The sequence below is a fragment of the Hibiscus syriacus genome, unplaced genomic scaffold, assembly GCF_006381635.1.
Source record: "Hibiscus syriacus cultivar Baekdansim isolate YM2019G1 unplaced genomic scaffold, ASM638163v2 tig00000773_pilon, whole genome shotgun sequence".
NCBI lineage: Eukaryota > Viridiplantae > Streptophyta > Magnoliopsida > Malvales > Malvaceae > Hibiscus > Hibiscus syriacus.
The window spans coordinates 565124-637212 of NW_024061823.1; the positions used below are offsets into that span (position 1 = coordinate 565124).

Consider the following 72089-nt stretch of genomic DNA (forward strand, 5'->3'; position numbering starts at 1 on the left):
GTTCTGATATCTGATCTGAATTTTGTTTTGATTTCTGATATCTCCATTTACTGACGGAAAAATGTTTTATTTTGGGGGGTAATGTTGGAGGAAGTATATCTGCAGGCTCCTCGACTTTGTGCTCAGGGCCTTCCTGGTTGTGCGGTTGGGTGTATGGTTCTGGGAACTTACACATTATGATGTGTAGCGGTTAGAGGGATTATTATGATTTTTGAATAAAAAATATGTTTTAAAAAGATCCGTATCTTTTCACCGGTTTTACGGGAACACACTAGATAACCTATTCTGATCTTCTAAACTCAATCGTCCGAAATATTTCTCTGAACTGAAAATTTTTGTATGTTACTACCTGAGATATATATAAACTATAAATTATACATATATAATAATATAAAGTATATTATATATATATAAAGTATAATTATAAAGACTAAAGTATATAAGTATATAATATAAAGTATATAAGAATATAAACTACATAGTTTATATTTATAATATTATATACTATATATAAACTATATATATTATGTATAAACTATATAGTTTATTAATATAAATTATATAGTTTATATATAAATTATATATGAATTATATTTGAATATATACATCTTATATTTATATATTATGCATAATTATAAGTTATATATACTATGTATAAATTATATAGTTTATATAGTTTAAATATAAAGTATATATATAAACTATAAATAATACATATATAATAATATAAAGTATATTATATATATAAAGTATAATTATAAAGACTAAAGTATATAAGTATATAATATAAAGTATATAAGAATATAAACTACATAGTTTATATTTATATTATTATATACTCTATATAAACTATATATATTATGTATAAACTATATAGTTTATTAATATAAACTATATATAAACTATAAAGTGTATATATAAAGTATATAAACTATATATATAAACTATATAGTTTATATTTATATTATTATATACTATATATAAACTATATATATATTATGTATAAACTATAGAGTCTATATATGAATTATTGAACTATATATAAACTATATAGTTTACTAATATAAATTATATAGTTTATATATAAATTATATATTAATTATATTTAAATATATACAACTTTTATTTATATATTATGTATAATTATAAATTATATATATACTATGTATAAATTATATAGTTTATATATAAAGTATATAAGTATATCTATAAACTATAAATTATATATATATATAAAGTGTATATACATAAATAATAATGCAAAATATAACAACAACAACAACAAAACCCTATTCCCATATGCAATGGGGTAAGAGGAGGTAGGGTAGTAGGCTGCCCCCAACGCCATGATTGAGAGCAGCTTCCGTGGAAGACCTCTGGCAGTCAGAAAATTAAAAATAAAGATAAAATGCAATGCATGTATAAATAAATAAATACATAGTTGAACAGTCTTCATATGCAGTCTTCATATGCGCATCTGTAATGGGAATTAATCCTTGCTAAAAAATCCTTGCGTAAAAATCTCTGCATATAGACAGAAATGTAAGACCTTACTAAATTCAAAAAGAGAAAACCTGAAGAGAATGATACACAATAGTCAACGATAGCAATCTACAAGAAGGAATAAAGTCAAATGGGTGAAAACCTAAACTAAGGCAACACTACTCCGCTACCCTAGTTCTAAGCATTCATAAATTCTAATGACAGAAACGTATATAAAGTATAAGTCATGGAAATTATTACGAAGGCATTAAAAAGAAGACATATATGCTACACTCTATAACTGTGACCCGTACTACTCAGCTACCCTGGTCTTAAGTCTCCATACTTTCCTATCAGAGGTCATGTCCTCGGTAATGACTAAATCCTTCAAATCAGATCTCAACCAGTCTTCCCACTTCTGCCTTGGTCGTCCTCTCCTCCTGGCACCATCGACTGTAATCGACTCTACCCTGCTGACCGCATCCGACAATTGTCGCCTAAGGACATGCCCAAACCACCGTAGTTTTCCCTCCCTTAATTTTTCGGATACAAGCACCACCCCCAAGGACATCCTAATAGCATAGTTTGGTGTCATATCCCACAGAATCCTACCACATGTCCATCGAAGCATTCTTATTTTTGCGGCCTCTATCCTCCTTACGTGATCCTTCTTGATTGCCCAACATTCTGATCCATACAACAGCGTTGGTCTTATTGCCATTCTATAAAATTTTCCCTTAAGTTTTAGAGGCACCTTCTTGTCACATAAAACTTCAGTAGCAGCCCTCCACTTTAGTCATCCCGCCTTTATACGATGTATAACATCATCATCTACACCCCCATATTTATGTATCATAGACCCTAGGTACTTGAAATATTCATTTGAGGGGATAACGTGACCTTCTATGCATACTTCTACATCTTCATCATTTTTGTTCCCACTGAAGTTTGAACATAAATACTCTGTCTTTTCAATATCGATCCTTCGACCTTTTTCTTCCAAAGCAGTTTTCCATACAGCCAGTCTACTATTCAGCTCAGTTTTTGTTTCAGCAACTAGGATAATGTCATCAGTGAAAAGCATACACCATGGAACACCGTCTGGTGTCGCACAATAGATGTCATCCATAATCAAGGCGAAGATGTAAGGGCTAAGAGCCAGCCCCTGGTGGAGTCCGATTTCCATTGGGAATGCCTCGGTGTCGCGAACTGTAGTCCTGACGTAAGTAATAGATCTACAATACATATAACAAATCGCCGAATATAAGCAGTTGGGATCCGTCTCGTTTCCAAGGTCTTCCAGATCGTATCGCGGGGAACGCTATCATACGTCTTCTCAAGGTCAATGAACGCCATATGAAGATCTCTATTTTTTCCCTATATTTCTCCATAAGCCGTTGAATTAGATGAATCGCCTCCGTAGTAGACCTACCTGGCATAAAGCCAAATTGGTTTTCTGAAACCCTAGTCACCTGTCTCAACCTAGCCTCTATCACCCTTTCCCATAGCTTTATGGTATGGCTGAATAGTTTAATACCTCTGTAGTTGCCACAACGTTGGGGATCTCATTTATTCTTATAGATTGGTATCACCGTAGACTCTCTCCACTCCTCTGGCATCTTGGCATTCTCTAAAATAATATTAAAGATGTTGGTCAACCACTTAACTCCCTCTTCTCCTAGGGCAAACCACACAGTGATAGGAATTTGATCTGGACTGAAAACTTTGTCCCTCCCCATCTTTCTAAGAGCCATTTTGACTTCCTCAAACCCAATCCTACTTGTACGGCAGTCATTGGCCGTAGTATGATGGTCGGCTGACCCATCAACGGTACTATCTGTACAGGGAGAGGCACCATCATTAAATAAGCCAAAGAAGTAACTACCCTAAACCCTCTTAATATCATGATCTTTCACTAAAAGAACACCATTGTTGTCCTTAATAAACTTAATGCTACTTAGATCTTTTTTCCTATTTTCCCTGGATTTTGCAAGCCTGAAGATGTCGTTTTGTCCTTCTTTGGCGTCTAATCTCTTGTACATTTGCTCGTATGCCTTATCCTTTGCTTTAGCCATTGTTTTCTTGGCTTCCCACTTTGTCTCCTTGTATATTTGTTTAGCTCTAGATCTTTCTTCGTCGTCATTGCATTGTAGAAACTCCTTGAAGCAAGTTTGCTTTGTCTTCACCTTAGTTTGGACTTCATCATTCCACCACCACGATTCTTTATGTTCCTTGTCCTTCCCTATCGACAACCCAAGGGTGTTTTTGCCCACATCTCTGATGGAATTTTCCATAATTTTCCATAACATATCTGCATTATTTGAGTTTGTAGTTCCAAAACTTGTATTAGACAAAACCTTACTCCTAAAGTCATTAGTTGTCGCTCCATGTAAGTTCTTCCAAAGGATCCTAGGTTTACCAAGTTTAGCCCTCCTATGAGTGCTCCGCCCGTGGCTTACGCGGAACACCAAAACCAACAATCTGTGTTGTGATGCACATGCCTCTTCAGGGAACACCTTACAGTCAATGCAAGCCCATCGATCCCGATTTCGAACCAAGATGTAGTCGATTTGGGTACAATGTCCCCCGCTATGAAACGTAATCAAGTTCACATCTCTCTTATTAAAGAAGGAGTTAGTGACCAACATATCGTGTGTAGTAGCAAATTCAAGCAACGTACGCCTCTCCTTGTTCCTACTACCAAAACTGAAACCCCCATGAAAACCGTCATACCCGTCGGTTACACTACCTATATGGCCATTGAAGTCTCCCCCTATGAAAACTCTTTGGTCCTCCGGAACGCTCCTAAGTACATCATCTAACTGATCCCAGAAGCGACGTTTCTCCCCATCCCCTAGGCCAACGTGTTGGGTGTACACTGAAAGGACATTCACCACTTCCGCTTCTATAATAACCTTAATCATCATGATCCTATCCCGGTATCTACAAACTTCAACTACATTTTCCTTGAGCCTAGAGGATACCAAGTACCCACCCCATTTCTAGTGTTATCTACGCCTGAATACCACAACTTGTACCCATTACACTCTCTGGTGCGAGCCCCTTTCCACCTAGTCTCTTGAATACATGCAAAATCTATTTTCCTATTACTAAGTACGCCAGTCAGCTCCAGCAGCCTAGCATTTAATGTGCCTACATTCAACGAACAAACTCTAAGTCTAGTCTCCTTGACATCACTCTGTCGAGCCCTCCCCCTATACGCCCTATGGGATCTAAAAGAAGGTCATGACCTCAAGTAATCATCTATAGCAGAAGCTATGAGGAACTATGAAAAAGGAATCCAAAGAAGATAGAAGATGCACCAATAAAATGCTAGAGAATTGAGGGGTACTAAGAAGCCTAGTTGGTGACTTAATAGGATTTCAAGACAAATTAACACTATCTTACTAAACTTTAGGCCAACAGCTAGAAATCAAGTGGTAAAACCACAACAAAATTTATAAATCTTTATAACAATTATACTCAATTTGAAATATCGATAATGATATAAGATACTAGGAGTCTAGGACAATGAAAAAATACAGATCCAGTAAATCCTACTCAAAGCAAAGTAGACAAATATAGATCCAGTAGATCCTACTCAAAGCAAAAACTACTTTTCAAATAAATAACAAATTCTATGGAAGTTTAAGACGTCATCAACTTAAAGCCTTACTCAAAACATGAACTTTTTTTAGTAAAATTTCTATAAATAATCCAAGCAAACCACATCATCTCAAGATCCTATAATTTTCAAGAACCAAAATACTGATAAATTCCAAAATTAACAGATCATAAAGCAATTCGGTCAAGACTCTCTAAAAGAAAACTAATTTCCCGCTGCTACTACAAACAACAGAGCTAAATCTACAAACGAAAACCACGGAGCAAAAATGAACTCTAATAAGATCTGAAAAAAATTGAAGAAAAACTAACAAACAGAAGCATATAGAAACAACGCAACGAGGTATGTAACTAGATATTTTCAAAATTATAGTCAGAAACATTCAGATCTAGTCAAAAGAGTGCCCTGGATAGAAAATAAAAGGAATAAGGAAGCAAAAATAGAATTAGATCTGCTACGAACAAAGAAAATTAAATTTACCAGAAAACAAAACTGACAGAGATCTGAAAGAGAAAAGCTTCAATTTTATTTTAATAAATAAAACCTAAATATAGATTAACTAACAAAATGAAAGGGAAAAGCGTAATATATAATAATATAAAGTATAAGTATATATATATATATATAAATATATAAAAAGTATAATTATAAAGACTAAAGTATATAAGCTATAACAAAGTACAATATATAATATAAATAATAAGTATTAAATATAAATATATACATATATATATAAAGTACAAAAGTATATAAAGTATATATATATATAAAGTATAAGTATATTATATATATATATATATATATATAAAGTATAATTATAAAGAATAAAGTATATAAGTATATAATATAAAGTATATAAGTATATAATATAAATATATAAGTATTAATATAAGTATATACGTATATATAAACATAAACTATAAAGTATAATATATATATATATATATATATTATATATATATATATACTTTATATTATATTCTTATATACTTTATTCTTTATAATTATACTCTCTCTATATATATACTTATACTTTATATTATATATGTATATATATGTGTATATATATATACTTTATAGTTTATATATATACTTATATACTTTATATTATATACGTATATATATATACTTATATTTTATATATATCTATATATATATATATATATACATATACTTTATATTATTATATACGTGTATATATATAATTATATTTTATATTATTATATATGTATATACACTTTATACTAAAATTATATATATATACACTTAATAGTTTATATACTTATATATTTTATATTTAATACTTATATTTAATGTTTATATACTTTATATTATTATATATGTATATATATTTTATATTTATATACTTATATACACTTTTATATATATATATATAATATACTTATACTTATACTTATACTTTATATTATTATATATGTATGTATACTTTATACTAAAACTATATATATATATACTTATACTTTGTAGTTTATATATATATATATATACTTATACTTGTACTTTATATACTTATATACCTTATATTATATACTTATATACTTTAGTCTTTATAATTGTAGTTTATATATATATAATATACTTATACTTTATATTTAATACTTATATACTTTATATTATATACCTATATACATTTTATAATAAAACTTTATATATATATATATATATATATATACTTTATATACTTATATACTTTATATAATTATACTTTATATATATATATAGTATACTTATACTTTATATTATTATATATGTATATATACTTTATACTAATACTTTATATATATGTAAGTATATAATATATAATATATATAAAGTTTATGTATAAAGTATATATATTTTATAGTTTATATATATACTTATACTTTATAGTTTATATATATATATATATACTTTATACTTTAAAGTATATATACCTTATAGTTTATATATATATATACTTTATAGTATAATATAAATATATAAAGTTTATGTATAAGTATATATATTTTATAGTTTATATATATACTTATACTTTATAGTTTATATATATATATATATACTTTATACTTTAAAGTATATATACCTTATAGTTTATATATATATATACTTTATAGTTTACACATTATATATATACTTATACTTTTTTTATATATGTATATTTAAATAAGTGTGTGTATATATATATATACGTATAATGTATTAATGTATTAATCTATGCATAAGTATGATGTACATTATATATACATACATCATATTATCATAACATTCATTATACATATTATATTAATATCAGCTTCACATTTTATAATTAATTCAATTTCATCCCTCATCAATGTGTGGTCCTTAATTTATTCAATTTTTATTTCCAATTTCATGTTTGTTCAATTTGGTACTTTATATACATATATAAAGTATAAAGTATATGTATATATATAAAGTATAATGTACATTATATATACATGCATCATATTATCATTACATTCATTATGCATATTACATATTATATATATATATATATATTATAATTATTTTAAGTTTCCTCAACTTTTGAAATTAATGCAATTCAGTTCATTTTACAATTTTTGTTTGATTTGATCCTTTTATGTTGTTTATTGTATTTAAATTTTAATTTGTAATTTTATATTTGTTCAATTTAGTCCTTCAAACTATATTTGTATCTGAAATTGACCCATACTTATTTATATTTTTGTAATGTACTTAAAACAAACCCTATAAAATGTAAATCATATAATAAATTTCTTTTCAAATTATGTTAACCAACTTTTAAATGTATGCAATTTAGTCCATTTTTTATATTAATATCAACTTCACATTTTATAATTAATTCAATTTCATCTCTCATCAATGCATGTTGCTTAATTTATTCAATTTGTTATTTCCAATTTCATGTTTGTTCAATTTGGTACTTTATATACATATATAAACTATAAAGTATAAGTATATATATATATATATATATATATATATATATATATATATAAAGTATAATGTACATTATATATACATGCATCATATTATCATAACATTCATTATATATATATTATAATTGTTTTAATTTTCCCCCAACTTCTGAAATTAATGTAATTCAGTCCATTTTACAATTTTTTTTTTGATTTGATATTTTTATGTTGTTTATTGTATTTAAATTTTAATTTGTAATTTCATATTTGTTCAATTTAGTCCTTCAAATTATATTTGTATATGAAATTGACCCATACTTATTTATATTTTTGTAGTTTACTTAAAACCCTATAAAATGTAAATCACATAATAAATTTATTTTCAAATTATGTTCACCAACTTTTTAAATGTATGCAATTTAGTCCATTTTTATATTAATATCAGTTTCACATTTTATAATTAATTCAATTTCATCCCTCATCAATAAGTGTTGTTTAATTTATTCAATTTTTTATTTCCAATTTCATGTTTGTTCAATTTGATACTTTATATACATATATAAACTATAAAGTATAAGTATATATGTATGTTTGTATATATATATATAAAGTATAAAGTATATAATATAAAGTAATAAAGTGTTTGGATATAAGTATTAAAGTATATAAATATAAGTATTAAATATAAAGTATATAAGTACATAAGTACTAAAGTATATAATATAAAGTATTAAACTATATAATATAAGTATTAAATATAAAGTATATTAATTATCGTAATTAATATATTAATTTTATTTATTAATTTAATTATCAAATTAATATTTTATATAACATTTAAAAATTAATCATATTAATTATTATGATTTATTATAAACTCAAAATCTCACAATTTTATTAAAATCTTATATTTTATCAATGGTAATATATAAGTCAGGTAAATATCACATCAGGTCAATAACAAGTTGGATCATTTACAGGTCATGTTGAAAACAGGTCAGGTAATACCAGTTATTTACCAGGTCAATCTCGGGTTCGAGTTCATATCAGTCGGATGCAGGTTGGGGATTTTTGATTCAATTGGGGTTCAGGTCATTCTCAGGTCAGGTTCAGATCCATAATTTCCAGGTCTAACTCGGGTTCAGGTCAACACAGTTCCGACTCGAGTCGGTTTTAGATCGCCACAGCTTAGGTCAAAAATAGTTTTGACTCGAGTCAGTTTCAATCAGTTTTACAGATCGGGTCAACTTTTTACACCCCTACTCCCAACAATTAATTACCATAAAGTTTCTTGTCTCAAAACCAAGTATACTTATCAAGTGGCACAAGGAAATGCCGACATATATAATAATAAACTAAAATGGCATATTATGTTGGGCAAAATGGTTGAGATAATGTAAGTGAGAATTTTTAATTCCCAATATAATCCACATCGAGGATTATTTCCCCATCTAGGGTGAATTGAACACTACCAAACTAAAGATGCCATGTACTCCACACGTCTTCAAGCTAAATATGAAGATTCCACGATTGCATAGCGTCTTCAAGCAAATGAAGAAGACTCCATGACTGCATGGCGTCTTCAGAAAAATTGAGAAGACCTCAAGAGTGCAAGGCGTCTGCAGACTAATAAGAAGCCCTAGTTAAGGAAATAATATGGTGGATGCCTTATATGGGAAAATATTTTTTCCCACAACCCTATAAGGGCGAGGAAGCCGTTAGAAAATTATTCTTCTTTGTTTATTTGATGCTACTGATTTGGTTCTGTTTGCTTATTTTTGTGCAAGGACTGATTTTCCAGAACCAGCAGTAAAGAGGGCGAATTCTATAATTTTTTTATTTATAAAATTATGGATGGAGACATGGACACGACCTAAGGCACGACACGGTCTGACGTGACAATTTCTAGAAGATCCAATCAACAACAGTGACAATTTTAGAAGGTCTAATCAGTACTCTTTGGAAGGTGGACGGGCAGAATTATCTTCGGATGAATTGTTTTAGGAACTTAAGTATGAATTTAAAAATATTTTGGGATTTATCTTTTGATTATGTTTAGGATATTTTTATTTTGAATATTCATGTTATCTTTAGGAAATTTAAAAGCTATAAATACTCTATCACGGTAAAGCTTGAACTTCTACTTCTTTCTCTTGGTTTTATAAAAAGTCTATCAGGTTTTGTTTTATTTCAACTTTTATTTTTACTTTAAGTTTTTTATGTTCTTTTAAAAAATGGTAAGCATGATTTCAATCATGCTTAGCAAAACTTTTAATTAGCCAAAGGCTTAACGATGCCTTAATTTTGTTTGTGAAAATTGAAAAGTACTTAACATCTTCGGGTAGCATTCTTGATTTTCTAAAATCTTGATTTGGCAATCAACCTTATCTTTAAAAATCTTTACACTTTTATTTCAAAAAGTGCATGTTGGCTTGAATGTTGTTTGGGTTTATAGTTTGGGAGGAATATTCGATTTCGTAATTCAACTTCCTAGGAACAAACTTAGTGACGGTCTACTAAGGTGAATAAAGGCTGGGTTTGATTCTCGTTGAGACATCATAAACCGAGCACGGGCTTTTCTAGCGCTTAGTTGTATTGGTGATAACAACGATAGTCGTGGTTAGTCTAAGTAAGGATTGAATTCCGGAGATAAACTTGGGGATATTAGTCTACAAGAGAGATAAGTTACAAGGGTTAGCCGTTGTAGACTGTAACCGACATGTATCCGAAGTAAAATCTCTTTCGATGATCAATTAAAATTGAGGCAAAGCGAAGCTTGAGGCAATTTTCATTCATTTGATTTCTCTTAAAATATTTACCTTGTTTTACTTTTCTTTCAAATCTTGGTTTCTTTTCTTTTTCACAACCCTCTTTTCTTTTCTTTATTTTTGTTTCAATATAATCAAATCATGTAACGTCCCAAAATCCAGGTCAGTAGTTTCGTATCGGTAATCAGATTGATTTATGAATTTTTGATAAAAATATTAATTTTGGAATTTTTAGTTGATAAATATATTCTAAAAATGATTTAAATAGTTTTTGAATTATTAATTTCTACTTTTGGGATTTTATAAATGGTTTAATAAGGTGACTAAATTGAACAAATTGAAATGTTCAATTTTAGTGACTAAATTGTAAAGGATCGAAATATCAAAATCTATGAAGTTATTTTACCAAGTTGGAATATTCACTATTTTCCCCTCCATTCTTAATCGTGACTTTTCCTATTCTTTTCCATATAACTACCCTGATTCATTAATAAATCCTTTGCTTAAATTCACTTCTTAAACCCTTGATTCATTCATTTGTTCTCTTCATCAAAATTACCATTGAAAGCTTGCCAAAATTCTCTTTGTTTTTCCTCCATTATCGATTTCTTTTCCTCACCATTGCCCTCATATCTTTGCTAATTTTTTATATCATTTTCCTTTGATTTTTCATCTCATTCATCATTCCTTCTAACACCAATCTCGCCGCCACTTTCTTTGTCACCTTTGGTGGAGTTGATATTTCATCAATCTTTCTTTCATTCTTTCTTTCAATTTCTATTAAGTTAATTCCTTAATATTGGTTCTTTTTTATACTTTAATGATTAAAGATCCATTAATAAAATGATATTGAATGATCATGGTCTTCAATTGTGAGTTTTTTCAAATAAAGTGATTTTCGAAATTAATTATTATGCCTATTTTCTTGAAAGGTTTTCAAGATTTTATTAAGTTAAATATGGTGTTTTTGAGGTGATTATTATTATACTAAAACATATTTTTTGATTGTGATTGATTTGGATATCGTTTTCTTTTAAACATGTTTGATTTCAGTGTTTTTCAAAAATCCTGGAGCTATATTGGTTGTTGTTGTTTTTAAAGGATTTGGTTATGTAGTTGCTGATTTTAACGGTTTTTTATCAACTTTAATCATCGAAAAGTAGTGACATTTAGTTAGGAGGCTTAGATTGTATCAACAGTCCTTGATGAGTGCATGTTGAGGTAAAAATAGTTTGTCGATGTTCGGTAACAAGTTAGCAAGCATTCGAGGTCGAATAGTGTGATTTCATCATCGAGGTGAGTGGCTGTCCATTCACTTATAATGAATGTGTTCAATGTTGAATGAAGGTTTTGTTTGTGTGAACTCTAGATCTAAGGTTTTGAATTGGTTTACTTGTTGATGATGTGAATTTATGATTCAAGCATTAGAGGTAAGTGGTTGTTTTGAATATGTGTATATGACAAGATGTTTACGAATCATGATGCATTTAGGATGTGAAGTTTAGTTTTAGATCAATGGAGTTATCTCGCTATCCAAGAAGATAAGTGAAGTGATCTCGTTGTCTCATATGGGTTGATCATGACAACTAATATGTTTTACGTTTAAATTTCTGAATCAAAAACGTTTCCGTAAAACTATGCATCTTGTGTCAACTACTCTCGGTAAATATGGATTATTTGACAATTATTCTAAATAGGACCTTTGGATATGAAAGACATGCCTAGGAAAGAATACTATATGTTTTCAATAAGTATGTGATATGGATTCAAGTGGTAAGGTTGGTGCGTTGAGCTTAGCTCCGATAAGATTAAGTGGTAAGGTTGGTGAGTTAAGCTTTTTTAACACCCTTAACCCGTACCCGACCCGGATACGAGTCCGAGGTGTCACATTGACTTTTCAAAACATTTACTTTTACAAAAGAATGAAGATTTTCAAATTAATTAAAAAAAATTGGTTTACAAAACATATCAGAGCAAATAAAATTCCAATCTCTAAATTACATGCCAAATATATATTCATTAAAACAAAAATACATATTATTCATTTCTTTTCTGATCTGACTTTCTGTAAGGAGAAACTGACATGTCTTTCTCCTCTTTGCTCTTTAATCTTCTCGGAACCTACGTGTGAAACACTCACACGCTAAGTTGATGACTTAGTGAGGAATAAATAAACTTAAATATAACATCTAAATACTAATTCCTACTATGCACACTTCATGTAATCATATTAATTATAAAACACATTATGCATCAAACATAAATACATACATATACATAATATCCCATTATCCTTATTATTATTCTTATCATTATTGGCCTTATTTTCATTCTTATCTCTTAATCATATGCTCTTGTATCTAACATTCTTACCAACCCATATACACATCATCATATCACATATATCACTTCACAAAGAAACAAACATTTAATTATACCAAGTTCATTTATATTATCTTTTTATTAGCCCATGTACACATGTGAGAACTAAAGATATGTGAGTACATAGAGGTTGTGCACATATGCTGTCACCACAGCTCGTATAAGGATCCACTGAGTGGCATGTGAAATCTATGTCCCGAAGGACCTATACATATGTCCCGAAGGACCTATGTTACTATGTCCCGAAGCACCTATGTAACCCTCGACTCATGACATGCCAACTATACCTCTAGCTCTCATGACACATAACATGGGCATTATCTTTTATATCATTTCACATATTCACATATTCATATCACATAGGCTCATAGATTCTTATCACGTAGCTTCTTATCATATCATTCACATCATATGGCATATCTCTTGTGATCATGCAATCACATCACTTATTTTGATATAGCTCGTTATCACATGGCTTATCTTATAGACATATATTCATATGCCTTAAAATCACTTAGCTTATACTTTTTCAATATAGTCACATAGTTCATTATCACATGGTTTATATCATATTCACATAACATGTATTCACAACAATCATGTAACATCTACAATAGCATATATCACATATACTCGTATCAAACACATGTTTATAATCATAAATTCATGCATTTTAATATAGGAAATAGACTTATCGCAAGTCTTATTTCCATTCATCATCATATACTAGCTAATATGCACTCACCTGGCCTCACTAGTCAATACTGATCTCTTATCTTTTTCTCGATGACTATTACTTGTCGACTTGTCCGGACTTTGCTCTCGATCGATAACTACACAATCATACATATTATATACATATTATCATTTCAAATATCATAATTCAATCCTTAATTTCTTAGACCAAAAGAAAGGCTTAATTTCATTTTCTACTTGGAGTAGTATCGGTACCCCCGTAGGGTATCGATACTTCCCTAGCTGTGGTATCGATACCAAGCCTGGTATCAATACCCATTTTGCATTTAAAATTATTGTTTCAAAAATTGGTATCGATACTGACCTTATGGTATCGGTACTCTTGGTATCGATACTACCCTCCAGGTATCGATACCCCATGAATGCCTTTGTCAAATTCAAGCTTATAGTATTGATATTGTTCAACCTGTATCGATACCCCTATACCAATTATCACTATTTTACTCTTCAAGTATAAGTACTTGATGAAGAAGTACCGATACACATAGCCCAGAATTCATTTTTTAAACCTGAAAATTTACCCATATCAGCTCAATTTCTTCATGTTATATTCCCTTTCATACTCTTAACTCAAGTACACATACTCAAACCAATTTCTATTCATCTAACACATCCTTATCTTCAAAATCCCATCCTATATATTGAAATCAAGAATCCTACCAATTTTTCAACATGTTCTAATCTCAATTCTAACACTTCATATTTCTTAATTTAGCTGGTGACAAGTCAATTTTCACTTTAAAACTTATTTATCAACCCTTTCTTAATAATTCCCTTAAAATCTCTTTATCTTCAATCTTACATAACTTATTCATCTTTGGGTTTAAGTCACCTTAAGCATTCTCTATGCTTTCTTAATCCTCAAAGAATCAAATCCCATCATAAAATTAAGGAATAATCAACTTGCAAGAAACTCACCTTTTAATTGAGCTCACGGGAAGAAGAAGAAGCTAGCTGAAGCTCTCCAGATTTTCCTTTTCCTTTTTCCCACATCTCCACGTGGTTATCTCTTTATAAAGGGAAAAATAAAAATCTTTCTTATAAAATGACCATTATACCCTTACTTCATTAAATATTTACTGAACAATAATTCACAAAATATTTCCAATTTAGTCCTTAAACTTTTCAATCTTTCAAATTAGAACTTAAAGTTTCAAAACTTCCATTTTAGTCACTAGCCCTGATTTTGGGATGTTACAGCTTTGTTCCAATGTGTAGAAGTTTGGACCTAAGTGAGTCGACAAATAAAACAAGAGTTATATGGACTTCATTTATCCAACAAGTAAATTGTATTTTGAACAAGGACCAATGATTCATAAGATGAATTATTGTGTGAATGTGTGTACAACCTGACATACATGTAATGCATGTATGTGTGTGATAACATAGTGTGTATAATAATATAAAGCATAATGTAATATGATATTTGTGTGAATTTAAAGTGTATGATGTTTGCATCATGGCATGACATATTGGTATGTTCATTGAGGTAAAAACATGTGAGGTTCGCATGGCATTTAGGTATGCTTTCTTTTAGCCTTCACATGTACATCATACTTGAATGTTTAGTCCTTCACTAGGCTTTATAGATAACACTTATTGTTTAACCATTTTCATATTGTTACTTGTTGATTTAGGAGTTGAGAGACAAGGCACTTGGTGGTGATCAAAGCAAGGAAGCGTTGTAAAGTTATATTTTAACTTCGGTCTTATTTGAGGCAATATGGGATCCTTAGTCGGGAATGTATGATAACATGTATTTTCACTTGTTTTCAATTGTTGAATGACTACGATGACATTTTTGGTTACTTAGATTCTTAATAAAGCATGAAATAGGTGTTGATAATTTAGTGGTTCTTAAGTGTTCAATTGTGTAAGTGTGCCTTAAATGATCAAAGATTGCTATATATTTTAAATAAGTGATCCAAGTGTTTAGACAAGTTACTATAAGTGAACATGACATGTTAGGTATTTAGGTTGCATGAGATGATCAATAAAGTATAAAGATACTAGGTGACATGCGTTAAAATTGGCTATTTATGCGATATTTGACTTTTGATGCTAAATTCGTATATGTTGTGTTAAACGATGTTATGAAGTATGTTCTAGACATGTATTTTGATATGTTTGAATTGGCTCAAGTGTGTTCAAGCATGTTCATAGGTCATAAGATCGATTGCATGGAAGGTTGTTAGCTTGTTCTATCATATTTAAATGAATTTTATATATTTCCAAAAAAGGATCGATCCCTTGACTGAAAAGATCAATCCCTTGCCTAAAGGATCGATCCAAAACTCACTATTTTGTAAATGATCGATCCCCGTAAAAAAAGATCGATCCCTTAGTTGTATGCTTAATGAAAAATGATAAAATTTGATTCATTAAAGGTCCTTAGTTTAACCCTAGGATGTTTATTATAAGTTTCAAATGGTCCCAAAATCGAATTGTTGATTAATACTTTATCTTTGGTCGAAATTTGATGAGACTTGGCTTGTCACCCTTAAATATACTTACATAATGGAAATGCCAATTGCATATTTATTACTCGTATGTAACTTTTTCATTATTTACGTTTTGGTCATTAGATTTGCATGTTTAATTAGGTCTATGTTTGGTGTCCGATTGGTATGTAAATTTGTATATGTTCAATTGGCTGATAGTTATGAAAAATGGTGGAATTAATTTCTGATTTTATTATCGTTTTAACGGTGGTATGTAAAATGACTAATTTACCCCTATGTTATATGATTATGTTTTCTTCGCGATGTTTAATTGTATGTTTGTTGAAAGCCTGATTTTGTAGAATCTTGTTATGATACACGACGTGTTGGATGTTTTCTCATATTTTTCTCCGTTTAGTTCACATGATTAGGTTTTGTTTGTCCAATTCGCTTCGGAATCTAATGTGCACTCAGAATATCCATGTTAGCTTAAGTAGCCCCGTATAGGATATTACAAAGCAATTCAACATCGAAAGCTCCTTAGTCCATGTGGATCGACCTTTTTTCTCTTTACTACACTTTTATTTATTTATTTTATTTGAGAATAAGGAATATTTATTTGACAATTACAACGCTTGTCATATATCAATATTATTTGACAATATTATTATTATTAAAATTTTAACCGCATATAATTAAAATAAAAAATAAAATAAAATAAAATATAATATTTAATATGATTTTAAAAATAAAAATAATTAAAGATAAAGCAACTGAAATTACAAGTGTTTAACTAAATATGTCGTTCATAAAAAACAATGTAAAAAGACACCTGAGGTCCTTGTACTTTTGAAAAATAAATAATGTGACTATTTAATTATTTTTCACCCAATGTGACCCTTTAACTCATAAAATAAATTCAATGTGGTCATTCGACCAACATTTTCCTTCGTTAACCGTTACGATGCTGACATGACAGTTCACGGTGCTGACATGGCGATCCACAATAGTTCTGATATGAGAAATGGACTAAATTGATTTTTTTTATCTTGTTCAAGGGCAAAATTAGTTTTTTTTTAAATTTTAGGGGCTTATGTAATTTAAAAAAATTATTTTAAATTTTAAATTTTAAATATTCAAATATTTTAAAAAAACTAAATATATATTTTAAAAATACTAAAAATACTACCAATTTGTTTTTAAAAATTAAATATATAATAAGTTATAAAACAATAAATTATAAATTAAAATATTAAAATTATTTTTTAAAATATATTATACATAATATATATAATATATATTCAAATTATGTATAATATATATATTTAAAAATATTTTTAATTTTTTAATAATTTATTATTTAATCTTATGATATATATTTATTTTTTAAAAAAGTTTAATAGAATATTTAGTATTTTTAGAATATATATTTAATTTTGTAGTTATTTAATTTTTTTGATATTTTGATATTTAATTTTTTGAATATTTAAATAACTGATATTTGATATTTAAGATAATTTTTATCTTTAAAAAATAATTTTTTGAACTTTTTAAAAAATCTATTTGACCTTCGAATAAGACAAAAAAAAAAACAATTTAGTCTATTTGTCATGTCAACAACCACCGTGAACCTGTATGTTAGTACCGTGAACTGCCACGTCAGTACCATAATGATCAGCGATGAAAAAGATTGATCAAAGAATCACATTGATTTTTTTTATGAGTTATAAGGTCAAATTGAGTGAAAAAAAAATAATTTGAGGATTGCTTTGATTTTTTTCCTTCAAAAGTTTAGGGATCTAAAATGCCTTTTTGCCCAAAAAAATAAATGAAGAAAAATAATCCAATTCCATAGGCTGACAAATAACCTTTCATGAAAAATCAAAGGATTAGGCTTGTGAAAACAATGAGCAGCACACCTAGTTTGAAAGTAGAGAAGACTGCTTCCATTTTATAAGTCTACGGACCAAATACCACTGTCAAAATCAATGCCTATTAGTCCATCAGCTGACATCAATAGACTTATCTCCTCTCGTCCAAGATGGAAATTATCAGGAAGGATCACCTTATTATTTAATATAAGATTAATCTTTAAAAATAAAATTATTAAAATGTTATATTATTTAACATATTATTAGAAATATTATATTACATAATTTGATTTATTTGACAGAAATATAAGATTACAGTGTTTGGTTAATATAATATAAGATAAGAAAAATATATGTTTTACCAAATTATTCTTTAGATATATTTTATTTTATAACAAATAAAATTCTTAATATTAGAATCAACATATTTACATGAAAGTTCATAGAAAATATAATTTTTTATTATTTATAATTTTAATATTTTAAATAAAATTTATACACAAATAACTTAATATTTTTTATTATTTATTTCTTTAAAAATATTAAAACATATTTACACCAATATAATTATGTATTTATTTTTAGATATTACAATAGTGAGAGACGTACATAATTACACCGATGTAAATATGTATTTATTTTAGTTCGAGAATGTACATACTTACATCGATGTAAGTATGTGTTAATTGTTATATTTTTTATTTATGCTATATGCATGAGTTGTACAAAAAAATATCATATCAAATTATGTGACAAAATTAATAGAAAATATTAAAAAATATAATATGGAAAATTTTATTAAATTCATCCTAAATAATATATGTAATAAAATATATAATAAGATTTGAATGAAACACATACGTAAAAATAATCAAAATGAAATAAAAAATGATATGCTACTTCATATTATTTTTTTATAGAAAGACACTAGTTTTATTAAAAATAAAAAATGTTCAAGATTATATTGAAGATTTACAATCATAACCGTAAACCTAAAATATAATTATGACATTTTATTATTACCATTAAGACAATAACTAGCCACGTAGATCATATAAAGACCAAAGAAGGAAAATATTAAAAAAACTAACAAAAAACTCAAACAAAATAAATATACGAACAAATCTGACTGCATCGGCAAACGAACCACAAAAGGGGATGAAACTACTGAAAGACTATCGACGAATCGTAAATCAGAGTCGAGAGACGTGATAAAACTATCCAAGAACGCAAAACGCATATCAAAATCAATCCGAGGGTCCAAAGCAGAGAATATCAACATTATAACAAATAAACGTCATCTTGATCAGTCATGACTATGTCAAATCCAACCTTGAGGAAAAAATAAAAGAAAACAACGACAAAAAAATTGAAAACTACCAAAAGACAGAGATAAACACGTCACAAAGACAGATATTAACGTGTGACAAAAACATAATTATTCTTATTAAAAAATTAAAAAAACAAAGAAAAAACACAACTACATTTGATAATCAGTATCAAAACTAATGCCGTCGCTGACTAAACAAAATCAAAGAAAAAAAAAAGTTGATTCAATGTATAAAAACTAATACAAATTGTAAAAGAAAGAAAAAGAGGTTAAAAGGAGAAAGAGGTTAAAAGGAGAAAGTGACTAGATATGTATCATATTATTTTATAATAAGTATTAATAAAATAAGATAAATTTTTTACGCGTGTAATTATATATAAAAGAAATGATTGTTATAAAATAATTATATTATTCAAGAGTTTATGTGATTTTGGAAAAAAATATTTCTCTTAATAATGATAATTTTCTTGATCCAAACGCCCCTTAATGTTAAAGTAACGAAAGAGTTTGGTATTGATAATCCATAGGATTCAAAGTATTTTAATGTACAAAACATTCAAAACTTAGTCCAAAGAACAGGAAGCTCAGCAACCCAAAAGGTGGCTTCGTGCTTTAGTCTCTCGTCCATGACTGGTGCTTACCTTAAAACATCACATCTTTCTTATGAAAATTAACAAAAACCTGAATTTACTGCAGCAATAAAAATTGAATATTTCCCTCTATATATATTCAATATATATATTTATGAAGAAAGACGAGACATCCTACTTCCCTGCTGCCAATATTTACGGACTAAGATTCCTTTACCGTGTATAAACAGTTCAGTATATAACAAAAGTAAGGGGCAGTCCTTTCAATACTTCCTGTACTTATCTTGTTTACTTGCCACAAATCCCAGTATTTCGATTTCCTTTATCTCGGGTTTTTTGGATTATTAAAGTCACTAACTTTGCACGATTATAAGCATAGACATTTGGATTGAGTACAGCCGCTTCTCGTAGTCGTCATGGTTACCAAGAAAACGTTTGTCTTCTGGATCACTGCAATGGGTTGCTTCAGCTTGCTTAGATTTGCTGAGTCTAAGGTGCCCAGAGAAGAAGGTGAGTCAGAGTTCAAGCTTTGCCTTTTATTTGTCGTAGTTTTGGTTGAAGAGATAGTGTTGAAAAATGGCTTTTTTTAGTTCGACTAGAAAGATGAAGGGAAAGTGGAATGAAATTTAGAAACCAATTGCGGGAACTTATCTGTAAACTGGGATCTGTTTGGATTTTGCTGCTTTAGATTTCTTGGATTGATTAAAAAGGCATCTAAAATGGTACCAACTATTGTTTTGTTGCTTAAATACCCTTCTTTTCTTGAAATGTTCATCAATAAGCTATAATTATGCCTCAAGTATTGATTTGTTTGTAGCCGTCAAGAAGTCAAAGAATCATAGATATTGTATGAATGAATGTGTATTTGATTTTGACCACACAGTGTGATCTTTGGCATGCTTTGTGGCAAAAAAGAAATGTTCCGGGTGATTGAAATGTGTTGGTTTAAGCAATTAATCCTTATATTTTCCTGCACTTATCATCTTATCTACACGTTTACAAATCTAAATGCTGGTCTAAGTAAGATGATTTTGGATATAGGCAGTCTGTGAATTCTATACACGGGCATTGCCTCAAGTATAACCCTATTACTCTTTAAATTGAACTTATTTACTCTTTTTATGCACTACTGGTGTGGACGTTGAATTAATCCATATGTTAACGAACAAAGCTGGCTATGATTCTATTCAGTTTTTTGTTCATATTTATTGCTGTGATGCTTACGGAACTATGGATGTCTTCTAGTTGATGCTTTGCAAGAGATTGCTACTGCAATGGGCTCCATATACTGGAAATTTAATGGCGATTCCTGTGAAATTGAAAGGGTTGGGGTAACGCTAGTGCCACCGAAGAATTCTGTTCATGAGATCTCTTGTGAATATGAGGCAAATGGCACTGTTTGTCACGTCGTAAAGATGTATTATTCCTTCATCTTGTAACTAGCTAATTTACTTTAATTCCTTAATCTGATTTAGTGTAATACATTCTACATGGCTGTATTTGTATGCATGGTTATTTCTAACTAAAGTGAATATAAGGGGGTTGTCAATGACAGCTTTTAAGCGTAGTTTTGGCTTTTGTAATCTAAGTTGCTTATATTTGCATAGATTCTGCTTTTGAGGCATGATTTCCATATACATATCTGCATACCCCCTTAAAGCAATGACCATGGATCAATTATAGGGTCTGTTTCCTTTTGTTGGTTGTTATACTAAGGTAGCTTGGTTTATGTATTTTAGAGTACTCAAGCGTTATAACCTTCGTGGAATACTTCCTCCTCAACTGGCTAAGCTTCCATACCTTCAAGAAATGTAAGAGCTTTTGAAATTATTTACTATGATGTTTATATTTTACATGCTAATTGGAACCTTGAGCAATAATGTCGAACTGGTTTAAGTTTCCTTGCTTTTTGTTGCAGTGATTTTGCTTACAACTACCTGAATGGTACCATTCCAAGTGAATGGGCTTCAATGAACTTGACTTCTATGTAAGTTTCTGAAACTTTTAAATATGATTTTTCTCCTATAATATATTAACCTTAAAGTTTTTGTCAGCTCGCTTCTAGCAAATCGCTTGTCAGGGGAAATTCCGAAGTATCTGGGAAAAATTATCACTCTCACATATCTGTATGTTCTGAGCCTTGGTTAATTATATATTTTTAGTTAATGTTTTGAGAGTGTTATGATGATTGTCTTCCTAGGAAGGAGTCACATCACAAAATCAAAATAGCAAACCCTGTGATTTAGTAGATGTATATATGTAGGTCCTATGAAATTATAGACTTTTTCGTATTCCTTTTTTCACTCCTAGGAAATTTATGAAAGATGTTTGATGCTTTTTTTAATCAGGAATCTTGAAGCAAACCGATTTGTGGGTCCCCTACCACCTGAACTAGGGGATTTAGTGAACTTGAAAACATTGTAAGGGAAAACTCGGTATCTTCTTCTTCTTCTTCTTTATTTGATATTGCATTTCTTTTAATTTCATGTTAATTTCTTTTGCCTTTATGTTAATTGATTTGTTTTCTTTCGTACGCTTATTGTAATTTCAGGCTGCTCTCCTCCAATCAGTTAACTGGGAATTTGCCAGCGACGTTTAGTTTACTAAGAAATCTAACTGACTTGTATGTTTCTTCAAATTTTCCAGTATTTTAAACTACATGCCTTGATATGTTCATAGGACCAACATCATTTTGTTGTTTACTGCAGTAGGATAAATGATAACAATTTCAATGGTAAAATACCTACTTTCATACAGAACTGGAGACAACTCAGCAGACTGTAAGTTCAGTTAAAATAGAATTCAGATTTTTAATATATGTACATATGCATTTATTCATTTTCTTACAATTTACTTGTTCATTCTGACTTACTGTAGAGAAATGCAAGCAAGTGGATTCCAGGGACCAATACCTGCAAACCTATTTCGTTTGAGGGAATTACGTGAGCTGTGAGTATAAATATAATGCCTCTGTTACTTGCGGTCATTGACTTAATTTTGCACAACTACATTTTTTGTTTTTCACTGATGGACTTATGTTTTATGCAGGAGGATTAGTGATATGAATGGGCCAAGTCAGGGTTTTCCCATGCTTAGAAATATGGAAGGCCTACTTACATTGTATGTTTAGTGCTCACATTATCGAATATTTTGCAGGATATGCGAGGTTTTGGGGCATAAAGTTTCCTTATCTTCCACTGTTTGCATTCACTTCCCTTTCGCAGGTTATTCATTTTCGGAGGGAACATATTTGATACTATAACAGTTCTTTGTTTCTGTATAGACACATGCATCATTCTGGTTTTAAGAAACTAAAATTGTAGTCTCAATAATTTTGGTTGAAAACCATAGTTACATTGCTCAATACTATTTTGCTGTAAAGCACTGTTCTAACTTAAGCTGCAGACAAATTATTCTTATTACACAGGACTGTGATTCTTCTGCTGAAAAAGTCATGCTATTTATGCTTAAATAGAAATTTGGGAGCATCGGGCTTATAATTATGGAATAATCACTATGCCAAAGGGTGCTTAGAATATAATAAGCACTTAGAAGACAAAATTGAAGTGAAAAATAACGTCTGGTTTCTTTGTTTTTTGGTTTTAATTATTGTCTAGTTTGCTTATATTTTTAACAGAGGAAGATTGCTATAGATATGCATGTGAAAGCAAAGTTCATGATTTACTTCCCATTACTTTCCATGGACTTAATACCCTAGAGCACATTTCTTTATTATTTATTCAGTTAAAATCTGCCTCAAGAACCTTTTTGAATAGGTTTTCTATCACCAAGTTATTTGCTGTGATGAACTCATATCGAATCCTAATTTGCAAAATCATGTTTGAAATTTTGGACACTATCTCACAATTGCAACAGGGATCTCAGTTTCAACAATTTATTTGGGGAAATCCCGACCAGAATAACTGCAGATCGTCTAAGATTTGTGTAAGTATAAATTTGAGAGTGTGGCGGCATTTCGCTCTCTTTTGGACCCATTGCTGAAAACAGATTGTTTTAAGAATCTGAATAAGCACTTGGACTTCTTTATTGTAGAAGCTAGAAAATATAGGTGCATGTGCACAGATAGAAAGCTCACATCCATGGTTTTAGGGATAAGAACAAATCTTCACTGAGATGTAATGTTGAACTTGTCCAGTCTTGAGTCACTGAAAAACTGACATTGATACGACATACTGACCATCTGGTGTGGGTTTTTAATAGCTTTTTAAGTGGCAACTTGCTACGCGGAGATGTGCCCGATTCTATACTGAAGCAAGGATCTAGCATGTATGTTTCTGCCTGTGACACTACTTATCACATTTCCATTTATTCCCTTGTGAAAGTTCATTCCCATCTTTGCTTTGGAAATTTATACTGATTCTCAATACTTGCATGCAGTGATCTTTCATACAATGACTTCAATTTGCAAGGCCCTGAGAAACCTGCTTGTCAGGAGAACATGTCAGACTACCTTTGTTTTAGTCTTGTATTTCTACTTTCTTCTTTGGCACGATGTCAACCTAACAAATATTTCGTCATTTCCCCCCCTTAGGAATCTGAACTTAAACTTGTATCATAGTTCTTCATCAAGGAACCGCTTGTAAGAGTTTTCTTTGAGCCTTTCTCTTATTTTTTCCTTGAAATATTTGGTGGCTTCAAGGAAAATCTTGTGTTTGTACTGATCAAACATTGTGCTAACGGTTTTCTGCTCTGCAATTCTTTAATAGGATGGGATCTCTTCCATGCAAGAAGTCTTTCACGTGTCCTCGATGTAAGTTGTCTCCTTCAGGAGTCAAAATATGTGAACTGCCAGTACTCTTAGTCCGCTCAACCTTTTACTTTATTGGATCAATCGCTTTCATTTTAGCTTTCTGCCCAGATTTCTTTCATATGAAGTGACTCGGTACTAAAATGATTAGTTTCATCCCTCTTCGTTTCTCTTATCTTGTTTCAATGGAAGCTAGAATCACAAAAATTATTTCAGTACTTGTATGCAACCTACTAACTTTTATTGTGTTGGAAAAAATTGATATAGGATTTGAAAAATATTTATTCGCTTTGAGGTTACTGATTTTCTAAATAAGGTTTTTTGTGAAGTTATTGGTAAACTTTATCTCGAAATACTTTTAATAATGTAATACATGAAGAACATGGTAAAATAGACTAATAAAAGATCGATAATCCAAGTCCACATTAATCAAGGAGTACTGTAGTTATGGAACAATCGGATTAAAGATTTACAGTGGTGTTGAGTTTGATTCAAAGTTTCATGGAACAGTACCATAGCTGTACAAGAAATTGACTTCATGTTACATTACTTAAATATATTACTTAGTTTATTTCTTTCTTAAATACTAATCATTTGCTTTGTAGCAGATTCAAATTGTTTTCATGTTAACTGTGGTGGAAAGGACACAAGGATGAAGGAAAATAATGCAAATGTAATGTATGAAGGAGATGGTGATGTTAAAGGTGGTGCAGCAGAATTTTATATTAATGAAGATAGTTATTGGGGATTTAGTAGCACTGGAGACTTCATGGATGACAATGATTTCCAAAATACACGTTACACTGTACCAGGGCCACCGTCAAATATGTCGGAACTGTACACAACAGCCCGCCGAGCTCCAATATCGCTCACTTATTTCCATTATTGCTTAGTGAATGGAATTTACAATGTAACTTTCAATTTTGCTGAGATACAATTTACTCCTGATGAAACATATAGCAGCCTTGGTAGACGCATATTTGATGTTTACGTTCAGGTGATTACTTAACATGCTTTTGAAGATACTTTTTTTTTCCTAAGTTGTATATTGTGGATGCATGAATCTCCTTTGTACAGGAAAAGTTACTGTGGAAAGACTTCAACATTGAATCCGAGGCAATGGGTGCTCTAAAACCTTTGGTTAAACAAGTTTCAAATGTAAATGTGACAAATAATTTCCTGGAGATTCGATTTAGTTGGGCCGGCAAAGGAACAACGAGAATTCCTCGAAGAAGTGTCTATGGACCACTTGTAAATGCGATTTCTGTTATTTCTGGTATACAAGCCTACTTGAATAGTCTTACCTGATTAAACATATAAATGAACACACTTTCTTTAAAATGATTTCTGCTAGTCTTTTTTTCATTCTGCTTTATTAATGAACATTGCCGGTTGGGCAGATTCGAAACCTTGCTCGAATAGAAGAAACAAATATGGACCACTTGTAAATGCGATTTCTGTTATTTCTGGTATACAAGCCTACTTGAATAGTCTTACCTGATTAAACATATAAATGAACACACTTTCTTTAAAATGATTTCTGCTAGTCTTTTTTTTCATTCTGCTTTATTAATGAACATTGCCGTGTTGGGCAGATTCGAAACCTTGCTCGAATAGAAGAAACAAAGGATTTGCATATGTCATTGCTTTTGGGGTTCTAGGATCATGCCTTGGCCTCCTCGTAGGGGGACTTATTTGGTGGAAAGGCCATTTGCTTGGGAAGTATTGGCAGAAAAAAGGTACATCCTCTAATTCTGTTGGTGATATGTTACATGTAAATTAAGTTATTGCATTTACGGCCATTTTTCTCGGTGGCGGATCTTGATATTTAATTTGACGGGACCGATGAAAACTATTTATTTATATTTCTTCTAAAGTATTTATCTATTTTTTATGATTACTGGTATAAAAGATGCATACAAGCAATATCACTAATAAAGGTTGATAACCATATGGAACTTTTGATTTATAACCTCATAAACAAAAATACAAAAGTATATAATCTTCACTAAAATATTGAGCTAAGTTCTTTTAAAAAATGAAAATATTCAAAATTTGAATCTAAATCAAATGTCTTAATGATCTCTCTTTGAACAATGCTCATGTTCTGTTGAGGAAAATAGAGAGCTAATTCAGTTTCCTTAAAAAACCAATGATTATGGCTCTATCTATGACAAACATATTCTAAGATTCTGTGGAAAATAAACGATGAGTACAACAAATAGACCGGTATAATATGATTAAACCTTTTTTAAAATTAACATATCAATTTTATTGTAAAATGAAAAATTTAATTTGAAATGCTTAATTTTAATTTATTTAATATAATGTAAGTTCTGTTTGTAGTCAATGCTCATGTTTAGTTACCCTACTTGGAATTCGGGACAAGATTAGTTTTCTAGTTAAAGGAATCATGAAACAAGCACATTCACTTTTGGCTCTTTTTTGGACAGGTACCAAAGAAGACATGCCACTGGGGACTTTCACTTTGAAACAGATTGAAGTTGCCACCAACGACTTTGATCCCGCTTACAAGATTGGCGAAGGTGGTTTCGGTCCTGTTTACAAGGTTCCTAGCTAAATGCTATATGAAGATCCTGTTGTTATTAATTCTTATTTTACTCGATATATGAGAATCTAATACAGTTCGGGGTTCAGGGTCAGCTATATGACGGTACCAAGATTGCAGTAAAGCAGCTCTCCTCTAAATCACGGCAAGGGAATCGCGAATTTCTGAATGAGATAGGGATGATATCTTGTTTACAACACCCGAATCTTGTCAAGCTTCATGGATTTTGTGTTGAAGGGGATCAACTGCTACTGGTGTACGAGTACATGGAAAACAACAGCCTCGCTCGAGCATTGTTTGGTGAGTCTTGCTGCATCATGCACTCGTCCTTTGGTTCACTCTTTGTAAAGTTCAAAGATGAATGCATGATTAACTGATGTCAATTATCATGTTTCACATGAATAAAATTTAATACGGTAATGCATACTTCCTTGACGTAATATGTAGGTTCGGAATGCAATCAGCTTGAACTAGACTGGCCTACAAGGCTTAAGATCTGTATTGGCATAGCTAAAGGTCTGGCTTTTCTGCATGAAGAATCAAGACTCAAGATCGTTCACAGAGACATTAAAGCTACCAATGTGCTTCTCGATAGTGAATTGAACCCTAAAATATCCGACTTTGGATTGGCTAGGCTCGATGAAGAGGAGAAGACCCACATCACCACCCGAGTTGCTGGAACAATGTGAATTCCTCACCTTTTTAATAACCAACGAAATTCAATTTCTTTTTGCCTGCTTGTGTTCATGCAAAAAGACCGTGCTTTGCCTAAAACATCACCATTTGAATGTGCAGAGGATATATGGCCCCAGAATATGCATTATGGGGCCATCTTACACATAAAGCAGATGTTTACAGTTTCGGAGTTCTAACAATGGAACTCGTTAGCGGGAAGAACACCAATAACTTTATGCCAAGTGAAAAGTTTGTCTGTCTCTTAGATTGGGTACTTGCCTTCTTTCTTCTTTTGGTGGACTACTTCCTGTACAAGTTTCCAAATTTCTCCTATACTGATATATGACAAGGTGTATCTATATATGAATCTGTATTGCAGGCATGCCATGTGGGAAAATCGGGAAACTTGACAGCACTTCTCGATGAGAGGTTAAGATCCGAAGTCAAAAACGAAGAAGTGGAACTCATGGTTAAAGTAGCTCTGTTGTGTACAAATGCATCTGCATCGCTTAGACCGACAATGTCCGAGGTGGTAAACATGCTTGAAGGGCGAACGAATGTTCCCGACTTGTTACCAGAACTGGGCAGCTATACTGAAGATTTAAGGTTCAAGGCCATGAGAGATCTCTGTCAACAGAAGGAAGATCAAAGTTCGAGTGGAAGCCAAACCCAAAATTCAACTACTGTCCATTCCTTCTACCCTTCATCTACATCCTCCAAGGAAATCGTACCAGATGCTAGATTTATCACTCCTTCCCAACCATGCTAGTTGAACGTTTTTCCTCGCCGCGAGCTACCTGGACCTACAGGTCTTTTGCCTGCAAGAGTCTGACAGCCTTGGAAATGTAAATAGTTCCATATTTTAGTACTGCATCATGAATATTTGATTGATTTAATCTAATTTTATGAATTCAGACGACTAATTTGATGCTTGTACAGGTCAAGTTTTAATTATTTTCTTCCATCAGTGAACATTATCATTGTTTTTGGCTAATAAAACTTTAATAGCTTAACCATCATTTCTATTAAGCTCATAATAATATAGCTATAAAAGAAAAGGTTTGGAGTTGAATTTAAATTAAAAAAGTTAAATGAAATTAACAAAAAGAAGAGTTAATTTTCTTATTATGCTTCTAAAAAAGTTATATTAATTAACAACACCCCATCTAATTAAATATTTGTTAGTAATAGACGTGCGTTTACGGCATCTAATCTAAAGTTGAGGACGATAAATTGTATAGGTAGAGCTGGGCCTGCCTGGCACCAATTTCTTCAACTGAAACTCTTACTTTAACTGCCCACGAATCGAGTTACAACACGGTTTGATTTAAATAATAAATAGATTCAAATCCAAAACTGAATCCAACTTTGATGCTATTTACTTCCCATTGATTTATTCACAGACAGTCTTGTCCCTTACACTAGCTAGCACGTACAAGGAAAGTTGCCTGCTACAACGTGTTAACTTCAATGAAGTTTCTTTTATAGATCATGGGCAGATGCAGAAGATGATCCTATATATATAGAATCTGACGATTGAAGGAAGGACTGAGTTTTCACTTGTCTGGAGGATAACCTGATCGAACCCTGTTAATGACTTAAATCTCATATCGTCACCATAAGAGCTTGATTCCAGGATAATTTCATGAACCTCGGTACGGCCTTCGAGCATGCTCACCACTCCGGACATTGTAGGCCGAAGTGCTGGTGATGGATTAGTGCATAACAGAGCTACCTTTATGATCCTCATGGCTTCTTCTTTGTCAAACTTTGTACTAAGTTTTGGATCCACTAGCTCCAAAAGGTTTCCTTTTTGTTGCAGAACAAGGGCCTGAAATACTACATATTCAATGGATGCAATTCGACTATTGCAGCTCAATGTGAAACACAACTACAGCCTACATGTGCAAGGAAATTAAAGCAGATTGTTCTCACCCAATCCAGAAGGCATACAAAATTTTCATTTGGTCGGTATTTCATGTTGTTCTTCCCAGCAACAATTTCCAATGCAACCACTCCAAAGCTGTAAACATCTGCCTTATAGGTCAAATAGCCCCATAATGCATACTCCGGGGCCATGTATCCTCTGCATAATTAAGGTTATTTGTGAACTATAGTACTGTTCAGATGGAACTGAAAGTGGAAAAAAGAAGAGAGCTCACATAGTTCCAGCAACTCTGGTGCTGATGTGGGTGTTTTCCTCTTCATCAAGCTTGGCTAGACCAAAGTCAGAGATCTTAGGATTAATATCCCTATCAAGTAACACATTCGTAGCTTTTGATGTCTCTGTGAACAATTCTCAGAGGAGAATCCTCGTGCAGGAAGGCCAGTCCTTTTGCAATACCAACACAAATACTCAGCCTTGTTGCCCAATCCAGTCTCAGTTGGACTTCATCTGTACCTGTTGTTAACATAAATTACAAAACAAGTAATTGATTCCTTTCGTTTCGCGGTAAGGACATGTCAAACGGTAAAAAAAAAAAATTCAAACTTACCGAACAAAACATGCGCAAGACTATTGTTTTCCATGTATTCATACACCAGCAATAATTGATTTCCTTCAGCACAACATCCATATAGTCTAACAACATTTGGGTGTTGTATACCTGAAATCATTCCTATTTCATTCACAAATTCACGATTTCCTTGCTTTGATCTTGAAGAGAGCTGCTTAACTGCAATTATGGTACCATCCAATAGTATTCCCTGCAATGAAACAGGAACTGAAGTTTTCATATTTGTATCTTATCAATTTAGTCCTATCTGTATTTTTTGGGGATAAACTAGAAAGGTAGGGGGAAAGTACTGAAAAATAAAGCCCTAGTGGTTTTGTATGTGACCTTGTACACAGATCCAAAACCACCTTCCCCAATTTTGTTTGCTGCATCGAAGTTGTTTGTGGCCGCTTTGATTTGTCGTAAGGTGAATACTCCGGTTTTCAGATCTAATCCTCTTAGTTCTGTTCAAGGTACAAGGCCAATAGTCAATACACTGAGCTGTATAAAATTATGATATCTAAAAGAAAGATGATATAAACTACCTTCTTCCCTTGATATTGTGTCACACAACCAGCCTTTCCACCAAAGAACACCCAAGATCATGAGAACTAGGATCAAAAGCGAAACTACAGCTCCTACCACGATGAATGTCTTATTTTGTCCATCATTTGGAGGTTTAAACTCTACACAAGTTCAACAAACCTGTTAAACTCTACACAAGATCAATTTAGCCTTTCACATGCTAAAGCAACCCAACACTTCAAATTCACAAAATAAGTTGTCACATTGTGAACCAAAAGCTCAAGATTATGGTCCAAGCAATATGTATAATGAATCTATTTTTAGACTTGCTTGAAGATTAAATTTCTGAAATCACTAGTCATTCATTCTTACTCAAAGATTCATTCATTCTTACTCAAAGATGTTGGCAGGCATCTACTTTATATGTATGCACATATTGAAAAATATGAAGCTAAGAGAGATATGTTATGATATGAAGATGATAAAGGCCTCCATCAAGAGTGTTTAACTTACCTGATTTCACTGAGATAGCTGATATCAGAGGGCCATATGTTCCCCTCTTCGGTGCAGCTGCTGTCCCTTTCCCGGCCCAATGAAATCGAATCTCCAAGGTCTTATCCATTACAATAACAGACTTAAATTCACGAATGTATGCCTTATCGACCGCTTTTACTGTACTTATAATGTTAAAATCCTTCAACATGCGTGTCCCCTGCAACCACCTAATTCGATCAAATTATCGCAGCAGCATATAGGACATGGAGAGAATGTACAATGTGATTTAATACCTGTATATAAACATCAAATATCCGTCTTCCAAGACTGTGGAAAGAACGATTGTCTCTTATCACTATTTCTGCAAAGTGAAGTTTAACAGTATAGTTTCCATTTCCTAAGCAGCGAATGTAATACGTGAGCGAAAGGGGAGAAAGGCGTGCTGTCGTGTATAACGCAGATTCATACATCCTGAGCACAGATACATTATGTGCTATATAGTCTCCATAGCTAATACTCGTATCCCAGAAATGTCCTGTGCTGCTGACTTCCCAATTTGATTCAGTCGGAACATATTTTGCTTCACCACCTTGTTTGGGATCGGCTTCATAATCAATATTTCCTACAGTAGTTTTCTCCCCACCACAGTTTATGTATAAAGAATAATGATCTACATAGAAACATAGCATTCTAGAGTTTATTAGTAAATTTGACAAAAGAAATGTAAAAATTTACAGCACTTTTGATCAGCAGAGTGAATGCAGTGGGCATGATTGCATGAATGAAAATACAAATGAAGCATATATTAGTATATTTTGGTGGAAGAAATGCAAGTACCTTTCGAACACGGATAACTCTGCAGACATTCATTGAGTGGTCTGCATCATGGTCGAACAGTGAAAAAAATCAATTTATGCAAAGTAGCCTGGATATTTCTTTTGAAATTTGGATACGTAGGAACTTACAAGTTCTTTCCATCAGTAGAGCTTTTGAACAAGTTTCTGATAGAACAACAAAATATTTACTTTCCAATATTTGAGAAGTTAAAAAGAAGGGATAGCATACTTGACAGTTCAAGGAAGAATCAGGAAAAAAATTGTTCTTACAATGTTTCCCGACAACTGGATTGCACGGAGTCCTCAGAAAAATTATTGTAAGAAAGATCTATCGCACTGAAAAAGAAAACTATATTGGCTTAATGACATTAATTGTAAATGCATGTTACATTGTTTTGACAGGAAAAGTGCATCTATGAGATCTTGACGCTTTAGATGCTGATAATGGGATTCTTTATGTGCATCTATGAATTACCTGCGACTATTTAAGTTCTTGATCCAATCAGGAATCGGACCACTGAGCGAGTTGTTTGTCAGATACCTATTTAGTTAGCATCATAAATCATGTTGCAGTTTAAACTTTCTCAGCTAGAATTAGAAGTTGAAATGGAGGAAAATATACTGGGAAAAACCTCGGTGAATAATAAACAAGACTTTGATCTTACTAATGCTTACATTTTTTCCGGTTGAGAAATCGTAAAACCTCTACCAATTTCCACTAATCTGTTGAAACTGAGATCACTGCAAGAAAATTAAACAGAAAAGAGCAGTTTGTTCATTTTGTTGTATTCCATTAGTAGACATGAAAGGGCAGCATGGCAACCAATAGCTGATTATCTGTTTGATCAACGAAAATCTAAATTATTGTGAATATTAAAACTTGAAACATAAATGAACTTCATAAACATGTCCCTAAAGCTCCAAATAGATTTTAAGATCAGTGAAAATGGTATCATTTGGTAAGACTTTTGACTTCTTAGTGCACCATGTTATTACTTTAGGGCTAAAGCATTTGCAGCTATAATTGAAACACTAAGAAAATTGTTAGAATTCAATATAACATATGAAAGTATTACTATTAATAATTGCTAGTTATAATATAAAAGGCAGACATGCAATTAAACTAGAAGAGCAGCAGATTTACATGATTCTTAGTGGCAGTTCTGATAAATAATCAGGTATTTGTCCAGATATGTTGCAGTCCCTCAACATCCTGCAACATAGTTAATTTCAATTAAGAACAATTGCAGCAAAGTGTACATTCTTCTGATTTTCAAGAACCTTGTTGTTGTAGAAATAACTCACAATTTTTGTAGGCTTTTCATGTTTCTTAAAGATGGAAACCGCGAAACTCCTCCATTCAGGTCGCTAATTCTTCTGCTTGAGATTAAATCAGAAAGCTTATTTTATAAATCACGAGTATATTTTTTATCTTGTCCTTATGGAATTCATGGAGATTGTGGCCTAAGATGGCCAGGGAACTTACAGTTCGATTAAGTTTGTCAAGGAAGAGATGCTGGGAGGAATTGGACCCTCAAAGCCACTGGCTTGGACCTCTCTGTGAACCAAGAACAAATGAACTACAAATATTTGTTCTATAAGCCTCCTGAAAGAGGTAAGACGAAAAGATGCTTACAACTTTTGAAGTTGAGTCCAATTTTGGAAAATATCAGGTATCCTTCCAGTGAAGTTGTTGCTGCCAATCCTACTGCATATTGACAAGCAAGAAAATGAAATCCAGTTACATTCAAAACTTAAACTTGTTACAAAACATAATGCATGGCAACAACACTGCATATTTATAAGAACCTACAATTCTGTTAACTTGGTCAAATTGGTGAGAGCCTTTGGAAACTCTCCTGTTAGATTGTTAGCATTAAGAACTCTGTAGTCATCAATGGATAAACCAAATCAGTGACACATATTTGGATATAGTTGCTAATGAATGAAAAATCAGGCATTAAGAGAAAGAGAAAAAGGAACCAACAGATTCTCCAAGTTAACCAGTTTCCCAAGTGTTGGAGGAATAGGTCCAGTAAACATGTTGCTCTCAAGGGTCCTGATCATGCAGCAGTGTATTAGAGCAGGTTTAACAAAATTAATAGAATCTCATTAAACCTTTTCATCGAGGGAACATGACACTGATTTATAACTTAGAACATACAGGTATTGGAGTGTGGTAATGCTCCCCAAGTAGTCTGGAATAGGTCCCGATAAGCGATTAACCGTAACAGACCTGAACATGTATATCCAGCAAAAGCCCCAATGAATGTAAAACATAATTAGTAAAATCAAAAGCCCCGGCGAATCTCAAAAGTTGCTTACAAGTTTTCCAACTTTGTAGATGTCCACTCAGGTGGTATTGTACCATTAAGGTAGTTCCGGGTAAAATCACTATAAAGGAAAGAAAAAGGCCTATCAGTTGGAGTAATCTTTTCATATCCAGTGTTAACTAAAACTCAGAATCGCAGGCTCTTCTTACATGACCTTAATGTGCGGTAGCTTCGCCAACGATGGTGGAAGTACACCAGGCAGATCTTGTCCCTTAAGATATCTGCAATATTTAAGCACGTAAAACTAGGTGTTCTAACATGGAACTGTTTGGAATTCTAGGACTAAGTCCTTTGATTATAGAGAACATACAAGCTAACGACGTGGCAGACATCACCGGGGAAGGAACAGTTACAGACGAGAGTACTGTTGTACAATTTCCTCGGATCTATATCTGGATTTCTCCAGCTTGAGTGATTACTACAAGGGTCTACAGTGAAATCCCAGTCTTTCTTCCCTAATTCTCTGGCAATTTCACGAAGAGCATCCACTGCAGATATAAAGCACACCTCAGTTCAACTAATTATCTAAACAATAAGCTACAGTACTCAATGTTAAGGCAAAGCTCAGAACATTTACAAAAAAGAATAGTTCCAAAGAGCCTAAGTAAATTAGTGATTACCTTCATCACTGGCAAGCTTTCTTGTTTGTGATTCAGCTTTGACTGCTAATTCTGTAAACATTAACATGGTTAAAACTGCAAGCATCCCTGATCTAGACATGGTTTCTAACATTTTATTGCTTCTATCCATCTTCATTTTTTGCAGAATTATGTATATTCAGTAAAGAGATAATTCAGAATTTGAGATCGAAAATGAGTTCATTTTATAGTCTTTTGAATGAATAAGGTGGTGAAAGACAAAGGCATAAAAAGTCCTACAACACGTTAAAGAATGCACGTGACATTCACATACAATATAGGGGCTCATAATAAAATTTTACTGAAATAAATAGGATCAACTAGAACTTTGGAGAGTGGAGACCACCAATCAATGAACAAAAGTATGAAAGAAACGCGCCATTTCTAAAAGACATCCACATGTGACATTGAAAGAGAATATATAGGGGCTCATAATAAAATTTTACTGAAATAAATAGGATCAACTAGAACTTTGGAGAGTGGAGACCACCAATCAATGAACAAAAGTATGAAAGAAACGCGCCATTTCTAAAAGACATCCACATGTGACATTGAAAGAGATATATAGGGGCTCATAATAAAATTTTACTGAAATAAATAGGATCAACTAGAACTTTGGAGAGTGGAGACCACCAATCAATGAACAAAAGTATGAAAGAAACGCGCCATTTCTAAAAGACATCCACATGTGACATTGAAAGAGAATATAGACTTCTTGGTATTCAAAAGTTTAGGTCAAGGGTGGTTCTCCAGTCCGGTTAGAGTATATCTAAGATTCAATAGAAATTTTCATATGAATTTACATATTGCTCATCAAGAATGACTGTGGTAGGATTTGAATTTGGTCTTAAAAGCTTAAATTTCTGAATTACAAACACTTATACCAACACTCGTTGACAAAGAAGATAAACTTCAATAATACAAACTTGATTGAAAAAATCAAATTTGGCATAAGCTATACTACATTCTTAGGAAATGATAGGTATAATTTCCCATTTTATATTATTTTTCTAATTTCCCTGCACAAACTCCATTTTCTACTATTTAATGGAGTAGGGACTGTATCATTCAAAATCAACAAAGAAGACAAGACAACCCCATGTGTGAAATTAAACAAACAGTAATGGAAAAGCATCGCAAACTGATAGTGTAGCCTAGTGGTCCCTTTTCTTACGTTGTGAAAGCAAGAATTTTTCTCATGGTACTATATTTCGATTACGGCTTCGGTTGTAGTATGCGGATGTTACGAGTAATTGTTTTTTAAAAATAATTACTTTTTATGCTACGGATTTGATTTGCGGTGTCACAATATGTGACAAAAAACTAGCCACCTAGATTACACAAAGACACAAAAATGATTAAAAAAATCCAACTGATGCTCGAACAAAATAAAGATACAAACAAATCTGACTGTATCGGCAAATGAATCACAAAAAGTGATGAAGCTACTGAAGACCATCAATAAATTGCAAATCAGAGTTAAGCGACATCAGAAAACTATCCACGAATGCAAAACACGTATCCAAATCAATCCAAGGGTCCAAAGTAGGGAAGATCAACATGATAACAAATAAGCGTCATCTTTATCAATCGCAATCGTGGCGATGTCAAATCCAACCCTGAGAAAAAAATAAACGAAAATAACGGCAAAAAAAACGTAAGCTACCAAAAGGCAGAGAAAAACGTGCCACAAAGATAAATATTAACGTGCCATAAAAACAGAAAACGTATCACAAAGACAAAATTATTTTTATTAAAAAAACTAAAAAAATAACTGACGGGCAATAAACAACATGAAAACTGGTGTCGACGTCGGTTAAACAAAATTAAAGAAAAAAATGTTAGATTGATCAATAAAATTGACACAAATTATAAAGAAAAAAGAAAGAGAAGAGAGGAGGAGGAGGAAAACGGCTAGGGTTTTAGTATTCTTAAGTTAGTATATGCGGCTAAGTATCTCATAATACCTTTGTTAGCTTCTAATTCGTATAAATTGTACTTTTCATATTTAACCATATAAACTCGTACTTTTCATCATTTAAACAATAGTCAAATACATTTTAATCGAGAATATCATGTACATGAGTCTCGTCGAGTGTGTGTGTTATAATGCACTTAAAAGTGTCTCGTAGGTATATTTGCACTCTTAAGTGCCTCGTAGAATTGCACATAAGTGCCATATAAATATATATCATATAGTCACTCCACCTCATGACATGTCATTTGTACCTAAAACTCTCAATACATATACATTAAACTTTTATCAAAATCATATGCCAATTTCACACTTATTCAAAACCATGTAATAAAATTTACCATTTCTCATATACAATTATTCGCATAGAAAATATCAAAATATCATAAGTAAAATCTTTATTGGGCAATTCATACTCAAAACATTCAAATATCATGTAATAAAATTCACATAAAATGTATTGGGTAAATTCATACCCAAAATCATTAACGATTCTAATCTTGTCATTTTCTAGCTAAGCTAGGTTCTTAGTCTAAACATTAACATTTCCAGCAAGAGAGTAGGCTACATTTGGTTAAATATATATAACTAAAGTTAAAAAACTTATAATATAGGAACTAAATTCATAATTTACATACAATATAGGGGCTCATAATAAAATTTTACTGAAATAAATAGGATCAACTAGGACTTTGGAGAGTGGAGACCACCAATCAAAGAACAAAAGCATGAAAGAAACGCGCCATTTCTAAAAGACATCCACATGTTTCATTGAAAGAGAATATAGACTTCTTGGTATTCAAAGAGTTGAAGTGTTCAATGCTAAGTCGAAGCTTAGGACATTTACAAAAGGAATAGTTCCAAAAAGCCAAAGTAAATTAGGGATCACCTTCATCACTGGCAAGCTTTTCTGATTGTGCTTCAACTTTGACTGCTAATTCTGTAAACATTAACATGGTTAAACTGCAAGCACCCCTGATCTAAACATGGTTCCTAACATATTATTGCTTCTATCCATCTTCATTTTTTGTGTGTGCAGAATTATGTATATTCAGTAAAGAGATAATTCAGAATTTGAGATAGAAAATGGGTTCATTTTATAGTATTTAAATAAGGTGGTAAAAGACAATGACATAAAAATTCTAACTACGCATTAATGAAATGCATGATTTTGAGAGAACCATTTTGGATTCTTTTGGTGTAATGCATGTATAATTGGTAGATGGAATGTCATTCTCAGTACTTGATTCCCAAAACTTTGATATTTCAAAGTAGAATCTCAACAACCTACCAATCAAGTTGTTGGCATTTTATATTAAAAAACAATTACTCCGATATTTCATTTCATCTTCCTGAATTTATGTTACTATTATTGAGGACATATGCAGCTTGAAGGATCGTAATTGGTCTCTCACGTTCCACCATGTTTATCGTGAAGGTAATTTATGATTCCTCCGTTTGAAGCACTTTCTTCTCCAATGGCTGATTGCATGGGAGTATCTTTCCCGAGAGGATATACTGTTGCCTAATCACAGTTTCTTACCCTATTTCCCTTTGTTTTTTTTTTTTTGTAAAATGGGTACTTTATATTAGACAACCAAAGTACATCACCCCCAAGGACCTCATTAAAAAAACCTCCCTAAACTTAAATAGAGGAAAAAGAGTGAACCTTGGGTGGATAAAAGAACAATAAGGAGTCCCATGACATCTAAAACAAAGTCGAAAACTACACCACAGAACAGCCCATAACACATTACAAACGTATAGCTAGAAACTACCCATGTAGGAATACAATATGGAAAAATCAGTTTTTTTTTTATATAAATCCGCTAATCTAACATAAAATCTTATGTATATCCATTATTACTATCAACGTTAATCATAAACTAATTTAATATAAATTGATTGAATAATTAGTAAGTGATGAAAGATAATCATTTCCCTACCTTTCTATAAGAAATAATATAAAACCGATGACTTTGATTCTAGTTTTAGAAAACATTTATTGACCTTGAAAAAGTCTAATTTTGGCATGTGCTTTTGCTTTTGATTTGTATAAAAGAAAATGCCAAATTATTTTCCCTGCAATGGAATTTCTTGATTATTTTCTTGAACTTTTCTTTAATTTAAAAGAAGATCTCATTAACGATACTAATCTTGTCATTTTCTAGCAAAGCTAGGTTCTTAGACTAAACATTAACATTTCCAGCAAGAAAGTAGGCTACATTTCGTTAATCAATAAAATTGTCATGTTAGAAGCATCCCCTCTCCCTCCTTGTTTTAGGATGGCCTTTTGAACAGCTTCAGTAATATCTTCCATATCTGTAGTTTGTCGGTGATGATCCACAACAATGGCTTCCATGGCAAACGAGAGGCTGCAATAAACACTTGCTTGAACAACATTAAGACCCAGTTCTTCAAACGCTTCCACAACAGACACCATCGATGTATACATAAATCCAAAAACCAAAAATATGATATATATGAATTATATATAGGGGTTACCTTTGGGGTTTGCATATGATTCAATAGTGTGATGGCCACAAGGCTTTGGTACTCTCTTTCTATTTCTTCCAACTTGACTTTAACCTTGTGAAAATGGAGAACATTTAACATGATGGAACTCCTTTTAACCTTCAAAATGAACAATTGTAAGGTTAACCAACATCATGAACCAGGAAAGCATTTTGAATCAAAACCAAGCTTAGTTTTTCTAGTTACTGATTTGGAATTGTTGAGAGTTCGCAATAGTTGAAGCTTTCTGCGAGATACTGTTCTTCTTTGAAGCTTATTTGCCATCTCTGCCTCTCTCTTCACTATATGATGATTTCTTTGGAGGTATGGCCTAGCTTTTATAGGATGGGAAAAGGGTATGTCTTGGGATCCACAAATAGCTACATACCATGTGCTTGTCTTATATGAAAATGGAATTAAGCTTGTTCATTGTTTACAGGTTTGGGTTATCCAGTTTGAATGATTTTAAGCTATCACGTGATATCCCAAAAGTGATTAACTTGTGACAAAATGATAATCTTAAGAACAGGGCGATCCTGACATTTTAAGGGACCTAGGCAAAATAAGAAATAAGGGCCCTTAAAAAAATAACTTAAAATTCAAGAATAAATTTCGATAAACGTCAAACAAATTTATTCATTAAAAATTATACGAGTAGATTCTATTACATTAACCAACATTATTTTACCAAATATATAAAGAGACATCACAATTTTCACTCAATTTACTCATATTACACCTACAAAACAACATACACAAATTCTCATAAGAAACGGTTTCTTCTAGCATTTTGAGATACAAAGTCATTGATAATAACATCAACATCAATGTTTCCTATAGAAAGGTTACAAACAGGCAAAATATGAGGTCATCAAGCAAAGCAGATTTTTCCTTTGTCACAAGGAGGAAAAATAAATGTAAAAGTGACCCTGAAAGGGATTTTATGCACTAACCATGGAAAATTCCAAAGCTCAACTAGTTGAGGTCAATAAACCCACTTGATCATCATTAAATATTAAAATATGACCGGAATAATTCGACCACACTGCAAGGAAAAAGTTGTGCTAGCCAGATAAATGAGAGAAGAATTTCATAGAACAAAGTCGATGCAATTGCATCGACAGCATATAAAAACGAAGACTCAAACAATCATTCATACCGAAATACAACAAACATCAGGAAGATAACATTTGAGAAATTTCAGAGAGTTCACCCCTATCGCTTTCAAAGGGAAAATACATTAAGATGCTCAAAACAGATAAATTTTCATCCTGTAACCGATAGACATAGAATTCTGAATCCGATACCATGGTACAGATCTTGATCATTCAACTAGAAATATCAGCTTCATTAGCCTCAACAACTGAAATATTATAGTATTGCTAGTATCAATGGTAAATACATACCAATCATGGTCTCCTAGTTAGCTGCCTTTTGCATTCTATTTTCTCAAATAAATATGAAACCCATTACCAAAAACTATATAACCTTTTCTTTCTATCCCGAGCTATTTTCTAAGGAGCCAGACAGAAACTACAATCGTCACTTCTCATGGTTTAACAGAGAATGTTTAAATATGCCTCACTTGTGTTTTATTTTTTTTTATCGCTTCTGAGGTTTCATCATGTCCCATCTTTAAACCAAGTTGTCTACCTATTCTGGGGTTTTCAACTACTTAAACCCAGGTCATTAAGAACCTATACATATATTATACATATTTTACTATGAACCCTAAACCCTAATCAAGGAAATACTAGTGATGACCATAGACTGATGAGCTATTATTATTATTATTCCAATGTAAGTGAACATGGACAAAGACTTTATATTTGATAGCATAAAACTGTTTCTTTGTCTATTTGTGCTTGACATTTCCCTCTCAGTTTCTACCCATAATTTTTTTTCGTCTAGAAATTGAAGATGTTTTCCCTTTTATCTTCTTCGGCCAGGGAATCAGGAGTCATATGAGCAAACTATGGTGTTTGCAATTGACAAGCACTCTACTCTAAGTTTTAGTTTGGAAATAAAATAATTGTTTACCCAAAACAAGGGGCTGAAATACCCTATGTGCAAGCCTTATGGGGAAACCCAATCTGTTGTTTTGGTAGGAAATGAAGAATCTCTACTCCGTAAAATCATCAGAAAGCTGAAGTACTCTACAGCTCTTCAAAAAGGCAACAAGCCTGAACAAGAAGAAAGAACACAGCATTTAAGGGATACCCTCACCAAATGCAGAACATAAAGAACATCCTTTTGGATCTTCCATGCCAAAGCATCCATTGGTATTCTTTGTTGTTGGTAACATTATCATTGCAACTTTTATTCAATTCAGCAAGATATCCCTAAGATTTAAACATTCTCTGTTAAACCATGAGAAAACAATAAACTTTGAGTAAATTGGTAAAATATCATGGAGTTATCATAAAATCCATTTAAAAGCTCTTCATTCCATACAAAAACACAGCAACAAATTAACAAGGAAAACAAAATTCTACATATTTTGCTACAAGTCTGCTTGAAATCTGACATTAGAGATATCGATATGCTTGTTGGGATGTCCAAATAAATTTTCTAGGAGTCTGGAATATATAATTCAACGTTGTTAAATTCATGTTCATTTGAGAATATGCTAAAAATATGTTCCCTGTCACTATTCCTTGCATTTACCATTCTTCAATCATACACTTGAGAAAATGAGATTTACAAAGAGAAAATGTAATGGCAAGGCAAATATCCTTTGGCAAAACATAACACTGCAGGAAATAAGTATTTTTTTTCCAGAGGAGAATTATACTGTAATTCCTCAACTCCACTGATACATTTCCTTGGCTGATGGCTGTAAAGATTCAAGAATAATATTTGTAAGGTTTAATGAAGATGACATTAATGAAGTAAAATATTTTGGATATGCCATTAAAATGAGTGTTATATGCCAAGTCAAACCTCTCAAGATTCACCTTCTCATTTTCTAGGAATCCTGATCTTGATTTTCTTATCTCTTAACATATATTGGATATTTTTTTTCTTGAAAGAGAACATATATTGGATATGAATATGTTAATTTGTTTGAATCCTACTATGCAGAACTGTGGTTTAATGATTATTCGGAAACTACACCAAGTTCTAATGAATGATGTTATTTACATTCCTTTGATATATTCTATACATTCATAATTGCTTTCAGTCAACACTATATTAATCATAAGTTTTTAAAATACGTTTTTGAACTAAGACAATAACAATCCATTGTCGTCCAGTGGTTAGGATATCTGGCTTTCACCCAGGAGACCCGGGTTCAATTCCCGGCAATGGAAGTTTTTTGAACTACTTTTTTCCCTTAACTTTTATCTTAATAAATAAGAGATAATACAAAAATGGTTGAAGCGTATTTCAGTCATTTCTTAATGGTGTTTTTTCTCATTGTTTGTGAATTGTGACCTCACAAGGAAGGGCCTTTGCCTGGTGCTACTGTTATAGCCATTGTGGATCACACGTCTGTGATAGCTTTATGAGGAAACCCGATCTGTTGTTTTGGTAGGAAATCAAGAATCTCTACTCTGTAAAATCATCAGAAAGCTGAAGTAGTCTATAGCTCTGCATTATAACAGTGTCTACAGTCCTGTAATCACATGATAAACATTCAAATTACAAGCAGCAGAAGATAATCCAAGTTGTCCTTTGGGATGACTTCCTAGGGCTTGTTGAACAATGGTATTTTGTTTAGACTGAAAGACATGGAGAAGTTTGAATCAAATGAGTTTTGAGATGACTGCATGATTTGGATGTTGGTGTTCTCCTAACTTAAAGACCGTTTCTGCAACATAAGTTAGATTTCAGGTCATAATGGTGTACATTCCTTGATTATAGCCCACAGGCCACAACATGATGGATATCAATGCCTTGCACCAAATGGGAAGGTATATATTTAACGTCATGTAGTATTCGATGAAAATGAATTTCTTTTTGTAGATAGTAAGATTTTTCAAGGTTCAAACTCATGTTCAAGAAGGGATGAACATGAACCAGGAAGGTTGCACGTGGTTCCTGGTACGAAGAAATGGAGATGCAAGACCGCTCAGTGGACGCGCAATCTAGTTCATACAGCCAGCCCTAATCATACATCGATAATATGTTCTGCAGGTGGACCATTATCAGCTGGGAATGCTCATTTTTTGAGCACAATTCTTTTTGCACTTAAATAGGGTTTGATCAGGGATTAAGTAGAAATATTCTGTTGAAGTTCACTATAACATTTACGTAAATGCAATTTGTTATGTTCTGTAAGATCTCTGTGTTGATTACCTAAGAGCTCTTCGATGATAGCTTTGCAGTGGAATATGTTCTTTAATAGCTCTTCTGTGAAGTTCATATCAAAGAAGCAGCAATCTATTGCTTGGAAGGCAATTATCCTAACCAATGTTCATATATGATGCAATAGATGTGGATACTCGATCTGTTGTTTTGGTGGAAAATAAAGAATCTCAACTCTGTAAAATTATCAAAAAGCTGAAGTACTTTCTATAGCTCTGCATTATAACAGTGTCTACAGTCCTGTAATCACATGATAAACAAACAAACTACAACCAATCCAAGTTATCCTTTAGAACACAGCATTTAAGGGCCAAAAGTCCATATCAATTATATGTGGGGCTTGATTTTGGCACAAAATACAGCTTAAAAAATGCAGGTTTGGATTTCTGAATCAAAACTTTTGAGGGTCCATGGCTGGTTGAATAGGGTCTTACAAAAGGGATACTCTCTCACCACATGCAGAACAAAAGGTGCAGTCTTTCAACATATGTATGCACAATCAGCTGGGAAACCAAGTCATTCAAGCAACATTAGGCATTGTTCCATTGAATATGCTTTTGTTCAAGGAGAGCATAAATATAGGAGAATTGGAATTGGCTTAAGTGTGCAGTTGCATTACAGGGCAAAGTCTCCATTGGCATTCAAACACTTCAATTGTACTTGTAGAGTACAAGGTTTGTGTACTCTCTGCCAAAGGAGATTTGCCCTTCAATTCTTTTACAGCACAATTTCAATGATCTTTTGCCCTTGATTTTTGGGGTTAAATAATACTACTTATTTAATCTTTGTCGTGATCTTTTGCCTCCAGATTCTATATTTTGATTTGGACCTCTCAAAGCGGATCAAAACTGGAAGTGGCAGGCCTCAAGCAGATCTTTGGAAAAGTATGCAGGCTTGTGTTTTCTTTGTTGATTTGCAGTTGTATAATTTTCTAGACCTTAATCTTGGGAGAAAATGAAGTTGGAATCAAAAGAATGTTATGACTACAGTTCATGTTTCATTTTGGCATCTCATCATAAATTGGATATGAATATGTTAATTTGTTTAAATCCTGAATCCTACTGTAAAGAATTGTGATTTAATGGTTAATCGGAAACTACACCAAGTTTTAATGAATGATGTTATTAAATTCCTATGATATATTCTAACATTTATAATTACTTAAGTCAACACTATATCAATTAGTTTTTAATATAGTCTTGAAGTTATGTAACAAAATTCCACTGTCGTCCAGTGGTTAGGATGTCTGGCTTTTACCCCGGAGACCCGGGTTCAATTCCCGGTAATGGAACCATTTTTTAATCTACTTTTTTTTCCCCTGAACTTTTATCTTAATAAATAAGAGAGATTACAAAAATGGTTGAAGCATATTTCAGTCATTCCTTAATGGTGTTTTTTCTCATTGTTTGTGAATTGTGACACCGCAAGGAAGGGCCTTTGCCTGGTGCTAGTGCTATAGCCATTGTGGGATCACATTTCTTTGAAAGCCTTATGGGGAAACCCAGTCTGTTGTTTTGGCAGGAAATCGAGTATCTCTACTCTGTAAAATTATCAGAAAGCTGAAGTAGTCTATAGCTCTTCATTATAACAGTGTCTACAGTCCTGTAATCACATGATAAACATACAGATTACAAGCAGCAAAAGATAATCCAAGTTTGTCCTTTGGGATGACTGCCTAGGCCTTGCTGAACAATGGTGTTTTGTTTAGATAAAGACATGGAGAAGTTTGAATCAAATGAATATTGCGATTGCTGCATGATTTGGATGTTGGTGTTTTCCTCACTTAAAGACCGTTTCAGCAACATAAGTTAGATTTCAAGAAGGGATGAACATGAACCAGGAAGGACTAGGTTGCACGTGGTTCCAGGTATGATGAAAATGCCAGGAGTATTCCATCTAATTCCTCAAGAAATGGAGATGAAAGACCGGTCAGTGGACGCACAATCTAGTTCGTACAGCCTGCCCTAATGATACATTGATAATATGTTCTGCAGGTGGACCATTAGCAGCTGGGAATGCTCATTTCTTGAGAACAATTTTTTGCATTTAAATAGGGTTCGATGAGGAATCAAGTAGAAATATTATGTTGAAGCTCACTATAACATTACTTAAATGCAATTTGTTATGTTCTGTGTAAGATCTATGTGTCGCTCACCTAAGAGCTGTTCTTTGATAGCTTTGCAGAGGATCTAATTGCGATAGTTCAATCAAATTCACTACAGCAAAACAGAGTTTTAGAGGCGTTTTTCGAGTCCTATAGTGACGTTTTTAAGCATCGCTAAAAGCACTCGCGGCGATTACAAAAAGACCGCAAGAAGCACCGCCATACCAGGGCTGTTAACGTTAGCGGCGTTTGAGAACAAAAAAACGCCGCAATATGTCAAGATCTATAGTGATGTTTTTATAACAAAACGATGCAAAAGATCGAGATCTATAGCAACGTTTTTAAAACAAACGCATGTCTATTACTTGGAAGGCAATTACCTAACCTTTGGACTACAAACGCTACTTCGCGATTCCATGCGAAAGAAAAAGGACTCTGAAAAGAGAATAACAATTTTCGAAAGTAAATAATATTGTTTTGTATCACTAGTAAACATTCTTAAGCTATCTTTTTGGTTGACGTCAATAATCAACTTATTTTTCAATAGTTATACAAATAAAAAATCAAACATAAATTGTTTATTTTTAATGATTAGATACTTATACTTTAATGCATTTTGGGTTAACTACAAGATTATTTATTTGTTTGTGTTTTGTATACTTTTCCTCTCTAATTTAAAAAAAACGTAATATGCGCTTACTTTCGTTTATATTTAATTAAGAAGTGGTCACCACGAGTTAACTGTGTCGAAACGTTTTTTAAACCGGTGCGGGGCGAGATTTTTGAAAACCGCATCATCTTTAATTATTCTCTTTTCAATTAAATTTTAATTAAAAACAATGCAATTTTAGAAAACCTCTCGTTTCGAAAATTTGGAATTCCTTTTACGATAAAAACATATGGTTCGAGGAGTCGCCACCAATATTTGATTAGGGTGTGATTGTGCACCCAAAAACGTTGTCATTTTAAATAAAAATTAATTTTAATTAAAACGACAAATTTACGGTCTACGTTACCAAAATCCGAGTTCGGGAGTCGGTTACGTGTGGTGAAGGATTAGCACCCCTACAACGCCCTAAATCGGTACCTAGTCGATTAATTAATGTCTTTGCAACGAATTTCACAAGTTCAAATTTAATTTGATTAATGATCCCTTTAAACAACAAAAATGCAAATTTGTAACATTGAAAAGCAACAAAATATGTTGATTTAAAATTTCCAAGTCATTAAAAAGATAAAGGATATTCGATTATTTAAAAATATCGAGACCAGATCTTTAGGTGAGTTCTAACGATCTTTTCTCAAATAATTTAAATAATCGAATATTTCTTTTTCTTTCATTCCCAAATTTTAAAGTGATTAATCCAAATTTAATTAGGTGTTACTGATGGGATACAATTTTAATTTAAAATTACCAAAACAACTCTCTAGTAAGTTAAGAGAAGCCATTACGACAATTTTAAATTAAAAGAATATTACCCTTAATCTGATTATGTAACGACGTCGGGTCATGCACACGAGGTTAACATACAATATTAAAAATTATCTAATTAATAAATAATATACGAAAAACTAACATGCACTAACATTTGGGACTAAAATTAAACGTACTTAACATAAAGAAACTAAATTAAAAACACAGAAACATTCGAATTAAGGACTAAAACTAAACATGCGAAAACTTGAAAACCAAATGTGCAAACGAAAGAAAACACATACACTAGCATTCAGGACTAAAATCAAATGTGCATAAAAGATGAAGTCCAAATTACTAACAAACAAGACTCGATTCCATGACCAAAACGAAAATATGGGCAAAATCGTAGTGACCTTAAAGCAATTAATCCTAAAAGCCTAATATAAAACCTACTTTGGACTAAACCTAACCCTCATTTACCCCATCAGCCGTTCTCTTCTCTTCTCCCTCACCAAGGAGTCGCTCCTCTCATCCCATATCTACTCTCTTCTCCATATGGTTCAACCGAGACATCGCCTTCATCAATCAACACCGTCGGCTGGCCACCACGCCTTGGTGGCCATCTTCACCCCGATAACCACCTAGACCGTGGGGGAGGAACCTACTAAAACCAACCCTGAACTGAGCCTAAACCCTTCTCTATTCGACCAAGGCTAAAACTTACTAACAAGATAACCTTAAGCCAGCCTCTCTCGGAATCAAACCAACACTGCTCCCTCTAGACGCTCTGACTCATGATTCAACGGTAACCTGGGCTCCGACGAGGGACCAACAACGAGGTAAAATGTCTCGTCCCCCCTACTGTTTTTATTTTTTTTCTTTTTAGACTTAAGAACATGCATGTAAAAAAGACAAAAGATTAATTGAGATACCTCTGATTTGAATTGTTTCTATTGATTTGCTTTTCGTTTTTCAAAAATGAAGGGAATAATACCCTTGGCTTACACTGCTTGAATCAAAAATTGGGAGCAAAACCCTCATCTTTACATCGTTTCTATGTTTTGAATTTTGTAAAAGAAGATTCCCCTATTGTTGATGATTTCTGTTTCGAAGGGCTCCTTTGTTTGCTGTCTGTTGGTGAATTTTTCTGGTTGTTCACTGCTCTTTATAGCTAATTTTTGCGTGGTAATCCCCCTTACTATTCGTTTCTGATTGCTGAACTGAGAGCCCCCTGAGCTTTTTTTCTTTCTCATGCCATCCCTAGACTCCCCTGTTCGTATTCTTCTCTCCCCCCGCTCTCTCGTGTGTGTGTGTGTTTTATTTCTGGTTCCTCCCTCATTGATTCCTCCGCTAGTTTTTGTTCCCCGTGATCTCTTCTGCTAATTGTTTTTGTTGTCTTCCTTCATTTGTGCATGGTATGGGCATGAGATGGACTGGGTAGTGGAGCAGGAGCAGCAGGGCACGGGTGATGGGGAACCGAGCTGCTCGGTCAGAGTGCTGGCAGGGTGATGTTCGGGCAAGCAGGCTTCACGTGGGATGCTGCTCGGTCACAGCTGGGAGCCGAGCCTTGTCTGCTCGGTTGTAGTGTTTGGAGGACGTGGTTCATGAGCTATTATTGGGCGCTCCACGTGGGGGAGCTCGGGTCGGGTTGGTGCTCCTAATGGGTCGGACTTGGGCCTGTTCTTGGGCTCCGATTTTGATGTTGATGTTGGGCTCTATAATTAATTTGAGTTTGTAAAAGGACCTTGAACACTTAATTTGAGTTTTGGTTTGACTTTTAATTTATATATCGGTTTCAAAAATGAAACATATACAATATCAATCCAATTAAAGCCAAAGTCTCTTAATTTCCATATTAACCCAAATTTAAGCTTCCACGATTCATCACTTGAATTAATTCCTCATCGATCATAAACACCTTCAAATCAATTCTCGTTAATCATCAAGTGAATTTAAATGGCCCGGAAAAAATTAGGGTATTACAACTACCCCTATTTGCTCGTTGTTGTGACCACAAGAATGTAGCAAAGACAAAAATAATGACCTAATTTTGTTTGATTGCAACGTCATTTCTCTTTCTTCAGTCTTCTTCTTGACTTTCGCTTCCGTCACTTGCACAAACCCTTTTAATGGATTATTCTGCTTCTTCATATCCGAGAATCTTCGGTTTCTTCCCACATCTGACGATCTGATGGTTTGCTTCAACACTCTTCTGAAAAGGCTAAAAATGGCTCGGATGACTTATATAGTACTTGGGCGTTTTTGTCCAGTCCCATCTTCTTGCTTTAAAATTTGATAAGAGATCTGCTTCACTCGATCTCCAGGGTAAGTGAGACTTGAAAAATCTTTGGATAACATGTTTGCTCCCTATTCTTTCAATGGGTATAGGACTTGATCAATCTTAGATCAGCGGGTTAGCTCCTATTTTTCAGGATGCATGAAACTCGCACAATCTTCAACAAACGTCTCTGCTCTCTATGCTTCAGAGAGTATAAGACTCGAACAATCTTCAACAATCGTTTCTGCTCCCTATTTCTTCAGAGAGTATTAGACTCGAACAATTTTCAACATTTGTGTCTGCTCCCTATTTCTTCAGAGAGTATAAGACTCGAACATTCTTCAACAATCGTGTTTGTTCCCTATTTCTTCAAAGAGTATAAGACTCGAACGATCTTCAATAATCGGGTTCGCTCCCTCTTTCTTTAGGGAGTATAGAACCCTAATAATCTTCTGTAAACAGGTTCGCTCCCTCTTTCTTCAGGGAGTATAGAACTCAGACATTTTCTTCAAACGAGTTCTCTCCCTCTTTCTCTAGGGAGTATAGAACTTGGACATCTTCTTCAAACAGGTTCGCTCCCTCTTTCTTCAGGGAGTATAGAACTTGGAAATTTCTTCAAACGGGTTCGCTCCCTCTTTCTCTAGGGAGTATGTAACTCAAACATCTTCTTCAAACGGGTTCACTTCGCTCTTTCTTCAGGGAGTATAGAACTCGAACAATCTTCTGAAAACGGGTTCGCTCCCTCTTTCTTCAGGAAGTATAGAACTCGATAATCTTCTTCTTACGGGTTCGCTCCCTCTTTCTTCAGGGAGTATAGAACTCGATCTTCTTCAAACGGGTTCTCTCCCTCTTTCTTCAATGAATATAGAACTCGAAAATCTTCTAACGGGTTCGCTCCCTCTTTCTTTAGAGAGTATAGAACTCGTACAATCTTCTGAAAATGGGTTCGCTCCCTCTTTCTTCAGGAAGTATAGAACTCGAGAATCTTCTTCTTACGGGTTCGCTTCGCTCTTTCTTCAGGAAGTATAGAACTCGAATAATCTTCTGCAAACAGGTTCGCTCCCTCTTTCTCTAGGGAGTATGGAACTCAAACATCTTCTTCAAACGGGTTCGCTCCCTCTTTCTCTAGGGAGTATGGAACTCGAACATCTTCTTTAAACGGGTTCTCTCCCTCTTTCTTCAATGAGTATAGAACTCGAAAATCTTCTAACGGGTTCGCTCCCTCTTTCTTTAGAGAGTATAGAACTCGAACAATCTTCTGAAAACGGGTTCGCTCCCTCTTTCTTCAGGAAGTATAGAACTCGAGAATCTTCTTCTTACGGGTTCGCTTCGCTCTTTCTTCAGGAAGTATAGAACTCGAATAATCTTCTGCAAACAGGTTCGCTCCCTCTTTCTTCATACACGAAAATCCTTGTTTTTCTTCTACATATGATGGTCTTCACTTCAAAGTAATGCTTCTTCTGTGGATTAGACCTCTCTATTCTTCAGGGTATGCCTCTTTAAATGCAACTCTTTGCATTTGAGATTTGAAATCTTCCTTTCAATCATCGGGATTTTAACATTCTGCATCTTCTCTTTTCAATGGAAGACTTGTCAAAATCATGTGTTTATGCATAAAACATGAATGTAATTAAATGTATCGTGTCATGCATTTTCTTTTATGCAGATAATGTTCTCATGAATGCATAAATGTTGAATCAATCTTTGTTTGCCTTCAAAGTGGCGAACTCAGTCTTCTTCTACTTGATCATTCTTTCCAGGGTCTGCTTTCTATACTCGTGTAGCAACTCATAGTTTCCAACTTTTTTTTATGAGCCCTCTGATCTTTTTCCATCTTTTTGTCGTCTTTGTTTTCTTTCTTCATTTCGGAGAAAACATTTTCTCTCTCAACTTCTTACTACGGTAAAAATATGACTGTGTTGCCCCATTTTCGGAGACTGTGTATATGACTACGCCAAACTCCATAAATATCACATGGAGGTCCGCATCTATTCTGATTTTCCTCTTGAAACGCATCACAAGGAGGATTTATCCCAATTTTTCATGTCACCCCATTTAATCAAATATCAAACAAGGCTCCTTTATACCATATCAGGTCGAGAGGTTTAACAACAGCCCATCATTCAACCTTAGTTGGTTCTATTAGTTTCTTGTTGTTAAAATTCCATCGCCTCCTCCGTGGAAAGAAATCTTCATCATTTCTCATTTTTAACCTTGGCGTTGTAGAAGGCAAACTTCATCTTGGGTAATGGAAACAACCCATGATCACAACACTGATTCATCACAATACTCACTGGTTCGTCAAGCATTTGACCACACATTCATCTTTTCTCACGGCTTCTACCTAAACCTTTCAACCAGGGAAGCTCTTTGCGTTGCACTCAGAGTTTTCGCGTGGTATTACAAGAATACCTAAACTCAGTTGAAATTAAAGTGAGATACTGGTTCACCAATATTAATGCATTTGAAATTACCAGAATAATGCAATCGATGATGGACAAGATGATCATATACAGTAAACCCTAATATCACTCTTTCATTATTTTCACTCTTCATACATTCATGTCCCATCAGAACTATTTGTTCAATTCAATGATCTTTCCACAGGTCGTCATAGGCTTCCAAATATGCCCCACATTAATACCTCTAGCTGAAACATGACTTCACTAGTGCCCCAATAATCTTATACTAGTACGGGCCTTCAAAATGCCCCAACGCCTCAAATTGTAAGGCTCATTCTTAATGCCTTCTTGGTCTGAATCTTGCCATCTCAACATGATGTGGGTTCATTCGTGCCCCAACATATCACAACTTGAATGTTCTCATTCTGGTGTAACTACACAGTAGTGTTGTCAAATAATTTAAGGGCTTTTTTCCATGTTGCCACAAACACTTAAGAAGTGATCAATTTTTTAACCAAATGTCTTGCATTTTATACAAGTCATAATATGTGCCCCTTCTGAACAATGAGGTCATCTTCTTCTTGGTGGGTTACTGACAACGTCATCTGGAAATGCTAAAAGCTCTTATTCTTCATTCATTCTTATCTCTTTAGACCATCTGCTTCAAAAACGCAGAATGCTTCATGTTCTGACACCTATTATTCTTCTCTTTCTTCTAATAGAGGCATAATGAGCCTCACCCACTGCAAGGACTTTTCTCGTTTGAAACTTGTCTTGTTTGAAAATGTTTTTATCCATTCTCTTATTTTTAGGGAATGTGAAAATTTTATGAATAAATTTCAAAAATGTTGTCATTTTCTTCAGACTCACAATCAAAACAAATTGTAAAACAAGAGTTCAATGAATATCAAATAAGTCAAATTCTCTTTTAATCCTTCAAAAATTATATACATTTGAAAAGAGTAAAAATTATTGCTGACAAAAGGCTTAGGCTAACTTGGGAAGGAAATGTATTTGGTTAGCTTTTTACACCCTTTATTCTGGCGTTTTATTGATATGATAAGGCAAACATTTTTTCTTCTCTTTTGGGAATATTCACTGGTTCTCAATCTTCGTGAGCGCCTTTGGACTGTGGGGTACTTTATTAAGAGATGTATAGGATCACCCTTCTGTACAGTGGTTGATGATCTTTATGTTCGAGCAGCCTTTTCAGGTTTTCAACTCGAATTCTCCTTTGGTTTCAAGACGTCATTTAAAATTTTACGTCTTGAACCCTCCTTTTATTGTTTTTTATCATGCATTAAAGATTTTATTTTTAAGAAAACTATTTACAAATAAAATTAACCCTGAGGGGCGAAATGAAGTCTGAAGATAGCCTCTCCACTTAGAAATCCATGTATGATTAGAAGAGACTTTTCAGGCACGTAATGTAGGCCAGGGCTCATGGTTATGAAAGAAAAGGATGAATAGGCCCAAACAAGTGTTTAAGGGTTATCGAGCCAAGGATCAATTTGTTCTGCTATCCTCAACCTTGCTCTGCCTGATTTGAAACTGCTCGTGCATCTTCTCTTCTTCTTTTTTTCCTTCAATGTTTCATGATCTTTGGGTGAATAAAATTGAAATGTTTGAACCACTTGTCTTGAGGTGTTTGATCGATTTTCTTTCATTTTCTTTTTATTTTCCTCATTTTCAATTTTTTTTTCTTTTCTTTCTTCTTTTCTTTTCCTTTTCTCTTTCTACATTTCTCTTCTTTCTCTTCATAATGACAACTCAATTTGATCTTAGAGCGTATTGTATTTGGTCTGCCTCATAGTGTCATGACTTGCTTCTGTAACGAAATCCGGATTGATAATCTTCACTCGTGCGAGCAGATGTTCTTTACCTTTGCCCTCCAGTGTGGAGGGTGATCCTTGGTTTGGGTTGAATCATAAAAAAAAACTATAGGCTCAAAAGGGGACCACAAGGGATATATATATATATAAGGATAAATGAAACAAATCCGTTCATCATCTCATACATGGAAGTCTTCATAAAAGAAGTATCCCCAAGGGGACGAATTTTCGGGATTAACCTTATCTACATAAAAGCAATATAATTAATGCATGATAGAATTATTTCAATGGTTCCTTTTATTTCTTCTTCTTATACGTAGTCGTCGCATGCCCTTGATTTGTTACACTCCATCTTGTCTTTATTGCAGGAAAGGTCCTCGTCATGCCCCTAGGATTTATTGAGGTTGGGGAATTGATGTCAATGATTAGTCTCTGTGTTATTTCGGGTAAGGAGTCCACCAATGGTTCTTTCGGCTTTGGATGGGACATGAAAGGTCTAATCTTGCCTCTTTTCAAAAGCATATAATTAATGAAGTAGCAAAACAACCTTTAACTCATTTGATATTCAAAGAATTACAAGATTAAAACTTGATTCATTGCCCATGACCTTTGGAAAATGACGTAAGTTCATTTAAAAATCCTTTTTAAAAAAATTGAGAAAAATGACAAAAACATGTTCAAACAAGATGTTGCAAATGAAAAAAAAGTTTCACGATGAACAAAATGATTTATGTGCAGTCAGGATGCCCCCATTATTCTTCTGATGCAGTGGTGTTTGATTCGATCAGGTGCTACATATTGGGCTGTGGTGCCTCACTCGAGCTCGTCATCCATTGTTCCACCAATTCTTGTGTCAATGTCCCATTTTCAACGAGCCTCTCTATGTCCTTGAACAACATCCTACAATTCTCCGTAGCATGCCCCAATGCCCCTAAGTGGAAATTACAGACACTATCTGGATCGTAATTGTGGCCAGAAGGGTTTGGTGGTAATTTCATTGGTTTCGGTTTGAGATGTTGATATTTAATCAAATGTGGGTACAAATCTGAAATAGAAATTTGGAACACCTTCAGAGTATCTTTTGATCGTAGGACCTTCTTTGGGCGTCTCGAGCAACCCACCGCCCTTTTTCTTTTGCGGTTGTGAAAGCTTTGGATGTGACATTCGTTCACCTCACCAGCCTTTCGCTCTTCATTTCTTGAGCTTTTGGAAGTGACTTTCAAGTTTCCCTTACTGATTGCATCCTCAATTGACTCTCCAGCCAGCATAAGATCCTTGAAGCCATTCATCGAATTTCCCAACATTAACTCAAAGAAAGGAGCCGGAAGAGAATCGTGAAACATATGTGATATTTCCTCTTTTACCAAAGGAGGTTGAACTTGTGCTGCCACTCCCCTCCATCTTAGGGCATACTCTTTAAAGCTCTCAGTAGCTTTCATCCTTATCTTTTGAAGGTGATGATGTTTGGGGCTAAGCCTTTAACATATTGATATTGCCCCAGCAAAGCATCAGCTAGGTTGACCCATGTCTAGATCTGCTCTTTGTTCAAACAATTATACCATACTACAGCTGGACCATCAAGACTGTCATGGAAGAAATGAATCAACAAATTATCATCATTTAAGTACCCTTCCATCTTTCTACAAAACATCCTCAGATGAATTAGGGGGCAACTGGTGCCATCATATTTCTCAAAATTAGGCACCCTAAATTCATGTGGGATGACCAAGTCAGGGACCAAACTGAGTTCTCTGGCTTCTAACTCCTTGTGAGTGGCATTATCAACCTTCATATTTTTAACGGCTTCATTCAACCACTTGAATTAGTTCTCATACTGCCCATAATTGACGAGGCTCTTCCCTTGGTTTGAGTTAGATGCTCCGGGAAGTATTACTCTTGGTGCATTAGTCTGATGAGATTGATTTCCTTTATCCTCCACTTTCTCTCTGCCAACAGCCTTGGTTGCCAGCACCTGGATCATTTGATTTGATGCGCTTTGCAGATAACCCGATGTTTGATTCCTCTTATCTTGTTGTAACCCGAGTAACTGTTCTTGCAGCTGATCTTGTGATTTCTCATTAGAATGCTCCCTTGCTTCCATTTGTTTGCTCACGATGATGAGGAACAATATGAATGAATGATCTTGTTATTACTGAACAAAAATCTTTCATAAGTTATTTCCGTGTTTCCATAATTAATGCATGTAAAATACTTAAACAAATACATGCAGTGCAAATGCAAATGCACGAGGTGCTAATCCCGAAAGTGACCACTTATAGAACAACCGATCACTTAGACAACAAGAATTCAATAAGTACACCATGTAGTCGAAATACAACTGTGAGTCTTCATCTCTTCATTTCCTTGAGTTGTACTCTTCATGGGATCTGGTATTGCACCTTCAAAATCGTCGGCGTATTCCATCACATTTGATGACGTCGGATGTCTTGAATCTTGAAATCTTCATTCTTATCTTCCATGCGACGTGGTCTTCTCGTCTTTACGAATGTCTTCTCGTCTTTATGAAGGGTCTTCTCGTCTTGATGAATGGTCTTCTCGTCTTGATGAATGCCCTTCTCGTCTTGATGAATGCTCTTCTCGTCCTTGGTACGATTGTATTTATCCCTTGACTCAACATCTTGGCCTTTACAGTTTCTTCAATCAGCTTCAGATCTCTTCATTCATCGGGTGTCCTTCATGGATCGTTTGAACATCTCTGGATCTCCTGGTTTTGACTACATAGTGGAGAATTTCTTACCTCAATATGGTCAGCCTTCTTGTTAGTCAATCACTTGTGAATTAACACCCCTCGATGACATGAGGATGCAAATGCAATAAAATCACAATAAAATAGACATAGAACGAAAACGGGTTAGTACACATAAGATAAACAACAAGATAGTGGATACCGTAAACATCACATAAAACCTACCCTCAGATGCTGGCTACCCAATCATGCTTTAGTAGATCCTACCCGACATGATATCTACCCACATGTTTTGTCATTCATAAAAGATCCTAACCACATGTTATCTAATTCATATGTTTTGTGCGAAAATATAAAACCTAACCGCATGCTTTTCTAGTTCTCATACTTATTGCAAAAATAAATTCGAGGAAAAGGTTAGAATGAGTTTCCCCTTCGTGTCTGCAGACACAGATTCAACATAAGATGGGCAGAGTTTCAGTATTTCTAAAAGGGTCATCGAATTATCCTTTGCTGGTGCCCCCTTGGGCTTACCAGACCCTCGATCCTCTCCCATTATAGGCTTAAAACGGATCAAGTTCAATTTCGAGAGGATACATTTCCCTATGTCCATGCGAGGAAACTCAATGTTTCACTCGTAAACATAAGGCATGTACCCCAGAGGTTACTAGCTAAAGCCCATGCGGAGAAAAGTAATTTTTCTCATGTAAGCGTAGCTTTCACCCCTACCTAACGGGACATAGCACAGTTAGAATGCTCTAAATATTGAAGGTTTACAGCAACAGTGGAGAAACTCATAATCCTTTGCCTCGATCCAAGAGAAACAATAGACTAAAGTGAAAGTCAGAAAACTGAAAACATGTAGATCACACATTAGTACAACTATTTACTCATTAACCCAAATTACAAATTATGATGCACACAAAACAATTCAAACAAATAAGGGATCAAAAACCAAATCAAAGCGAACTTATACTTTCGTTTGCAAAGACAATTAATTAATCAACTATAGGCTTGACTCTCTAAAAGTGTCCCCAGCGGAGTTGCCAAGCTGTCGAAACGTTTTTTAAACCGGTGCGGGGCGAGATTTTTGAAAACCGCATCATCTTTAATTATTCTCTTTTCAATTAAATTTTAATTAAAAACAATGCAATTTTAGAAAACCTCTCGTTTCGAAAATTTGGAATTCCTTTTACGATAAAAACATATGGTTCGAGGAGTCGCCACCAATCTTTGATTAGGGTGTGATTGGGCACCCAAAAACGTTGTCATTTTAAATAAAAATTAATTTTAATTAAAACGACAAATTTACGGTCTACGTTACCAAAATCCGAGTTCGGGAGTCGGTTACGTGTGGGGAAGGATTAGCACCCCCACAACGCCCTAAATCGATACCTAGTCGATTAATTAATGTCTTTGCAACGAATTTCACAAGTTCAAATTTAATTTGATTAATGATCCCTTTAAACAACAAAAATGCAAATTTGTAACATTGAAAAGCAACAAAATATGTTGATTTAAAATTTCCAAGTCATTAGAAAGATAAAGGATATTCGATTATTTAAAAATATCGAGACCAGATCTTTAGGTGAGTTCTAACGATCTTTTCTCAAATAATTTAAATAATCGAATATTTCTTTTTCTTTCATTCCCAAATTTTAAAGTGATTAATCCAAATTTAATTAGGTGTTACTGATGGGATACAATTTTAATTTAAAATTACCAAAACAACTCTCTAGTAAGTTAGGAGAAGCCATTACGACAATTTTAAATTAAAAGAATATTACCCTTAATCTGATTATGTAACAACGTCGGGTCATGCACACGAGGTTAACATACAATATTAAAAATTATCTAATTAATAAATAATATACGAAAAACTAACATGCACTAACATTTGGGACTAAAATTAAACGTACTTAACATAAAGAAACCAAATTAAAAACACAGAAACATTCGAATTAAGGACTAAAACTAAACATGCGAAAACTTGAAAACCAAATTTGCAAACGAAAGAAAACACATACACTAGCATTCAGGACTAAAATCAAATGTGCATAAAAGATGAAGTCCAAATTACTAACAAACAAGACTCGATTCCATGACCAAAACGAAAATATGGAAAAATCGTAGTGACCTTAAAGAAATTAATCCTAAAAGCCTAATATAAAACCTACTTTGGACTAAACCTAACCCTCATTTACCCCATCAGCCGTTCTCTTCTCTTCTCCCTCACCAAGGAGTCGCTCCTCTCATCCCATATCTACTCTCTTCTCCATATGGTTCAACCGAGACATCGCCTTCATCAATCAACACCGTCGGCTGGCCACCACGCCTTGGTGGCCATCTTCACCCCGATAACCACCTAGACCGTGGGGGAGGAACCTACTAAAACCAACCCTGAACTGAGCCTAAACCCTTCTCTATTCGACAAGGCTAAAACTTACTAACAAGATAACCTTAAGCCAGCCTCTCTCGGAATCAAACCAACACTGCTCCCTCTAGACGCTCTGACTCGTGATTCAACGGTAACCTGGGCTCCGACGAGGGACCAACAACGAGGTAAAATGTCTATCCCCCCTACTGTTTTTATTTTTTTTTCTTTTTAGACTTAAGAACATGCATGTAAAAAAGACAAAAGATTAATTGAGATACCTCTGATTTGAATTATTTCTATTGATTTGCTTTTCGTTCATTCAAAAATGAAGGGAATAATACCCTTGGCTTACACTGCTTGAATCGAAAATTGGGAGCAAAACCCTCATCTTTACATCGTTTCTCTGTTTTGAATTTTGTAAAAGAAGATTCCCCTATTGTTGATGATTTCTGTTTCGAAGGGCTCCTTTGTTTGCTGTCTGTTGGTGAATTTTTCTAGTTGTTCACTGCTCTTGATAGCTATTTTTTGCGTGGTAATCCCCCCTACTGTTCGTTTCTGATTGCTGAACTGAGAGCCCCCTGAGCTTTTTTTCTTTCTCATGCCATCCCTAGACTCCCCTGTTCGTATTCTTCTCTCCCCCCGCTCTCTCGTGTGTGTGTGTTTTATTTCTGGTTCCTCCCTCGTTGATTCCTCCGCTAGTTTTTGTTCCCCGTGATCTCTTCAGCTAATTGTTTTTGTTGTCTTCCTTCATTTGTGCATGGTATGGGCATGAGATGGACTGGGTAGTGGAGCAGGAGCAGCAGGGCACGGGTGATGGAGAACCGAGCTGCTCGGTCAGAGTGCTGGCAGGGTGATGTTCGGGCAAGCAGGCTTCACGTGGGATGCTGCTCGGTCACAGCTGGGAGCCGAGCCTTGTCTGCTCGGTTGTAGTGTTGGCAGGACGTGGTTCACGAGCTGTTGTTGGGCACTCCACGTGGGGGAGCTCGGGTCGGGTTGGTGCTCCCAATGGGTCGGACTTGGGCCTGTTCTTGGGCTCCGATTTTGATGTTGATGTTGGGCTCTATAATTAATTTGAGTTTGTAAAAGGACCTTGAACACTTAATTTGAGTTTTGGATTGACTTTTAATTTATATATCGGTTTCAAAAATGAAACGTATACAATATCAATCCAATTAAAGCCAAAGTCTCTTAATTTCCATATTAACCCAAATTTAAGCTTCCATGATTCATCACTTGAATTAATTCCTCATCGATCATAAACACCTTCAAATCAATTCTCGTTAATCATCAAGTGAATTTAAATGGCCCGGACAAAATTAGGGTATTACAAACTGTCGCTAGCAACAATTAAATATTTTAGTATAATCACAAAATTGGTCCATGTTATTTATATATTCTCTCAATTTAGTCCTTGTAACACCTCGAATTTGGGCTAAACCGAGATGGGCCTTGAATAAATTCCTTGGCTTGTAAGAATCCTTGACCCAAGAATAAATGAAATCGGTCTTGGATTGAGCCCAATAGTGTATAAAAGTGGTATTTTTTTAGTTGCAACCAAAATCAGAAGGACCAAGGAAGTAATTAGACTATTGTTCAAAATTAAAGCTGATATCACGTTTGAATTCTTCATCATTTTCCCAACCTTCATCTTTCTTCTTTGAAAACTTAAGCAAAGGTGGAGGCTTTAGTTTACATTCAATTTATTTTATCAAACCAAGGTAAGAATCACATTCTTCTCATCTCAAGCTCCAATTCAAGTTTCCCCTTACAAGATTTGGTCATGGTTTTCAAAATCGGGTTTTGTGGGGTTTAAGAGATTTGAAGATTCATTTCGTTTTCAATAATTTATATGCTTAAGAAGTGTTCTTAAAACCTTTTAACCTTTTAAACTTAGCTAGTAACTCAAGTATTTGGTTATTGTCTAGTGAGAGAAGTGAAAGAAACCTTCAAGGAAAAAGGGAAGGAAAAGCTTGTTCTTGGTTGAACCTTGGACATCCTTAGCAGCTGAGAATCATCAAGTAACTCACTTCTAACTCAACTCTAGCACATGTAGCTCATTAGGTGAGATTTGGTAAGTTGCATAAGCTTGAAGTATGTTCATGGTAGATTGCATCGTTTGAGTGTTTACAACATGTTTTTGGACTCTTTATGACCCCTAATATCATATAAAACACTTAAACATCAATTGGGGACCTCAATGGGGCTTTTGGGGTAGAAAGATAGGATTTTTCATGCAAAAACAGGGCACCTCGTAGCAGGGGTATCGATACTGTAAGAACAATATGGATATTGTTCTTTATTCAGAGGTAAAATAAGTGTTTTTTTTAGTGTAGTATCAATACTCATGCAAGAAGTATCGATATTGGAGTCTTAGTTTCGATACAAATCAGGCTGGTATCAAGATCAATATTCCAGTGTACAAAATTGGTACAGGTACTCACATAGAGTATCGGTACTAAGGTAGGGGTATCGATACTCCCAGTAGGGGTATCGATACTGGGGAAATTTTTAAAGCATCGATCCTAATTTTAGTATCGATACTCAGACAAGTATCGATACCCCAGCACAAGAGTATCAATACTTCGCATAGAGTATCTGTTGAAAACATTTTTGATATTTCGATATAACAAATTAAGTTAAATGAATTTTAAGATTTAATTTTATATTCGATTCAATTAACCGAATATCAAATTATTACTCCAAGTTTTTCAAGATCAATTTTAAACCTTACTAAATGTGTAAAATTGTGATTTGTACTTAAACTATTTTTAAAACAATTTTCACAAAGTATTGTGAACCAAAATCAAAGCCTAAATTCAATTATTTGAGGTGATACAACGATGCATCAACCATGCATCGATGCATTAGTGAATTAATTGAAACATCGAATGCATTCCATGCACCGATGCATTCTCCATGCATCGATGCACTCTGAATATTTTCAAAACATCGAATGCATTTGATGCATCCATGCACAAGCCATGCATCGATGCACTCAGGCTATTTTCAAACATCGAATGCATTTCATGCATCGATGCACACTTGGTGCACCGATGCATCAAGTGTTCCAACGGTCAAAATATTTGAATTTTACACTGATGCACCGATGCATCCTCCATTATGCATCGATGCATGAGACGCTCCACCCAGAAAAATTAATTGTTTTCACACTTGAACGGCTCTATTGACTCCACTAATTATCACCAACGTTCAGAAGTGATTCAAGGTGTATTTAAACAAGTTCTGAAGCCCTTGATCAATAAGAAATCATAGAGAAACAAGAGAGAAAGCATCAAACACCAAGTTTGTGCAAATCAAGCCAATTTTCCTTTCAATATTCATTTTGCTTTCAAGAACACCATTTGTGCTCATTTGTAATTATCTTTGAGTGTTCTTTTCTTGTTCTAGAATTGTGCAAACATCTTACCTTGTGAGGTTTTTCTTGTAAGTTTGCAAATTTGTAATCTTCTCTTTGGGAAAAAGAGTGTTCTCAAGAATTGGGGTATATTCTTGAGGTTGTTGTAAGGTTATCTCTTTGGCCTCAAAAGAAAGAACAAATTAGTGAATTTGTTGGAAAATCCTTAGTGTGGATAGCTAAGGTAGTGGGCGTAGACTTTTTTTGAGAAAGTCGAACCACTATAAATCGCTTAACTCAACAATTGGTATCAGAGCCTAACTCATTTGAAGTTTTAATCGCCTCTTGAGTCGATTCGGGAAGAGTTATATCGATTATCAAAGTCATCAATGGCCTCCGCTTCAAACTTCGACTCCGGTCTTGATTCGATGCCCGTCAACAAGCCTCCTTTCTTCAATGGAGCTAATTACGCCTATTGGAAGAATAGAATGATGTACTTCATTCAAGCAAGTGACATGGGAGCATGGAATGCCGTAGAAGAAGGATACATCAAGCCTATCACTCATCCAAGGTTATGGAGTGAAGGAGAGACAAGAATGTTCCAGCTCAACTCCAAAGCCATCCATATTATTTTTTGTGCTCTTGGACCAGATGAATACAGAAGAGTTTCATCGTGTACAACCGCCAAAGAAATATGGGTCAAGCTTCAAGTCACACATGAAGGTACAATGAGGTAAAGAAATCAAAAATTAATATTCTAACGCATAACTATGAAAATTTCAGGATGAAACCAAATGAAGACATCAAAGCTATGACGGATAGATTTTCAACGATTGTAATGGTCTCAAATCATATGGAGAGATCATCTCAAATGAAAAGCTTGTGAGGAAGTTAGTCTACTCCCTCCCAAAATCATGGCAATCAAAGAAGACGACAATCATCGAGTATAAGGACCTATCGTCCTTAACTCTTGAAGAACTTATCGGTTCACTCCTCACTCATGAGATGATGCTTGAAGATGAGGTGGACCTTGATAAAGTTGAAGAGACACCAAAGGAAAAGGAGAAGAAGAAAAACATTGGAGTTGCTCTCAAATCAACAAAAGATGAGAGTGATTCTAATAATGATGATGATGACGAGGAAATGGCATTGTTTGTCAAACGGTTCAGAAAAATGATGAGACCTTACCGAGGAAGAAAATCAAAATAAACGAAGGCCTCAAAAATGAACCAAAGGAGAAGGACCCAATCATTTGCTATGAATGCAAAAAGCCAGGGCATGTTAAATATGATTGCCCACAATTGAAGAAAAATGGTCAATCAAAGAATAAACACAAGGCTCATGTAGCTACATGGAGTGATGAAGAAAGTTCCGATGAAGAGGAACAAGAAGTAGCAAACTTGTGCTTGATGGCATTCGGGGAATATTCTAAGGTAACATCTAACTCATCCGATTTTGATGATTTATCTTATGATGAGTTATTTGAGGAATACAATGGGTTGGCTTCGGATTATGAGAAACTGTTTTTAAAATATAAAAATGATGTTTCAAAATTGAAAAATGAAAACAAACTCATATCCAAAACCAACAATGATCTTGAAAGTAAAATCAAAGATTTGCAAATCAAACTAGAAGAATTTGAAAAGAAAAATTTAGATTTGCAAAATTTACTTTCAAAGGTCAATGATGATCATCAAAAGAAAATTGATGATCTTAAAACTTCTTTTGATAAAGTTGGTACAAAGCATTTTGAAAAAGGAGAAAATTCAAAATCCAACTTTGTTAGAAAAAGTTTTAGAAACTACAATCATAGAGGTCCCCAAAGAACCTCAAATGGAAAAATCATTAGAAGCATGTGGGTTCCTAAAGAACTCATTACTACTAAAGATAAAGATATCCTACACAAATGGATACCTAAGGGGACTAGGATTTTGGAAACTAATGAATATGGACCCAAAAGAATTTGGGTACCAAAAATCAAAAATTAATCTATGTTTGTAGGGAAAGGAGCATTGCTACAAGGAACGGGAAACAAATTCAAACTCATGGTACCTTGATAGTGGATGCTCGAGACACATGACCGGGGACAAAAGCCGGTTCATAGAGCTTAACGCCAAAAATGGAGGAGAAGTGACTTTTGGAGATAATTCAAAAGGTCATATTGAAGGTATTGGTACTATAGGTAATACATCTTCCATACAAATTAAAAATGTTTTGTATGTGAATGGATTAAAGCATAATCTTTTGAGTATTAGTCAATTATGTGATAAAGGATTCAATGTCTTATTTGAAATTAATGGTTGTAAAGTCATTGACATTGCATCTAATCGGATTATGCTTGTTGGTCATAGAATAGGAAACATTTACATGGTGCATTTAGATTCTATTGATATGACTAATTTATGCCTAGTTGCTAAGGATGAGCATGATAGTTGGTTATGGCATAGGAGACTAGGTCATGCTAGTATGAGTGTTTTGCAACGGTTAATTCAAGGAGACTTAGTAAGAGGGTTGCCTAAGCTTAAATTTGATAATGATAAAATCTGTGATGCTTGTGCTAAAGGAAAACAAAAACGAGTTTCTTTTAAATCTATTAATGATGTATCAACTAGTAGAGTATTACAATTGATCCATTTAGATCTTTTTGGGCCAACTAGAACTACTAGCTTGGGTGGAAAACAATATCCATTTGTCTTGGTAGATGACTATTCTAGATATACTTGGGTTCTATTCTTAAGTACTAAAGATGAAGCATTAGAACATTTCATCACATTTTCAAAAATAATCCAAAATGAAAAAGGTTACTCTATAACTAGTGTTAGGAGTGATCATGGAACTAAATTTGAAAATCTTGGATTTATTGAGTTTTGTAATTCTAATGGTATTAGCCATAATTTTTCAGCACCTAGAACCCCTCAACAAAATGGAGTTGTTGAGAGGAAAAATCGAACTTTAGAAGAAATGGCTAGAACCATGCTTTGTGAAAATAATTTGCCAAAATATTTTTGGGCGGAAGCCACAAATACCGCTTGTTATATTGTAAATCGAGTAATGATTAGGCCAATTTTAAAGAAAACTCCATATGAAATTTTCAAAAATAAAAAGCCTAACATTAGTTATTTTCATCCTTTTGGATGTAAATGTTTTGTTTTAAACAACGGTAAAGAAAACCTTGGCATTTGATGCTAAAAGTGATGAAGGAATTTTTCTGGGTTATTCCTTAAATTCTAAAGCCTATCGTGTATTTAATAAAAGAAATTTAGTTGTAGAAGAGTCTATACATGTTGTTTTCGATGATAATCCCCTTCCAAGGAAGGATTCTTGTGTGAATGATGATGTAGGTGTTATAAATACAAATGACGTTAGACATGAAGTTGGAGAACCATCATCAAAGGAAGAAACGAAAAATGAGGAAACTCATGATCCTCTTGAGAATCCAACCATTGAAGAAAGGGAAGTATTTATCCAAGTGTACAACTATGTCAAGGATGGTGAAATTATAGGTAATCCATCAAAAGGGGTAACAACTCGACTTCTCTTAGAAATATTTGTAATTATGTTGCATTTATCTCATGCATAGAGCCTAAGAATATTAAAGAAGCATTAAATGATGAACATTGGATTATGGCTATGCAAGAAGAGTTAAATCAATTTGAGAGAAGTAAAGTATGGACATTAGTTGAAAGGCCTAGTAATAAATCTACTGTAGGTACTAGATGGGTATTTAGGAATAAGCTTGATGAGAGTGGTAATATAGTGAGAAACAATGCTAGACTTGTTGCTCAAGGGTATACTCAAGAAGAGGGCATAGACTATGATGAAACATACGCTCCCGTAGCTAGGATGAAAGCAATTAGAATGCTATTAGCATTTGCATGTTTTCATGAATTTAAATTATATCAAATGGATGTTAAAAGTGCATTTTTAAATGGTTTTATAAAAGAAGAAGTGTATGTGGAACAACCTCCAGGTTTTGAAGATTCAAAATTTCCAGATCATGTTCTTAAATTGACAAAAGCTCTTTATGGTTTAAAACAAGCTCCTAGAGCTTGGTATGAAAGATTGTCAAATTTTTTAATTGAAAAAGGTTTTTCAAAAGGAAAGGTTGACACTACATTGTTTTAAAGCATAAAGGTAAAGATTTATTAGTAGTTCAAATTTATGTTGATGATATAATATTTGGTTCTACTAATGATGTTCTTTGCCAAGAATTTTCTAAGCTAATGCAAAGTGAGTTTAGATGAGCATGATGGGGGAGCTCTCATTTTTCTTGGGACTCCAAATCAAGCAAAGAAAAGATGGCATCTTCATTAATCAAGCTAAGTACGTCAAAGATATGCTCAAGAAGTTTGGACTGGAAAATGGGAAACCTCATGACACTCCAATGAGCTCTTCTACAAAGCTTGACTTAGATGAAGGAGGTAAATGTGTGGATGTTAAATTATATAGATCCATGATTGGCTCATTGCTTTATCTAACCGCAAGTAGACGGATATTATGTTTAGTGTTGCTTGTGTGCTAGGTTTCAATCATGTCCTAAGGAATCATATTTACTAGCTGTTAAGAGAATATTTATATACCTTAAGGACACTCCTAGTTTAGGACTTTGGTATCCTAGAGACTCTAGCTTTAGCTTGCATGCCTTTTCTGATGCGGATTATGGAGGATGCAAATTAGATAGGAAAAGCACCTCCGGTACTTGCCAATTCCTTGGAAATATGCTGATTTCTTGGTTTTCAAAGAAACAAAATTGTGTTGCATTATCTACCACTGAAGCGAATACATTTCAGCCGGTAGTTGTTGTGCACAAGTTTTATGGATGAAACAACAACTTTTTGATTATGGAATTGAAGTAAGTACCATTCCTATCAAGTGTGACAATACTAGTGCTATTTGTCTCACTAAAAATCCCATCCAACACTCTAGAACTAAGCACATTGAAATAAGACATCACTTCATTAGAGACCATGTCACTAAGGAAGATGTAGTTCTAGAATATGTTGATACTTTGCATCAATTAGCGGATATATTTACAAAACCCTTAGACAAGGAAAGGTTTTGGACACTTAGAAGAGAATTAGGTTTAACTGACCTATCTTCACTTAGTGTTTAAAATAATTTAGCACTTTTAATAAATACTGAAAAATGCTTATAATAATAATTTTTGATTGCATTCTTGCTATTAGTTAGGGGGAGTTTATGATTCTTAGTGAAAATTAATTTTATGTTCAAATAATGTTTAAAGATTAATTTAATTGATTGAACATAATTAATTTTTGATATATGAGTTGCCAACACCACTAGAGCCTATTTATTTAGCATTTTAAGTGTTTAAAACGGATTTTTGACATTTTTGTGCTTTATGCACCGATGCATTTAACAATGCATCGATGCATCCCTTTGAATATGCATCGATGCATAAGACCATGCACCGATGCATCCGTCGAGTTTTAGGTTTAAAATTCTCATCTTCTTCATTTTTCTCAAACCCTAAACACTAAAACATACGGCCATTCGACCCCTCTCTCTCCAAAATCTCTATTTTTGCTCATAATCTTCGGGAAAACATCGGATTCTTCAAGATTTTCATCCTACAAACCTGCTACACTCATTAAATCACACAAAACATCTCCTCATTCCCCTCAATCCGAATTTTTCAAGGTATTTTCACAAAAACTCCATTTCATTAAATTTTTAAACTTAGGACTAGTTTAGATTAGTTCTAGTTTGAAATAATTATCGGGCATTGGCTATATGATGATTCTAAACTAGTTTCTACAATGAATTTAATCAAAAACGCATAATCTTTCAAAATTGTTTTTGAAATTTCGAATTTAAAAAAAAATCAAAAAATTACTGATTCAATTGTGTTGTTTTCATGAAAACTATGCGTATTATGACATTAATTTTAAATAGTTTTCAAAACTTTGCCCATTAGGACTTTGTTAGAGAACCTTGAATTATTGAGGACTCATTTGAGTTTTGGGATTAATTGTTGTGCATACATGTGTTTTAAAATTGCAGGTGATATTTCTTTTCCGATTTCCCTAACCATGTCTAATCTCAAACGCCCTAGGTCATCCTCGAGTCGGTCTCACCAAAACCGTCCTCCCGCTCCTAGACCTCAAAATCCATCCAATATTCCTTCATCCCTCATTAGTACTTGTTTTAACATGCCTAAAAACCGTAGGGATGAATTGTACTCTAGGTACATGAACTCCTTCCAATCCTATCGTATTAGGGAAGAGCGTATTCCTTCTCTACAAGCTATGATAAAACTTGAATTTGAATACCTATCAATTTTTTGCCGATGGAAGTTTGATAAACTCTTTTCTCTTCAACCCATCGTCTTTCACCAACTTGTCCACATCTTTTATTCCAATGCGGTTTGTATTCAGAACACAATTCAGTGCGGTACTATAGCGATTAGATCCTATCTTTTAGGACAATATATCACTATTACTTCTGAATCTATCGCATCTCATTTTGGTTTAGATGACGAGGGTTTATTTAATGAGAAGGAAGATGTGGAATATCCATATCTCCCTAATGCTAGTGTCAATACCTTTAGGTCTCACCACGATCGATTTCTTCACTTAATGATCTCTTGGTGGTTTAGACCATCCGCAGGTCGGTACTCCACACTACGTACTACAGACTTATGGTGGATGCACTGTATAAAGAGCAAAAAGAAAATCAATTTTCCACATATTGTCTTTAGCGCGCTTGTCGATATCATAAACATCATTCCCTCAAAGTATGTAGAAACCCTACCTTATGGTTGTCTACTAAGCAATTTGTTTATCAAACTCGGCCTAGATGTCTCCCTTGACAATCCTATCCCGCTCTAAAACCCAATCAATATCACATCTTAAAGAAATCGATTGGAAATTGGATGAGAACACGGACTATGGTCTTTTCGACCCGGTAAGCAAACCCCGTGAGCTAGTTCTTCACGAGCTGCTCCTAGTTCTTCTCGTGCTCCTCCTCCTCCTCTAGCTCCTGACGCTGATGATGATCCAGAGCTTCAAAGGCTTATGAGAGATATTGACGAGGAAGTACCAGCTCGGCAAGATGATCAAACGCCACCTTATTTCCGATCTTTTCTAGAGTCGTTTGATCTACGTTTTGCCTCCATTGAGTCTACCATTTCTGAGTTTCAGAGGGAGATGCGTGATCGTATGGATGCTCTGACTCTTGAAGTTCGAGCTCATTATCCTCCTCCTCCCGATCCTCCGATGGAGTAGACTTGCTTGTCATGTTTTCTTGTTTTTAAAACTTGGATTGATTTTGATTTTTGTGCTTTGTTTGGTACTTTGAACTTGATTAGTTGTTGGATGTTTGTTTGAGGATGCTTGAACTTATTATATATATTTGGTTTGACATTTTAACGCTTTCTGTTTATTAATTTTGCATCATTAGAAATTTATGACCAAATTATTCCATTTCACATTTTATTATGAATATTGTTTATGAAAACTAATGGCTAATCTCTCTTTTGATTGTGATCTTAGCAGCCTATTATTAATAAATCAATTGACTAATGTTTTTCAAAATTCTTGTTTAAAACGTTTTTATAGAGTCTTTTTGATTTAACAAAAAGGGGGAGAAAATTTAAGATGTGCTATAGTAAGGGGGAGAAAAAATTGATTTCAAAAATAATTTCTTAAACAAATCTTTTATCAAATTTCGATTGTTGAAAACATTTTTGATATTTCGATATAACAAATTAAGTTAAATGAATTTTAAGATTTTACAAATGATTTTACAATTTTATATTCGATTCAATTAACCGAATATCAAATTATTACTCCAAGTTTTTCAAGATCAATTTTAAACCTTACTAAATGTGTAAAATTGTGATTTGTACTTAAACTATTTTTAAAACAATTTTCACAAAGTATTTTGAACCAAAATCAAAGCCTAAATTCAATTATTTGAGGTGATGCACCGATGCATCAACCATGCATTGATGCATTAGTGAATTAATTGAAACATCGAATGCATTCCATGCACCGATGCATTCTCCATGCATCGATGCACTCTGAATATTTTCAAAACATTGAATGCATTTGATGCATCGATGCACAAGCCATGCATCGATGCACTCAGGCTATTTTCAAACATCGAATGCATTTCATGCATCGATACACACTTGGTGCACCGATGCATCAAGTGTTCCAACGGTCAAAATATTTGAATTTTACGCTGATGCACCGATGCATCCTCCATCATGCATCGATGCATGAGACGCTCCACCCAGAAAAATTAATTGTTTTCACACTTGAACGGCTCTATTGACTCCACTAATTATCACCAACGTTCAGAAGTGATTCAAGGTGTATTTAAACAAGTTCTGAAGCCCTTGATCAATAAGAAATCATAGAGAAACAAGAGAGAAAGTATCAAACACCAAGTTTGTGCAAATCAAGCCAATTTTCCTTTCAATATTCATTTTGCTTTCAAGAACACCATTTGTGCTCATTTGTAATTATCTTTGAGTGTTCTTTTCTTGTTCTAGAATTGTGCAAACATCTTACCTTGTGAGGTTTTTCTTGTAAGTTTGCAAATTTGTAATCTTCTCTTTGGGAAAAAGAGTGTTCTCAAGAATTGGGGTATATTCTTGAGGTTGTTGTAAGGTTATCTCTTTGGCCTCAAAAGAAAGAACAAATTAGTGAATTTGTTGGAAAATCCTTAGTGTGGATAGCTAAGGTAGTGGACGTAGACTTTGTTTGAGAAAGTCGAACCACTGTAAATCGCTGTGCAATTACTTTCAATTTTCTGCAAAAGCTTCCATCGAATTTTTAATTGCCAATTCACCCACCTCTTGGCCGATTCCGTCAATCGATTAACTCAACAGTATCGATATTACCTTACCCAATCAGCCTATATCAGTCAGAGGGTATCGATACCAAAGGTTTGGTATCAATACTGAAGGGTCAGTATCGGCACCCACGAATAGTTTTTGGATAAATAATCCAAGGATTATAGGATCAGACTCGAGGTATCCCAAATACAACAGAATAACAACAAATAAGACTTCAAGCGAGAATAGTGGAAATAGTAACAACTAGGATTATATAAAACTATCATTGTTTAACACTCGGTAAACAGTCAGGACACCCGAGTCTCTTTAGCAAAATACGACAGTTAGTGAATATCTGAGTCAGTGCTAAGGGTATACCGGCAGACTAGAGGGGTGCATGAGCTCCGAGACGCAGAACCCTCATCCGCACCATGATGCCAACCGTAGCTTAGTAGTTCAGTAGTTGCATGTTTCAGACATGTGCCACTAGACAGTTCATTTAATGAATGCA

At 33.6% G+C, this 72089-nt stretch overlaps 1 protein-coding gene, 1 non-coding gene and 1 pseudogene across 2 annotated transcripts; 2 read left to right on the top strand and 1 right to left on the bottom strand.

The window, feature by feature from the left end:
• The first annotated feature begins 20438 nt into the window (after positions 1-20438).
• LOC120217349 (probable LRR receptor-like serine/threonine-protein kinase RFK1) lies at positions 20439-29091 on the top strand. Its single transcript, XM_039214491.1, has 23 exons — positions 20439-20676; positions 21412-21583; positions 21906-21977; positions 22085-22153; positions 22221-22292; positions 22515-22586; positions 22718-22789; positions 22875-22946; positions 23044-23115; positions 23215-23290; positions 23993-24111; positions 24388-24453; positions 24565-24627; positions 24719-24766; positions 24894-24937; positions 25540-25931; positions 26012-26210; positions 26530-26673; positions 27388-27503; positions 27593-27803; positions 27951-28188; positions 28299-28449; positions 28558-29091. The coding sequence occupies exons 1-23, from the start codon at positions 20583-20585 to the stop codon at positions 28945-28947; spliced, it is 3024 nt and encodes a 1007-aa protein (XP_039070422.1). The 5' UTR covers positions 20439-20582; the 3' UTR covers positions 28948-29091.
• Positions 29092-29525: 434 nt separating this feature from the next.
• On the bottom strand, positions 29526-35701 carry LOC120218058 (annotated as a pseudogene).
• Positions 35702-43231: 7530 nt separating this feature from the next.
• TRNAE-UUC lies at positions 43232-43303 on the top strand. Its single transcript has one exon. It is a non-coding gene; the product is annotated as a tRNA-Glu (tRNA).
• The last annotated feature ends 28786 nt before the right edge of the window (positions 43304-72089 follow it).

Coding starts and splice junctions, on each gene's coding strand:
- LOC120217349 (XM_039214491.1), top strand. CDS start 20,583: ATGGTTACCAAGAAAACGTTTGTCTTCTGGATCACTGCAATGGGTTGC. Junction 22,790..22,874: donor CTAAGAAATCTAACTGACTT/GTATGTTTCTTC, acceptor TGTTTACTGCAG/TAGGATAAATGATAACAATT. Junction 24,938..25,539: donor GTCTTTCACGTGTCCTCGAT/GTAAGTTGTCTC, acceptor TTTGCTTTGTAG/CAGATTCAAATTGTTTTCAT.